The sequence below is a fragment of the Triticum aestivum genome, chromosome 7D, assembly GCF_018294505.1.
Source record: "Triticum aestivum cultivar Chinese Spring chromosome 7D, IWGSC CS RefSeq v2.1, whole genome shotgun sequence".
Classification (NCBI taxonomy): domain Eukaryota; kingdom Viridiplantae; phylum Streptophyta; class Magnoliopsida; order Poales; family Poaceae; genus Triticum; species Triticum aestivum.
The window spans coordinates 191293866-191365954 of NC_057814.1; the positions used below are offsets into that span (position 1 = coordinate 191293866).

Genomic DNA, 72089 nt, shown 5'->3' on the forward strand with positions numbered 1-72089 from the left:
GTTGCATTCATTTGTGACGGTGGAGCGGGCCGGGGAGGGTGCGGGGGGTCGTCGGCGGCGGTGGAGCGGGGGAGGGTGCGGGGGGTCGGCGACGGCGGCCGGTGGAGCGGGGTAGAGGGTGCGGGGGGTGCTCGGCGGCGAGGGGGACCGCATCTGGCGAGGTGGGATAGCGATCGAGATGGAGGGGGATCGAGATCGAATATCTATGAAATTTAAAAATATTCATGAGTTCAAAAAGTGCCCATGAAATACAATCGAGAAATGAAGGCTACAATTTAAATACAATCGATCTTAGCTAGCTATCTGTTCACAATCTTCTTGCCCTTATTTTTCGTAAATGGAGTTCTTCTCTTGAACGGACGTCCTTTAGGTAGGGTGGTCCTGCTTCTTCTTGTGGTGTATGCTGATACTTCATCGTCGTCGTCATGTTCCATCTTCGGGTCGCCGTACTTGTCGAAGTCTTGCTCATTGGCAACTCCATCCATTCCGATGATCTTCCTTTTGCCTCTCCTCACGACAACACGACTGGGCTTTGACGGGTCGGTAATGAAGAAGCATTGGTCCACTTGGGAAGCCAGTACCCATGGCTCATTTTTCGCGGTGACGTTCGCGCCTGCGGTCTTGGATTTGGCTTCGGGTATAACCATGGTGGTGAAATACCGGTCTTCTTTTATGACGCTCTTGGCCCATCTGACACGGAACATCGGGACCTTCTCTCCAGCGTAGCTCAGCTCCCAGATCTCCTCGATCCTTCCGTAGTATCTGTCCTTGTCGTTACCGGTGTAGGATTCCATCGTTACCCCGGAGTTCTGATAACCATCGCTCTTCATGTCCTTGTCCTCGGTGTAGAATGTGTAGCCGTTGATATCGTACGCCTCATACGTCATCAGGTTGTGCTCGGCGCCCTGTGACAAGGCGAATATGAGTTGTTCTTCCGCGGAAGAATCCTCATGTAAAGGGTACGACAGAAGCTTCTGCTTGAACCAACGCGTGAAACATGAGTTGTGCTCTTTGATTATATCTCCGTCCGTCCTCTGTTGGCCTGGGTCATTGTACGTCTTCTCAATAAAGGTTTTGTGCTCTACCACCCAAGGACCGACCACGTCTATGTGTTGTAGCGCAACTAGGTTTGCTCTTTCAAAGTCGGCGAGTCGACCATCGAAGTCGACATGCATTTCGCGGCGACCCTCACGGTGACCCCATCCAGCGAGCCTGCCGAGGTGCCTGTTGACGGGCAGACCAATGGGGTTCTCGATGCCTAGATAATTCGTGCAGTAGGAGATGCACTCTTCGGTCAAAAAGCCCCTGGGTATGCTTCCCTCTGGACGTGACATGTTGCGAACGTATCCTTTGATGACACCATTCATCCTTTCGAACGGCATCATGTTGTGCAGGAACGTCGGCCCAAGTTGGATGATATCCTCCACGATATGGACCAGCAGATGCACCATAACGTCGAAGAATGCGGGCGGGAAGTACATCTCAAGCTCGCATAGTATCACCACGGATTGCAACTGGAAGTATCTGCGTCATCAGCACGTGACAGTCGTGAGACTTCATCCCGTTGAACTTCTGCTTCGCTGAGTCTAGGTATCTGCTTATCTTCCCCGCGTAACCGTAAGGAAGTTTTACTCCTACGAGGCAGGTGAAAAACTGATCGATCTCCTCCTGACTTAGAGTGAAGCACGCGGGAGGGAAGTCATTTCCGGTCTTCTTGGCCTTTTTGCCTTTGCGACGACTTTCCGTGTCCTGCTTCGCCTCATCATCATCATCATCATTAGCGTGAAGCTCCTCCCTGATGCCCATTGATTTCAAGTCTGCCCTTGCTTTCGGCCCATCTTTGGTCCTCTCTGGCATGTTGAGCAGGGTACCAAGCAGACTCTCGCACACGTTCTTCGTGATATGCATGACATCAAGGCTGTGAGGCACACGGTGGATCTTCCAGTACGGCAAGTCCCAGAAAACAGACCTCGTTTTCCATACCTTCAGCAGTGGCTCTGGCGCCTTTCGCTTCTTTCCCGGCTCTGGCGCCTTTTGCTTCTTTCCCGGCAGTGGGCAATCTTTCCAATTTTTCAACAGCTCGTCTATTTCCTCGCCGCTCCTCGTACGCGGGCGTCTTCGGGGTTCGGTTTCACCATCGAACAGATCCTTGCGTTTCCTCCACGGGTCATCGTCGCGAAGCCACCTTCGATGTCCCATGAACACGGTTTTCGAAGACCCGGGATCTCTATCTAGCTGGCGATACGTTGTGTCATCCATGCACCTGACGCATCCAGAAAATCCGTGGACCACCTGCCCCGCGAGATATCCGTAACCGAGATAGTCGTGCACCGTCGTGAGCAGTGCGGCTCTCATAGGGAAATATTCTTTCTCTGCGGCGTCCCACGTATTGGCTGGCGTTTTCCACAGCGTGTCTAGCTCCTCTTTCAGCAGCCCCAGATACAGATTGATGTCGTTCCCTGGTTGTTTCGGCCCTTCAATTAGCATACTCATGTGAATGTACTTCCTCTTCATGCACAACCAGGGGGGAAGGTTGTACATCCACACAAACACAGGCCAGGTGCTATGTGTGCTTCTCTGGCTGCCAAACGGATTGACTCCATCGGTGCTCGCGCCCAGCACGATGTTCCTTGGATCCTTCCCAAATTCTCGGTGTTCGAAGTTCAACGCTTGCCACTGGCTCCCATCCTTAGGGTGACTCAGCATCTTGTCTTTTTTATTTATCTCCGGATCATTTGCGTCATCTTCTCGCTTCTTCTCCTCCCTATCCGCGTGCCAACGCAGGAGCTTTGCTACCTTAGGGTCCGCGAAATACCGCTGCAGACGAGGAGTGATCGGAAAGTACCACACCACTTTTCGAGGAGCTTTCTTCCTCTTCTTGTATCGAGTGACGCCGCACACCGGACATATGGTAGACTCCGCGTGCTCGTCCCGATAAATGATGCAATTGTTCATGCACACATGGTATTTCACGTGCGGTAAATCCAGAGGACACACGATTTTCTTCGCCTCCTCGAAACTGGTCGGGCACTTGTTCCCCTTGGGAAGACGTTCGTGCCAGAATGACATGTTCTCGTCGAAGCATGCGTCGGTCATTTTGTGTTTTACCTTCATCTCCAGAGCCATGAGCGTTACTTTCAGGCGGGTATCCTCGGGCCTGCATCCTTCATACAATGGAGTAACCGCGTCTATCTCCAGTTGATCCAGCTTGGCTTTCTCTCGGGCGGCAGCTCTTGCGTTATCCGTCTGCTTGAGAAGCAGCTCTTGAATATGAGGGTCCTGCACCCAGCCCATCGATAGTCCATCGTCGTCTGCTCCGCCGGCATCTTCATCTTCATGATCATGCCCTTCGTCTGCTCCCGCATCTTCCTCATCATCATGTCCGGCATCTTCTACATGATGACTGTGTACAGCATCACCGTCGTGATCATGTCCTGGAGATTCTTCGTCTTCTCGCCCGCCCGAGCCGCGGTGGTTGTCTTGCTGCCCATCCTCATTTCTTGCCCGACCCCCATGGACGACTTCATAGTCATCTTCATCACCTTGCCACCGATAGCCATCGATGAAACCACGCAAGAGCAGGTGGTCCCGCACCTGCCCGGAATCCGGGTCCGCAATAAGGCTCTTCAGCTTGCATCTTCGACACGGACATCTTATCTCCGTCTCGTTCTTTTCAAGCATCTCGGCCTTCGCGGAGCTCAAAAGCCTATTCATGATGCCTTCGGTCATCGTGCGGACCATGGTCGCCTGCGGGGTAGAGCAAAACGATATTTTAGAACCAAGAAAAAATTTGGCATGACTTTCCCTAAAAATAGGACCAAAAAGAATGCATAGTGCCAAAATTCTCGCCGAAACGGAAATGAATCAACATTCCGGCAAAATATTGGCAACTATCGCATTTCAAATACCGGTACCTGCAAACACAGACATATATGCAACACCACAAACATATGCAACACCACAAACATACATAGATCTAGCTAGGCCATAAAAAGTACATGTGCACGTTGTTTGAGAGGGGGAACAACATAAAGATAGCTTCCCCCTTACTTACCTATCAAAAAAAGGTAATTTAACCACTTAATTTGGATGAATTTATGGTGCAAATGAGGTGAGGAGGAGGAGGCAGCCGAGACAAGCTTGGAGGAGGAGGTGGAGAGAATGAAGTGGGGAAAGTGAGTGGGTAGGTGTGGTTGTCCAAAATATCTAGCTCGTCCCAGGTTACTAATGGCGCACCACCACCTAATGCGCCATTAGTAACCCTGGTTACTAATGGCGCACCTGCTGGTGGTGCGCCATTAGTAGTTTTTGCAAAAAAAACACTAATGGCGCACCAGGGAACAGTGCGCCATTACTAGTTTAAACTAGTAATGGCGCACTGTACCCTGGTGCGCCATTAGTAGTTTTGCAAAAAAATAAAAAATAAAAATATATAGTAGTGGCGCACTATGTGGCTGGTGCGCCATTACTAGTTAGAACTAGTAATGGCGCACTGTGCCCTGGTGCGCCATTAGTATGTTTGGAAAAAAATTGTTACTAATGGCGCACCGTCTGTCTGGTGCGCCATTAGTGTCTTTCACACTAATGGCGCACCAGCACATGGTGCGCCACTGCTATATAGTAGTGGCGCACCACATGTCTGGTGCGCCATTAGTGGCCATTCCATCTATAGCCCTTTTCCTAGTAGTGAATATGCCGCACCATATACTCCCCAACAAAATGGTGTTGCGGAGAGGAAGAATCGGATTCTTATTGAGATGGCTAGGACCATGCTTGATGAGTACAAGTCTCCTACAAGCTTTGGGCCGAAGCCATCAACACCGCATGCCTTGCTTCAAACCGGATTTACCTTCGCAAGCTCAAGAACAAGACCCCTTATGAGCTCCTAATCGGGAGAAAGCCTAATGTCAAATACTTTCGGGTATTCAGTTGTAAGTGTTTCATTTTAAACAAGAAATCCCGGTTAGCTAAATTTGAGTCTAGAACTTATGAGGGCATATTTGTTGGATATGCATCAAACTCTCATGCTTACCGAGTTCTCAATAAATCCACCGGGTGCATTGAGGAAACGGTAAATGTGGAGTTTGATGACAGCTCCCGTGTGGAGCAAATTGTTCCTAGTGTTGTAGGTGATGAGGCTCCTTCAGAAGCTATAAGGACAATGGGGATAGGCCTCATTCTTCCACAAGAAACTCCCCAAGTCCAAGTAGAAGAAGAAGGAGTAAGAGCCCCTCTTGTGGAGTCTCCACAAGGGAAGTCATCACCAACACCCCTTGTACAAGATGCTACGGGAGATCATGAACCTATCCAAGAACAAGATCAAGTCCCTCATATTCCCGAGAAAGATCAAGAGCAAGCTCTTCCAAATGATGAATAACCAATTATTGAGGCTCAAGATCAAGATCAAGATCAACCCCAATCACAAGTGTCTTCATCTTCGTCACTTCCTAATGAGCAAGAACTTGTTGTTGTGAAGAGAAGGGTGTCTCCGAGGCTAAAACAATCTCAAGGGCAAGCTTCTTCATCAAGTCCAAAACCAAGTGAAGAAGAGCTTGACATCAAAGAGCAAAAAGTGGCTGCCAAGTTAAAGCATCTTCAACATCTCACCGAGAACATCTATGGAAGCATCAAAAAGGGGGTAACTACTCGTAGACGGTTGGCAAACTTTTGTGAGCATCACTCGTTTGTCTCTTGTGTTGAGCCCCTCAAGGTGGAAGATGCACTTGACGATCCAGATTGGATAGATGCCATGAATGAAGAACTCAACAACTTCACTCACAATAAAGTGTGGACTCTTCTGGAAAGACCCAAGGAATTTCATAATGTCATTGGAACAAAGTGGATTTTTTTCAAGAACAAGCAAGATGAACATGGACAAGTAATAAGGAACAAGGCAAGGTTAGTGGCACAAGGTTTCACCCAAGTTGAAGGTTTGGACTTTGGTGAAACATTTCCCCCGTTGCCCGTCTCGAATCCATTCACATCTTGCTTGCTTATGCCTCTCATCATGATTTCAAATTATATCAAATGGATGTGAAGAGTGCATTTCTTAATGGTCCTCTTAAGGAGTTGGTGTATGTCAAGCAAACTCCCGGTTTTGAAGACCCCGATCACCCCTCTCACATTTATGAACTCCATAAGTCACTCTATGGACTCAACCAATCACCTCGTGCTTGGTATGATCACCTTACGGCGTTCCTAAGCGAGCAAGGGTTCCAGATTGGGGTAATAGATTCCACTCTCTTCACGAAGAGGGTAAAAGGAGACTTGTTTGTCTGCCAAATATATGTTGATGATATTATCTTTGGGTCCACTAACCATGCTATTAACGTTGAGTTTGAGAATCTTATGACTAAGGAATTTGCTATGAGCATGATGGGAGAGTTGAAGTTCTTCCTCAGTTTTCAAGTAAAGCAATTGAGAGGAGGAACTTTCATCAATCAATCTCGTTATATTCAAGACATGTTCAAGAGGTTCAAAATGCAAGATGTCAAGCCAATGAAGACACCCATGCCCACAAATGGTCAACTTCATCTTGATCCCGATGGTAAAGAAGTGGATCAGAAGGTATATCGCTCTATGATCGGTTCCTTGCTTTACCTTTGTGCATCTAGGCCAGATATTATGTTGAGTGTGTGTATGTGTGCAAGATTTCAATCCGCTCCTAAGGAGAGCCACTATTCGACAGTGAAAAGGATCTTTTGATATTTGGTTCATACCCCAAACTTGGGCCTTTGGTATCCCAAAGGATCATCATTTGAGTTAATGGGATGCTCGGATTCGGATTGGGTCGGAGACAAGGTTGACCGCAAGTCCACTTCCGGTTCATGTCAATTCCTAGGGAGATCGTTGGTAAGTTGGTCTTCAAAGAAGCAAAATTGTATATCTCTCTCAACGGCCGAAGCCGAGTACATTGCCGCCGGAAGTTGTTGTGCTCAATTATTATGGATGAGCCAAACTTTGATGGATTATGGTGTCAAATGTGACAAAGTGCCTCTTTGGTGTGACAATGAAAGTGCAATCAAGATCGCCGAGAATCCGGTTCAATATAGCAAGACCAAGCATATTGAGATTCTCCATCATTTCATTAGAGATCATGTGGCCAAGGGAAACATTGAGTTACTCCATGTCAACACCGGGAATCAACTAGCCGACATCTTCACCAAGCCACTTGAGAAAGCAAGATTCCGCGAGTTAAGGCATGAGCTAAATATTGTGGATATAAGTAACTTGGGATGAAATCCTTGCTCATACACACATACTCTTGTATTATCTTGCTTAGATGTAGGCACATGTCTAGGGGGAGTTAGCTCAACTCATGAGCTACCTTATCCTAGAAGTGCATAAATCAAACAAAATCTTTCACATTAGCTACTTTAGGTGGTACTTGTGCTTCAAAGATGAGTATTGGTCTTGGGCCCAAGGTTCATATCTTCACTGTGCCATACCAAATAAACTCAAACATGGTGGCTTCGGCCACCGCCCTCTCTTGAGGGGTGTGTCCGTGTTTGCTTCGTGTGTGTGGTGTGTTGGCTTTCTTGTCTTTTCTCTCTAGTTTTCTTTGGTTGGCGTTTCTCTTTTCTCTTCTGGTACAAGTGCTCCACATATAGCTTTCTCGTAGTGATAGGACTTATCTTGCGGCGTATTCAAAAATATAGACCGAGTGCCTTGTAAAGAAGGGGTAAGAGTCTACACTCAGCCTTACCTTCAAAAAGACACATGTCAAAAATTCCTGAATACCCCGTGCCCATGGGCTCTGTACCGTGCGCATGGGGCCCCGTGCGCATGGGGCTCACTTAGCCCGTGCGCACGGGGTCTGCGGTTTCTGGCCCTGAAGAGGCGGGGCGTGGGGGGCTTGGGTTCATTCCCACCCATTCGCCCCCTCCACTCCCCAGGAAGCCTCCAGCGCCGCCGTCGTCGCCTCCGCTCGCCGGAGCTCCTCCGGGCCTCGTCGGGCTTCTTGCTTCGTGGGTCTTCATCAAGATGGGGTCCTCCTCCGGTTGGTCCTATCCCCTTGCTCTCCCTCCATGGGTGCCCTTCATTTTGTCTAGCTCTAGGGTTTCCTTGTTCCTTAGATTAGGTTGGCCTCACCTCATCTCTAGGTAGTTATCAGATGCTTGGATCCTCTGGTCTCCCTGCCGCACCCACTCCCAGATCTCGATCTGGAAGTGGCTGCCGCTGGGTGACCCCCGTGCGCACGGGGCCCCGTGTCCATGGTCATGTACCGTGCGCACGGGGTCTAAACCCTCGTGCACACGGGATATCCAGGAGCCTTTTACCTGATTATCTACCTATTCCTATGCCATCTATCATGCACTTGTACTCATTTGTGTTTCGTGCTTTGTGTTGTTGGGTGTTCGTGTGTGTTTCATATTCCGCTGACAAGAGGGCCGAGCTTTGTCGCAAGCACCCAAAAGGAGGATCCAAGGAATTCACAGTTGCCCGTCGCCAGCCGTCTGAAGGCATGAGTCAGGGGTCTGGGTCTGGGCAGGGCCGTGTTCACCATGCTGCCTCCAAGCGGCCTATTGTTGAGGCCTCCGATGATTCAGAGGAAGAGTATGACTCGCAAGATGATTCTCACTATGTCACCCCTAATGATGATGAAGATATAGAAGAAGAGGATGATCGTGTTGATGAGGATGAAGAGGAGGAAGAGGAGTCCAGTCCCGAGCAAGCCATTCCGGGCGGGCGTGACCTCCGGAATATGCCTCTTGCCAAGTGGACCAAGCCAGAGCTGTGGGCTGAGAGACAGAGCCATCCCTATGCGGCTGCCACTGGTTTGGGAGTGGATCCCCGCTTCAAGAACGATTTTCAGCAAAGGTTCTATCATGAGCTCCTCATGACCAAGTCAAAGAAGTTTGCTCCTCACAAGCAAGTTAACATAGAGTCTCTGCGCGACAATGATCATCTGTATCCCGGTGTGTACTCAACTCTTGGAAGATTGGGTCTCATTCCGTTTGTCACTTTCAACCACCCCTACAATGAAGATCTCATGATGCGGTTCTTTGCAACTTTGTATTTTTCGAATGACTCTGCTCGCACCCTCACTTGGATGTCTGGAACGCATCGGTGCTCCGCTCCTATGGCTAAGTTCTCTGAGATATTCGTTATCCATTCATTGATAAAGAGGCTGTATCTAATGAGTTTGGCAGAGTTCGGGAAAGTGGACAGCGCACTGAGGATGAGATTTCTTTTGCATACAAGCAAGAGAAGTCGTTTGTTACTGGGTCCATCAAAGATCTTTTGCCCCTCTATGACACTATGCGCCATATCCTTAGGTATACTCTCACTCCAAAGGCCGGTGATTCCCATAACATTCGGAGTTCCATGCTAGATGTCTTTATGTACCTCAATCAGAAGAAGAGGGTGGATGTCCTGGACTTCATGTTCTATGAGCTCCGTCAGTGTGTGCAAGAGAACAAGTCCTTGATCTATGCTCCATTCATTCAGGCTTTGATTGAGTCTGTCTGCCCAGCCAAGTACATTGCCTCGTTCAAGACTTCTGTTCCCAAGCGCAACTCTAACTGGACCCCAGCTGCTCTTGCTCCATATGTGCCTATCAAGAAGGGGCACAACCCTAGGCCTGAGGATCGTGCTACTTTCACTCCAGACATGTCCTCCACTGCACGGATCCCTCGTGGTAAGGCCAAGTCTGTTGGTTCTGAGGCCGTCTTTGCCAGGGGAGAGAAGAAGTCTCTATTCAAGACCTTGAGCAACATGTTCAAGATGTGCCAGTCTATCCAGCGGCGTCAGATTAAGGAAATCAACAAGGAGAAGCTTATGGGCATGAGCAAAAGGTAGCTAGGGCTGCAGCCGGTGAGGAGGTCGGTCCAGGGTCCGAGGACAACGACAGTAAGGCCACTGCTCGGTCTTTTCCAATGGCCGAATGGCGCTTTGGTGATGATGATGATGCCTTGAGTGCTCCTCCTCTTGTCTAGTGGGTATGTGTGTCGCCATTTGTCTCCTTTTTGTTGTCTTGATGACAAAGGGGGAGAAGTGGTGTTGGTTCGTGGGTGTGTTTTGTGTGTGTGTTGAGATCTCAAGCCTCGTGTTTCTTGTTGTTGGTTGGTTTCAGCTGGCTTGAGATACTCTTATTTACTTTCCGCTTGTGGTTGTGTGAGCTACACGGCTATGCTTGTGAGACTCTAGCTTTATTATCATATCTTGCTTATTATGTGTCTCACAATATTTGCTCACCACACTATTTCATGAGATCTAGGCACCGTGATAGGTTTATTATGTTGATCTCATGTCTTGACAATAATGATCTTGGAGGAGCCTCCTATGTGTGTACTTGATGCATTCTCAAGCATTCATTTTATCCAGGCACACATATAGGGGGAGCTACCATGATCATTATTTGTCCCATGGCTATTCAATATTTTTATCCTCTATGCCATGCTCTAACCATGTTGTCATCAATGCACCAAAAAGGGGGAGATTGAAAGTGCAAGTGGCACTTATACTATATTTTGGTGTGATGACAATGTGGTAAGTTGAACTAATATCGGTTACTAAAGTTTATCTCAGGATATTGGTTCCAAGTGCTCCGTGATGGAGATGTGCGACCCCCCCCCAATTTGAAAAGGAGAAAGGCGTGGTCTTCTGACGCTCCGAAGGTTTAGTTTTTGTTTTGCTTCGCGTCGTAGGAAAGACCGCACCATTAAGAGGGGTTTGTGTGGATGAAAGTTGTGTGGGAATGCCATTGCCGAACCTTATACACTTAGCCTACCCAATCTTACCACCTAAAATCCTGGTGTGTGTGCTTGTGGTACTCAGAAAGTTTGTGACTCAAAGTTGCACGAGGTCTTTGGACCCCCGTGCACACGGGGTACTGCGTAACTCTCTGAGTACCCCATGCGCACGGGGTCTTTTGACCCCTGTGCGCATGGGGTACTGTGTAAACTCTCTGAGTACCCCGTGCGCATGGGGTCTTTTCACCCCCGTGCACACGGGGTGGTATGAAACTCTCTGAGTACCCTGTGCGCACGGGGCTAACTTAGCCCGTGCGCACGGGGTCCAACGGGCAGATTCCCCACCCGGCCAAGAACACTATAAAAAGGCTCTTCTTCCACCTCCAACCCCTAACCCTAATGTCTTGTTGAGCTCCACCATTGCTACACCCCATTTGGCTCAATACTCTCAATCCCTCCACCCAAACTTGTTCAAACTTTGGGCATTGGGAGAGCAAGAACCGATCTACAACTTGACCAAACCAAATCGTGTTCCCCGCAACATTTCTTCCCCATTGACTTGTTACTCTTGGAGCTTGGGCTCCTAGGCGGATAGAGGTTCCTCCGGAAGCTTCCTTGCTTATGGTGTGCTCCGGAGAAGTTTGTAAAGGTGTGGTGGTCGCCTTCAAGACCAACCCCGAGTGATTCGAGGCTCATCCGTTGGGGGTGACTCAAAGGAGATTACAGTGAGCCTTCGGTGGCGTTCCGCAAGCTTTGGCTCCGGCACCTCTCCAAACGGAGAGTAGCTCTTCCCCAAAGAGTGAACTTCGGGATAAAATTCGCGTCCTCGTCTCACTTGTGGTTAATCCTTTCCCGCACCTTACTTTGTTTTGTATGCTTGTTGGCTTGCTACTTAGTTTGTTGCCTAGCATATTTATCTTGGAGCTTGCTTGTCATATAAGTTGCATTCACCTAGTTGCATATCTAGTGAACCCTATTTATCCGCTAAGCCTTAAAATTGACAAGAAAGATTAAAATTTGTAGTCTCCTATTCACCCCCCTCTAGTCGACCGTATCGATCCTTTCAGGAGGGAAGGGAGAAGGAAAGGGGAGAATTAGGCCTCCCCCATTCTCCCCCTCCCTCCTCTCTTTCCTTCCCCCTCCGACACTAATGGAAGGGGGGAGGCCGACTTGTAGGAGGCGCCCAAGTAGGATTACTCCTACTTGGGGCGCCCCTTGCTCCCCCTCCCCCTCTCCCACATATATATATATATATATATATATATATATATATATATGTGGGGGGGGGGCACCGCTAGAATACACAACATTGATTCCTAGCCGTGTGCGGCGCCCCCCTCCACAGTTTACGCCTCCGGTCATATTGTCGTAGTGCTTAGGCGAAGCCCTGCGCGGATCACTTCACCATCACCGTCACCACGTCATCGTGCTGATGAAACTCTCCCTCGACACTTTGCTGGATCAAGAGTTCGAGGGACGTCATCGAGCTGAACGTGTGCAGAACTCAGAGGTGTCGTACGTTCGGTGCTTGATCGGTCGGAACGAGAAGAAGTTCGACTACATCAACCGCGTTGTCAAACGCTTCCGCTTTCGGTCTACGAGGTTACGTGGACACACTCCCCCCTCTCGTTGCTATGCATCTCCTAGATAGATCTTGCATGAGTGTAGATTTTTTTTTTGAAATTGCATGTTTAAATATTTTTTGAAGAAATGTTAAGCCTTTAAAAATAGACGTTGACCATTTTTCGAATTGTATGAATTTGTTTTGTAATACATGAATATTTTACTACATTTTATTAACACTTTTGGAAAATCTCAGGAACATATCTTTGAAATTTTCGGATTTTTAAATGTCAAGAACATTTTTTTAATGGTTCAAAACATTTTTAGGAAAATTATGTAAATATTTTTTTACATTGTATAAATATTTTCCAAAAATGTCACGAATATATTTTTGAAACATGTGAACATTTTTTTTTAAGATGACACGACCATTTTTTGAATCTAGGTTGAACATTTTGTTAATACATGTGAAACATTTTATATATACACCTTGAACATTTTTTAAAATACAGGATGACCATTTTTTCACATAGACGTGAACATTTTTTGAATACGCGTTGTACATTTGTTTTGAATACACGTTGAATTTTTTTTTGTGTGAAAGACGTTGAATACTTTTTTATACACGTTGAACATTTTTCAGTACATGATGTGCATTGTTTTCAAAATACATGTTTGAACATTATTTGAATATAGATTAAACTCTTTTGAATACATGTTGAACATTTTACGAATACACTTGAAACATTTTCTTAATACATGTGAAACAATTTATGTATGATATGAACATTTGTTAATAATTACGTGAACAAATTTTTATACTACCCTATCATCTTTTAAATGCACGGTGAACGTTTGAATTTTTTTCATTAATTAATTCTTGAAATATACTATATATTTAGAATAATTTCCAAAATATATAGAAAAGTATATTTTTTTAGTCTAGAGAAGTAAATAAAACAAAAGAAAAACAAGAAAAACAAACTAATGAAGCCAGCCCAATAGTAGCGAGATTAGGCTTCCCCTACTGTGTTGGACGTCAAGGGCAAGGTGAACCGAGTAGTGACCCATGTGGTGCCTAGGTGGATTCCCCCATGACCAACTATTACAAGATGAATGTTGATGGGGCAGTGGCGAAGACACAAAGCAAAGGAGCTATAGGAGCGGTCTGCTGCGACGAACTTGGAAGGTTCTAGGGGGCCTTGAAAGTTGTTTTCGAGGGGATCACTGATGCTGAAACACTGGAGGCTCTTGCATGCCGTGAAGCATTAGCCCTGAGCGAAGACCTGGGCCCGGAAGGAGTACATGTTGCTACCGACTGTCTGAGAGCCGTCTAGTAACTCGAAGCACCGGAGAACCTAGGAGGACATTGCATGGTGCTACATGAAATAAAAGAGCGTAGTAGGTTACTTAGGGCTTGTAAATTTATCCATGAGCAGTGTGCATGTAATGGGGAGGCACATAGGTTAGCATGTGTGGCTCGATGCCCCACCCGATCACTTAATCTTATGCAATAAAGTGACGCTGTGATTCTAAAAAATATCTTATTTTACTTTCACATGTAAATAAGTGATTTTGCTCAAAAAGATGTAAAAAAGTGATTTTTTTTCCTTTTCCCTTCCCCTTTTAGTTATTTTACTTTCATATGTAAATAAGTGATTTTTTTCTTATATAGGAATTTTCCAGTTTTGTTCTTTAAATTTTTAGAGGGCAAATATCTCAGCATTTTTTAAATATGTTAACATTACATCTGATATGCATGAATACTATTTTTATCTATTGTGTAAAAATAGGTTATGGTAAACTTTTTTATAAAGACACGCAGAATAAGTACCGACTATATAGGGCAAATGGTCTATATTAACAACAATTCTCGACACTGAATTTCCTAACTATATAGGGCAAATGGTCTATATTAACAACAATTCTTGACATTGAATTTCCTAACTATATAGGGTAAATGGTCTATATTAACAATCTGAATGTATTAACCATCTATTGCCACCTAGGGGGAAACAATTATATGATTTGGTAGATCACATATAATAGCGACCTCTTTGATTGAAAAGATTTTCATAACATTTTAGAGGATTAAAACTATTAGGAATTTTTGCTATATCACTTTTTGTTTCGTAGGATTGTACAATTTATGATTTTTGCCCCGCATTTCATAGAAAATTTATCATCTACTCAGTCACTTTAGAAAAAAAAACTTTTGTTTGTCTTGTGACGCATCAAGTAAACCTATATCCTATGGGATTCAAATGGACACGGGCTTTCCCGTTTCCGCGTTTCATGCAATTCTACACAAATCCAAGGCACACTTGATCTACGTCGATTTGAGCATATTTTGAAAATTCCAAGACGACAAGCCACGAGTGGTGGTGCATCGTCCTCCTCCGCAACATGGCTACAACGATCTCCCGCGGATGAACGATGATGGTGGTGGTGATCTAGCCCTGGTCCGTCGAATGGTGGTGGTTGTAGACTGTACTACAACGACCTCCTACTGCTCCATGACAGCGGTGGTCACCAAAAGGTCTTCGAAGAGGGTTGATCTCTTTATGTCTGGTGGTTGACATCGATGATGAGATGTAAACTATGGCCGAAGTCTTGACACAGAGGGATTGTTGTGGAGCGGCGGCAGTCGCACATTTGCATGTAGCTCCTGTGATCGTGGAAAAGTGGTGGCGACGACGCAGGTGTGACTTCGAGGTGGTGCTACGTGCACCCGATCTTGAGCTCCAAGGCGAAAACCTATGTCGAATGTGAGTTGATTATAACGGGACATTTTTTTTGCTTCATTACATTATTAAAGGCATTGCTCGGATATGCTTGGAATGGTTTTTCTGGATGAAAACCTAGATTCTTGCCTTGATGGTTGGATCTGGTGACGACAGCGCATCAGCGTCGCTTCTTTTGTGAAGGCGTTGTTGTTTAAGAACATCGTTGCCCTTGTGGCGTTGTGGAGGGTGTATGCATTTAGTGTCTGTATCCTCTTGCTTTATGCTCCATTTTAAATAGTACTCCCTCCGTTTCAAAATATATAAAGTTGGGTCATCTATTTTGAAACGGAGGGAGTACGTCGTAACCTTCACACTTATTTTGGGACAAGAGGGGTAGTAAATAAAATTCATACCTTGTCGAAAGAAAACTCCTTACTGTTTGGTTTTGTCCGTAGAACCCCACAAGGCCACCCACCGGCTACAGTGCCAGTCCCACACCCACAAAGCCCCAAAGTCCAAAGGGAAGGGAGAGAGGAATCAATCCCACACCCAAATAGCCACACAGCCTCGCTCAGCCTCACCACCCTCTCACTCTTCCCCGATTGTTCCGCCGATTTCTCCACTCCCCCCATCCCCCACTTCACTCTCCCCATCATCTCGCACAGCCTATCGATCTGCCTGCCCCCTTCCCAGCTTGGCTGCTTCAGCATTTCCTTCCATAGATCAAGCTATTCCCCAAGAAACGAGGAAAAAGCTGTGGCAACTCTCCTGCTCCACTGACCGCTCCGCACGCTTCACTCGAAAAGCAGAGCAGATCGAGCCAGAGCGCGTCGGGCACACAGCCGCTCCACCGATGAAGCCCGCCGCCGTGAGGAAAGAGGCTGGCGGCGGCATTGGCAGTGGCGCGTTCGGCATCTCCTGCCTCGACATCAAATCCTTCGGCGCCTCCCTGGTGCTCTTCGCCCTCATCATGGCGCTCTGGCAGTTCCACCCGTACCAGCCAATCCTCGCCATCACCCGCTCCTCCTGTCCCCTCATCCCTCCCCCATCTACCGCCGCCGCCGCCGCCACCACCACCACCACCACCGCAGTATCCTTCTCCAACTCCACAGCGGACAGAGCCGCACCGACCGCCGCCGCCAGCGCGAGAAAGGCGCCAACCTTGCCATCCCGGCCACGGGACCCCAACAAGCGGGAGCTCCGGCCGTACGGCAGCGCGGCGGCGCTGTTCGTCCAGATGGGCGCGTACCGGGGCGGGCCGCGCACATTCGCCATCGTGGGGCTGGCTTCCAAGCCGGCGCACGTCTTCAGCACCCCTTACTTCAAGTGCGAGTGGCTCCCCAACCTGGACCCGGCCGGCGGCCCGCCGCCGAGGCCCGTCCGGACCAAGGCGTACAAGATGCTGCCCGACTGGGGCTACGGCCGCGTCTACACCACCGTCGTCGTCAATTGCACGTTCCCGTCCAACCCCAACGCCGGCAACCGCGGCGGGAAGCTCCTCGTCCACGCCTATTACTCCACCTCCTCCCGCCGGTACGAGCGCTTCGTCGCGCTCGAGGAGGCGCCGGGGTCGTACGACGGGTCCCGCTTCCAGCCGCCGTTCCCCTACGAGTACCTCTACTGCGGCTCCTCGCTCTACGGCAACATCAGCGCCCCGCGGATGCGGGAGTGGCTGGCCTACCACGCGCATTTCTTCGGCCCAAGGTCGCATTTTGTTCTCCATGACGCCGGCGGCGTCAGCCCGGCGGTCAGGGCGGTTCTGGATCCGTGGGTGAGGGCCGGCCGGGTCACTCTCCAGGACATCAGGGCGCAAGCAGAGTACGACGGGTACTACTACAACCAGTTCATGGTGGTGAACGACTGCCTCCACCGGCACCGCCACGCCGCGAACTGGACCTTCTTCTTCGACGTCGACGAGTACATCTACCTCCCCGACGGGCGGTCGTTGGAGGAGGTGCTCGGCCAGCTGGAGCGGTACACACAGTTCACCATTGAGCAGAACCTCATGTCCAGCAAGCTCTGCGTGGAGGATCCGACCAAGGGCTACTCGAGGTCTGCTTTCTTCCCTGCTTTAGCCTTCTCTATCTATGTTAACTGTTGCTGCAATTGTTTATGCCTGTTGATATTCCCGTTGAAATCCAACAAAGATTCGTGCAATACAATACTGCAATCAGGGCAAGATATCCTTGTTTACCGCATAGCGTTCCTGGAATCCAGTGAGTGTCCGCAGAACTTGCAATGTACTCCAGTCACTGTCCATTTGTTTTTCATCAGCACACATGCTTCAAGAACCTAGGTTGTGAGTCACACTAGTCTAAGCGTTAGGTTGATTTTGGGCAGTGCGACTGTTTTGTTCCTTTCCTTACTAAGTTGAAGGCAGCTTGACCTTGGTCCATTGCGGCATTTTCTGAATTTAGCTCAGCCCTACATCAAATACTGCTGGCCAGCTTGGGGCTACTTTCCTGAGTTACTCTTTTGTTTTCTGACAGTGAACCTAAAATAGTGCATCTTTTGTTTTGGGGTAGAGTCACTACATAAAAAGTGTTTTTTTTTAAGAAACAAGTGTAAATCTTTAAGCAAATAGTTGATGAGTAGTTGCATTCTCATGGCGATGAGAGTCAATCAGCGCGAGTATTACATTGGTGCAACCAGCATCGTGCACAAATGAAAGGACATGAGGAGCAACCAGCTTCGGCTAGTCCTGACTCCTGAATGAGGACTCTCCTTTGGATGTGATCTTGGCTGTCTAATTTCACACTTAGAAAACCTTGGATGAAATTGACTGTAGCTGTTCAGAGTCTATAACAAAACAACGATCAGGTTGACATTGCATAATTCTCCATGAGAAGGCAACTATTCATCAATTAGTTCGTCCTGCATATGCCCATGGCATGTTCAGAGCAGAAAGTGATATTTTTCTTCAGTGATGATCGTTTGTTTTATCATGAACTAAGCTGCAGCTTGTCCACTTCTGAGTACAGTAGTTGGCAACAAGACATTATTTTTAGTAGTTAACCCAAGAAAAAGTGTTTGCCACCATTTGTGTCGTGGCCCAATCCGCAAGTATCTTTGCATAATAGGTTTGCTTCTAGATTTCTTTCAGATTGCTGATACTCTATTCTATGCTAGTAAAAAAGCTTGTGTTGAAATCAGACGTTAATAAACCCAATCATGCTTTGGCCATCAGTTTGGTTCTTCACTAGGAGGGCCCTATAATTTTGTACCAATGCTACTCTGTGTGCAACCTGAGTGTTGTTGCTGTAATAATTGTTAAGAACCTAGATATTTACATGATCTACTCAGCTTATGGGAATATTTTATCTTACGATAAAGTAAATGAATGAAACACAACTGGCACTGGATGTTTTTAGTGTTTGAGTTAGGATTATGGTCTCCATTTGATAAGCTAAAAGTAGGTGCATCACTTCTTTTAATTTATTTCAGCGTATTTACTTTGTGCACGTGAACGTGCGATCTGTCTAGCAGACTTTCACATACTAACACATTTATGGTCTTCAGGCAGTGGGGGTTTGAAAAACTTGTTTTCCGTAATTCGATCACCGGAGTCAGGCGGGATCGCAAATACGCCATTCGAGCAAGGAATGCATACTCCACTGGTGTACACATGTCTCAAAATGTCTACGGGCGGACGACCCATAAAACCGAAAGCTTGATCAGGTACTACCATTATCACAACTCGATCAATGTCATGGAGGAGCCTTGCCGGGAGTTTGTGCCAAAACCCACCAATGGCAGCAAGGTAATGTTCGAGGAGGTACCGTACTTCTACGACGATAACATGAAGCGTTTGGCGGGTGATATCAAGCGCTTCGAGGAGGAGACAGTTGGCGTGGTCTATTCGTAGCCTCTGGAGGAAGACCTAGTCTGGTACATACATAATGCTGTTCTTTGGGGTACCTTGGTCTCCATCTGTGCCACTGAACCCAGTGTGCAACCTGTGTAAAGTTTTGGTTCTCAGCATTCTTGGCTCCGGCGTCAATTCTGTTAAAATAAATCCGAGGCACGCGGGTTGATCCATCGAGGAACAAGCAATCACAGACAATGATGACACCGAGATTTGTTAACGAGGTTCGGCGAACTCGCCTACTCCCCGGGGCAATGACTACGGGCACTCCTCCCGAGATACCGCAACACCGGCCACCCGGGCGCCGGCACAAGCCGCTAGCACCCCCTTGTGAGCCTGTCGCTATCTAGTCGTCATGGGTTACAACGTGGGGTGCCTCATATATAAGAGGCCAAGGGTACAACGTGTCCGACTCCGACACTACAAGTATCCTACCCACACTACAAGTAACCCAACTAGTACAAAATATTCGACACAAACACAACAAACTCCACCTTGGCGAATATTCTCCACCACCTTGAATTTGTCCATGCGTCAAACTTCCATGTACTCCGGACTTGTGTTGTCTTCTTCGTAGCTTACTGTGAGCTACTCGACGAGTCTGCCCCAGACCCGCCGCCGCCGTGAGACCCTGCTGCTACTCCTGCAACTCCAGTTTCCGTGACTCCACCTGCAATAGTGCTCCCTTGCAACTTGTAAAGATGCGAAGCCGTCCTCTCTCCAATCATCACGGTCATCTTATTTTCCATGATTCTCATGGTCTTCCTATCCCGATCACAACGGAATACCATACCACCATCATGAAGAACACCAAGCGAAATTAGATTTCTCCTTAGCCCTGGCACATGCCTGACTCCCCGAAGCATCCGCTCAACTCCGTCAAACATCTTGATTTTGATGTCACTCACTCCAGCAACACGATAACCTGTGTCATCGCCCACATAGGCTAAACCAAACTCACCAGGCTTGTACGAAGAGAACCACTCCCTGTTGGGTGTCGCATGAAAAGAGCAAGCTGAATCCAACATCCACGCTTCACCTTTGGTTGACCGCCTGTCTGATAGTATGAGAACATCACTACTGCTGTCTGAGTCATCACCATGAGTTGCCTTATTAGCACTTGCCCCACTATTGAGTTCTGGACAGTCCTTTCTCATATGTCCCCACTGCTTACACTTGTGACACTGTATATTCTTTTTCTTTTTCTTGTTCTTCCCAGCCTCATATCCCTTCCGCCACTCCTCACCTTTGACTAGCAAACCTTCACCATGAGAGACTTCCACCGCGTTCTTCTTTCTCATATCATAAGATAGCAATGCCGCGGTAATATCCTCATTCTTGACGGTCTCCTTGCCGTGCGTCAAAGTAGTGATCAAATGGTCATAGGATGATGGCAACGAACAAAGAAGCAGAATTGCCCTATCCTTGTCGTCAACCATTGCACCCAAGCGTGCTAGATCCATCACGACTTGATTAAAGGCGTTCATATACTCCACAAGATCTGACCCCTCCTGCATCCTCATCCCATACAACTTTTGCTTCAGATACACCTTGGTCGTTGCAGTCTTGGACATAAACTGACTTTCCAGCTTCTCCCAGATCTTCTTCGGCGAATTCTCATCCATCACATGATAAATAACCTGGTCCGACAGACACAACCGTATAGTCCCGGCTGCTTTCAACTGTAACTCCTCCCAGTCATCCGCCTCCATCTTAGCTGGCTTGGCTTCCTGCAACAACGCCTTCAAGCATCCCTGTTGTGCCAACAAATCTTTCACCCTTGTCTGCCATAACCCAAAGCTTCCAGTTCCGTTGAACTTCTCCACCTCAAACCTGGTACCCGATGGCGCCATGGTCCTTTGTATGGCTGACCCTGCGAAAAATTATATGAGCTATCCCTGCCACGCCCAAGTACACTAGCAAAACCCACGTGGTCTCATCTCCTTGCACTAATAGCAATCCGCCAAAAACAATTGGTCTTCACGTGTTCTGCTCACTTGGCTCAACCCCACAATGCTAGCTTTTTGCCTTCTCTGCCAAATACTCCTGCTACTCGATGGGTGCGTAGCCCCTGATGGATTTTCTCTTGCGCCGATTTCGATCTGTTGCCTCGCTGTACGGTGACCCAGCCCAGGCTGCTCCTTTTATTAGCGCCTCATAAGTCTCCGCCTAGATGACGAGTTCCACCAGGACTCGGTCCTGCTTCTTTTTTGTCCAAAACAAACTCGGTCGATACCTGGTTGTACACGACTCGTGTCTGGTCTTGCGCACCTCCGTACGCATGCGTACGCGCTAACCGGCTGCCGCTTGGCCCGTGATTTTGCGTGCCTGTAGTCGTACGGCTTCTCCCTCTTGCTCCGCAGCTCATACACGCGTCTCCACGCGCGCGACACGCTGCCGGATCTCACCGAGTCGCCGATCCCACGACCTGCTGCTGCAACTCACTTCCGCCTAGGCATCCAACCACGCGACTGCTTCTCCATCCTCTGGATCAACATACAACGGCCTCTCAAACCTTGCTCATGATATCACTTGTTAAAATAAATCCGAGGCACGCGGGTCGATCCACCGAGGAACAAGCAATCACAGACAATGATGACACCGAGATTTGTTAACGAGGTTCGGCGAACTCGCCTACTCCCCGGGGCAATGACTACGGGCGCTCCTCCCCGAGATACCGCAACACCGGCCACCCGGGCGCCGGCACAAGCCGCCAGCACCCCCTTGCGAGCCTGTCGCTATCTAGTCGTCATGGGTTACAACGTGGGATGCCTCCTCATATATAAGAGGCCAAGGGTACAACGTGTCCGACTCCGACACTACAAGTATCCTACCCACACTACAACACCAAGTCCAAGCATAACCCAACTAGTACAAAATATTCGACACAAACACAACAAATTCGACGCATTTCATTTCTTTCTTTTTTGCTGTTCTTTAAGCTCATCTTTGATGTCCTCTTATAGATTTATGTAGACGAACTGTTGGACAATTATCAGATTCTTCTCATCTCAATAGCCAGCAGTGTTGAGTGCCTGATTTTTGTACTAGTTTAATTTAGAATCTCTCGCGGCAACATTCCTGCATGTGGAGAGGTAGACACATTTGGAGTTGTCAAGGATTCTTCTGTATGATTCCTGAGTGTGTACCATAAGGTAATGTCAAGGTGCCATGGATCTTGCGCCCTGTAGGCTAGAGACGAGAGTGTTTCTAACTGTACCTAGTGCTGATTGCTGAAGTCCTGGAGGGAGCAGTAGCAAAGCATAGGAATCGAGATCTGGTCTGGTGTACTCTGTACTGTGTCATGTGAGCTGAATCAAGTTCATACACGGAACTGTGGGGCACTCTATGTGTCGCCCGTACCAAGCGCTCCGGGCAAAGGCGATCCCTATTTGACACTTTAGCGCCCGTTATAGGCCATTTTACAGTGCAGTGACCACCTGACCACACAACCCATTACAGGCCATTTTACAGTGCAGTGACCACCCGGCCACACAACCTCATATGTTTTATGTACATCTTTCTTGTTCTTTTCTTCCTTATACTTATACTTTTTTCCTTTTTCCTTTCCCCCTTTTTCATTTTTCTTCTTCCTGGCTCGATGAAGCTTTTCCGCAAAATATATGGAATTTTTCTGAAACTCGATATTTTATTTCAATTCTATGTACTTTTTTCAAATCAATGAACTTTTCCCAAATTCGATGAACTTTTTTTCAAATCAATGAACCTTTTGTTTCAGATTCAATTAACTATTTTTCAGATTGATGAACTTTTTTCAAATCAATGAACCTTTCTTCAGATTGATGAACCTTTTTCTAAATTCGATGAACTTTTTTTAAACTGCTAAAAAAATCAAAATAGATGATTTCTTTTTGGATTTGATGAACTTTTTTTAAATTTGATGAACTTTTTTCAAATTTGATAAACTTTTTTTCAAATTCATGAACCTTTTTCAAAATCCGTGAACACTTTTAAAATCATGATTATTTTTTGTGATTTTTCGAAATCATTTTTTGAATTTGTGATTCATTTTTTTAGTGCACAAAATTTTCAAATTAAACTAGTTAGCGAACAGGAGAAAGAGGACTATGATCCTTATTTTTTTAGCGACCGACAACGATCCCTTGCGAGTGTAGTGAGGCGAGCGAGCGACAGACTGTTTTGGGCCGGCCCAGACGCGCGTGAGCGCTAATTTCCTTAGCCGGCACCAAAGGCGCTGACTAGTAGCTCCCTCGGGCGAATCCCCCACAGGGAGCAGGAACTGGGTGGCCCCAATAATACGAGACTAATGGGCATGTTTCGGGAGAGTTCACGGGCTAAAGAACATGCCCTAATCTAATTGGCCACCCCTGAATTTAACTGGTGAGTCCCGTCCTACTTAAGTAAAATTATAGCCTTTAACCTTTAATTAGCCCACAAAGCTCCTGTGTGTAGCATTACTCGGGTGGACCAATAGCGCTTGCTACAGAGGGTTCTGTTGGTTTTCTCAATGAGGTTCACAGTGGTTTTTTCTGTTTTGGGAAGCCGGTTTTTCTGGTTTTCTACTAACCGTTTCTTTTTTTCATTCTTCCTTCTTCTACTTCTTTCTCTTTAAAAAAATTGTTTTCCTTTTTTATGATTTATTTTTTTAATTCATGAAGTTTTTCAAAACTCATGAACATTTTTCTAATTCATGAACTTTTTTTAATTCGTGAACTATTTTCAAATTTGCGATTTTTTTGGTTTTGTGATTTTTTTAATCCATGACAATTTTATCAAATAAAGTTTTTTAAAATTCTTGTTTATTCGAATTCACAAGCATTTTTAAGTCTTAATAACTTTTTTCAAATTTGAGAACTTGATATGACTAGTTTGGATTATAGTCGGACCAACAACAACGATGACGTACAAGCTGCCCACCAGAATAGCTACTGTACTCCATTAGTCACTGTAGGCGACGTATATATACCGTCATATTTACAACCAAACTTTGATAATGAACTATAGTTTTCATTACAAAATTGCTTCTGAGTATGCTAAGATATATATATTTTTTCTTCTTTTGAAAAGAAGGATACCCCGGCCTCTGCATCGAGCGATGCACACATCCATTTTTATTTTATTATTTAATAAGGCCTCATAAAATAATTCAAATGATAAGTGCCGTACGTATTGGCTCTGATACCACTATTGGAAAATGCAGTAGAAAACAAAAAAATCGTCCTACAATCAACCAGGAACACTATGAAGATGCAATAACGGTTTAGATCAGATCGTTACCAACTCCGAGTTGCGGCGGAAGAAGAAAAGTTAGCGTAGATCGTATTTGAAATCCCTCAAACTGAAGGAAATATGCCCTAGAGGCAATAATAAAGTTGTTATTTTATATTTCCTTATTCATAATAAATGTTTATTATTCATGTTAGAATTGTATTGATCGGAAACCTCAATACGTGTGTGAATACATAAACAAACACCGTGTCCCTAGTGAGCCTCTACTAGACTAGCTCGTTGATCAAAGATGGTTAAGGTTTTCTAACCATTGACATGAGTTGTCATTTGATAATGGGATCACACCATTAGGAGAATGATGTGATGGACAAGACCCATCTGTTAGCTTAGCATAATGATCCTTCAGTTTTATTGCTATTGCTTTCTTCATGTCAAATACATATACCTTCGACTATGGGATTATGCAACTCCCGGATACCGGAGGAATGCCTTGTGTGCTATCAAACGGCACAACGTAACTGGGTGATTATAAAGATACTCTACAGGTATCTCCGAAGGCGTTTGTTGAGTTGGCATAGATCGAGATTAGGATTTGTCACTCCGAGTACCGAAGAGGTCTCTCTGGGCCCTCTCGGTAATACACATCATAAGCTTGCAAGCAAAGGACTAAGGAGTTAGTCATGAGGTGATGTATTATGGAACGAGTAAAGAGACTTGCCAGTAACGAGCTTGAACTAGGTATGAAGATACCGACGATCGAATCTCAGGCAAGTAACATACCGATGGACAAAGGGAATTACGTATGTTGTCATAACGGTTCGACCGATAAAGATCTTCGTAGAATATGTAGGAGCCAATATGGGCATCTAGGTTCCACTATTGGTTATTGAACGGAGAGGTGTCTCGGTCATGTCTACATAGTTCTCGAACCCATAGGGTCCGCACACTTAACATTCGATGATGATATAATATTAGATGAGTTGTGTGATTTGGTGACCGAATGTTGTTCGGAGTCCCGGATAAGATCATGAACATGATGAGGAGTCTCGAAATGGTCGAGAGGTAAAGATTGATATATATGACGATGATATTCAGACACCGGAAGTGTTTCGGGGGGTACCGGGTACTTATCGGGTCACCGAAAGGGGTTCCGGGCACCCCCGGCAAAAGATATGGGCCTTATGGGCCAAGAGGGGAAACACACCAGCCACAAGGGGCTGGTGCGCCCCCATATGGGCCGGCCTAGGAGGAGAAGGAAAGAGGGGAAAGGAAAAGGAAAGAGAGGAATAGGATTCCCCCTTCCTTCCTTCTCCCCCCTCTTTCCTCCCCCCTCCGACAAATATTGCAGGGGGCGCGCGGCTTAGGAGGAGCCCAAGTAGGATTTGGTCCTACTTGGGGTGCCCCTTGGCCTCTCCCCTCCCTCTCCCACCTATATATATGTGGGAGGGGGCGCCTAGCACACCCAAGACAATGGTTAGCCGTGTGCGACGCCCCCTCCACCGTTTACACCCCCAGTCATATTTTTGTAGTGCTTAGGCGAAGCCCTGCGGAGATCACTTCACCATCACCGTCACCATGCCGTCGTGCTGACGGAACTCATCTAATACCTCGACGTCTTGGTGGATCAAGAAGGCGAGGGACGTCACCGAGCTGAACGTGTGCAGAACGTGGAGGTGCCGTGCGTTCGGTACTTGATCGGTTGAAGCGTGAAGAAGTTTGACTACATCAACCGCGTTGTGAAACGCTTCCGCTTACGGTCTACGAGGGTACATAGACACACTCCCCCCCTCGTTGCTATGCATCTGCATGGATAGATGCGTGTGCGTAGAATTTTTTTGTTTTCCATGCAACGATTCTCAACAGTGGCATCGGAGCCAGTTCTATGCGTAGATGATATGCACGAGTAGAAGACAAAGAGTTGTGGGCGGTGATAGTCATACTACTTACCACCAACGTCTTATTTTGATTTGGCGATATTATGGGATGAAGCGGCCCGGACCAACCTTACATGTCCACGCACATGAGACCGGTTCCACCGACTAACATGCAACTAGTTTTCCATAAAGGTGGCTGGTGGGTGTCTGTTTCTCCTACTTTAGTTGAATCGAACTTGACTGCGGCCGGTCCTTGAAGAAGGTTAAAACAGCAAATTTGACGAAACACCGTTTTGGTTTTATGCGTAGGTAAGAACGGTTCTTACTAGAAGCCCGTAGCAGCCACGTAAAACTTGCAACAACAAAGTAGAGGACGTCTAACTTGTTTTTGTAGGGCATGTTGTGATGTGATATGGTCAAGACATGATGTGATAAACGTTATTGTATGAGATGATCATGTTTTATAAGATATCTGACAACCGGCAGGAGCCTTATGGTTGTCTCTTTATTGTATGAAATGCATACGCCATGTAATTGCTTTACTTTATCGCCTTGAGTTAGCAATAGTTGTCGAAGCAATAGTTAGCGAGACGACCACGACGCTACGACGGAGATCAAGGTGTCAAGTCGGTGACTATGGAGATCATGACGATGCTTTGGAGATGGAGATCAAAAGCACAAGACGATGATGGCCATATCATGTCATATATTTTGATTGCATGTGATGTTTATCTTTTATGCATCTTATTTTGCTTAGTACGCCGGTAGCATTATAAGATGATCCTTCATTAAATTTCAAGGTAAAAGTGTGACGCCCCGAGACCGACGCTTCAGAAGACTTCCATATTTTTGCCCCAGCACCGGCCGCCTTGCACCCGCGAGCACCACCACCTCCAGCGCGCCTCGAGCCTCCTCCTGTGCGCCTCCACCCTGGATCCAGCCTCGATGACCCATCCCCGACCTCCCCCTCGCGTGCCGTCTCCGCCTTCAGATCCATTCGCGTCGCCCAACCGGACCATCTCCGCCTTCGCCTCCTGCTACCGGCGCGCCGCCGTACCTCCGCCGCCCGGCGACCCTCTGCATCCACCTCCAGCAGCTCTCCCTGCGACCTCCTCTTCATCACCGCCTCGTGCCGTCCCTACCGACTCCGACCAAGGAGCCCCGCCGCTCGCCTGAACGTGGCATCCGCCTCCTGTTCGTGCTGCATTGTCTCGTTCGCGGGCACTTCTTTCCCACAAGTGCTCCTGACTGAGACCCTCAAGTCATCTACCCGGAGCCCAAGTCCGAAGACTACCGTGGACGTGTGCCTGGTGTCACTTGGATTCGTCAAGACCGCCAAGACCCATACCTGGATCGTCAAGTACCGTCTCCGGGATTCACCAAGTACCACGACGTCGGTGTCCCTCCAAGTTTGATGTTGGAACATACACAGCTACCGTCGCCGAAGACCCGGGTAGCAGAAACGCCAAGTTCCTCTCCGTCGTGAACCACTACTTCCACAACGCGGCATGAACCACTACCGTCGTAAGAACCGAGACCGGCGAGCCCAAAAGGCCAAAAGTACCACGACACTGGCGACATGAACATCTACGAAATGTGTATGACTACATGATGTAATGCCAAGTCCAAGTACCACGACGACCGTGTACCACTACCGTCGCCCCGTAGATGTTGGGTTCATCAAGTCCCTCTCCGAAACGTGTACCACTACTTCCACTACAACCGTTCCAAGAATGTCTACTTCCTCTACATCGCACCGAGTCGTTCCGTTCCGAATATGCATGCTTTGAAGGTATACCTCCGAGAACGACCGCCCGTGGACGAATGCATATGTTGCATGAAATGCTCGCGTTTGCAACGTGCCAGACGTGTTTCTTGCATGTTCCCGTTGCCATGCCATCGACCCATGGGAACCCGGTTGCCGGGATCACCCCACCATCTTGCATGACAGGCTCACGCCACGCTTCCTTTTGCACCGGTATCTCCATGAGCTACCGGAACCGATATGTTGCCGTGGCATCATTTTCGGATTCGTTGCCGTGGCACCCCTTTCTTCCACCACGGTGACAAATGCTTCATAACATGCTCATGTTAACATTTCCATAAAATTGCTTAGAACTTGCATATGTCATCCGCATCATGATAATAACATTTAAAACGCTTAAAATTGTTGTATGCTTTAAATTGCTAAATGACATATGGGTATTTTCTGGAATTGTTATTTGTTATTTCCGGCCTCATTTAAACTTGCCTAAATAGATAGTTTTATTATGCTTCACCTCTTGCCATGCTTAACAACAGTTAATTTTGTTGGGTACATAAACGGGAGAGAACTAAATAATTGATGTGGTGTTTTGTCAATATGCAACTCGTTGCATATTGAGCTCCACTTAATTTGTAGTATTGTTTGTTGCATTTTGCCATGCCATGCCTCATTTAAACCGGACATGCATCATACTTGATTGTGCATCATGCCATGTTTATGATTGTGTGTTTACTATGTTGTTTGTTTCTTTCCGGGTTGCTTCTCTCGTTAGCTTCGGTTTCATTCCGGAGTTGTGAGAACTCGTTCGACTACATCCGTTTGTCTTCTTCATGGACTCGTTCTTCTTCCTTGCAAGATCTCAGGCAAGATGACCATACCCTCGAAATCACTTCTATCTTTGCTTGCTAGTTGTTCGCTCTATTGCTATGCTGCGCTACCTACCACTTGCTATATCATGCCTTCCATATTGCCATGTCAAGCCTCTAACCATCCTTTCCTAGCAAACCATTGTTTGGCTAAGTTACCGCTTTTGCTCAGCCCTTCTTATAGCGTTGCTAGTTGTAGGTGAAGATGAAGTTTGTTCCATGTTGGAACATGGATATGTTGGGATATCACAATACCTCTTATTTTAATCAATGCATCTATATACTTGGTAAAGGGTGGAAGGCTCGGCCTTATGCCTGGTGTTTTGTTCCACTCTTGCCGCCCTAGTTTCTGTCATACCGGTGTTATGTTCCTTGATTTTGCGTTTCTTACGTGGTTGGGTGTTATGGGAACCCCTTGACAGTTTGCTTTGAATAAAACTCCTCCAGCAAGGCCCAACCTTGGTTTTAACATTTGCCACCTAAGCCTTTTTCCCTTGGGAGTCGCGCTCCCGAGGGTCATCTTTATTTTAACCCCCCCGGGCCAGTGCTCCTCTGAGTGTTGGTCCAAACTAGAGCACCGTGCGGGACCGTCCCTTGGCAACTTGGGTTACGTTGGTACCTGTACGCTTCGCTCATCCGGTGTGCCCTGAGAACGAGATATGTGTAGCTCCTATCGGGATTTGTCGGCACAGTCGGGTGGTCTTGCTGGTCTTGTTTTACCATTGTCGAAACGTCTTGTAACCGGGATTCCGAGCCTGATCGGGTCTTCCCGGGAGAAGGAATATCCTTCATTGACCGTGAGAGCTTGTGATGGGCTAAGTTGGGACACCCTTGCAGGATATTGTCTTTCGAAAGCCGTGCCTGCGGTTATGCGGCAGATGGGAATTTGTTAATGTCCGGTTGTAGAGAACTTGACACTTGACTTAATTAAAATACATCAACCACGTGTGTAGCCGTGATGGTCTCTTTTCGGCGGAGTCCGGGAAGTGAACACGGTTTGGGTTATGTATGAACATAAGAGCTTCAGAATCACTTCTTGATCACTTCAAGCTTCTCGACCGTTGCGTTGCTTCTCTTCTCGCTCTTATTTGCATATGTTAGCCACCATATTTGCTTAGTGCTTGCTGCAGCTCCACCTCATTACCCCTTTCCTGCCCATAATCTTAAATAGTCTTGATCTCGCGGGAGTGAGATTGCTGAGTCCTCGCGACTCACAGATACTTCCAAACAGTTGCAGGTGCCGACGATACCAGTGCAGGTGACGCAACCGAACTCAAGTGGGAGTTCGATGAGGACCTTGGTCGTTACTATGTTTCGTTTCCTGATGATCAGTAGTGGAGCCCAGTTGGGACGATCGGGGATCTAGCATTTGGGGTTATCTTCTTTTCATTTGGATTTGACCGTAGTCGGTCTATGTGTGTATCTCTGGTTGATGTATGTTTAACTTGTTATTTGTGTGAAGTGGCGATTGTAAGCCAACTCTCTTTATCCCATTCTTGTTCATTACATGGGATTGTGTGAAGATGACCCTTCTTGCAACAAAACCTACAATGCGGTTATGCCTCTAAGTCGTGCCTCGACACGTGAGAGATATAGCCGCATCGTGGGCGTTACAAGTTGGTATCAGGGCCATCCCCGACTTAGGAGCCCCTTGCTTGATCGAATCGCTGACGTTGTTGAGTCTAGAAAAAATGTTTTGAGTCTTAGGATTATATATATCGGAGAGTAGGATTCTTTTTACTCCTCAGTCCCTTCGTCGCTCTGGTGAGGCCTCCTGACGTAGATGTTTTGTCTTTCCTCTCCTCAAATTTCACTAAAATGTTTTTTAGGATCACGCGGGTATCTTGGAAAATCGTTTCGATGGTTTTGTGACGAGAACATTGTTCTTGGTGCCTCCTGACATTTAGGGGTTGTGGCAGTGTCCCGGGGAGTTGAGCTCCGAGGTGTTGTCGTCACAATTTTATCGTTGCAGTTTTGGAATACCTGAGTTTCGCCGACATCGAAAGTCTCTTTTATGCAGTTGTTGGTGAGATCACCTCGACGCCACCCAGTACTGGGGCGGGAGTTCGGGAGTATTGCCATAACTCGTATAACAGGTGCTTTTCGAAGGTTGAGGTACACGATTTCCGGAGTTTTCTTGGTTATGTGTTGACGGATGGATACAGCTGGATCTAGGGATTGTTAGTTTGGGTGAGATATATTGCGTCCCCTGTATCCCCAACACCTGATTGCATAACCAGAAAGTTTTGGGAGTTTATAAGTGGGAATTCAAGTAGCTCCTAGATTATCTTTCCAACAGACACATGATACGATATGGGATCTATCATATGTTTGTTTCCGGCTTATTCTGCAAGCCAAATCCTTTGTTTTTTTTTGTTTTGTGGTATTTTAGTTGCTTCAATGCCAAGTGTTGATTCCATACCTTATTCTAAGCGGTGTTCTCATATTTCTATGTAGATGCTAATCCTTCCTGATCATCAAGGTTGTCTTGTCAATTCTATTTTCCAACCGGCATGCTTCTCTTCAAGTGGATCCGATCATTTCAACATTCGCAAGATCAATTCTAAGCTTTTTCTCAATGGTGTTCGTTTCATCCGTCCCAAGTTGCCTTTGTTTTTCCCACCCCCACCCCTTTTTCTTCAAGGACTCAGATGTCTAATCGGGTATCCATCTTATTGATGTGAAGTCTCTTCATTCTTTTCTTTCAATGTTCTTATCCGGTGATTCTTAGGAAGATACTAAGGAAGCTTCAAGTTTATTATTCTTCGTTCTCTTTTCTTCTCCGGTGGATTAAATTCAAGCTTTTGGTGTTGATCATATCCTTTTCCTTGTTTCAAATGCTTTCTCGTGTTGGAAGTTCTTATCCAAGCATCTCTCGATCATTAACATTGTGATACTTGTATCCAGAGTGCTGAAGATATCCCAGGAGATTCAAGTTTCTATTCGTAATCCTTTCAAGCTATTTCGAGGTCTTACTTTATTCAAGCCATTTAATTCAACCGGCGCAATCTATCTTTTAAATCATTCAACGGTGTATCTTTGAGTGGGCCCTAACCCACAGGTCTTTTCCCAGGATCTTACCTGACTCTTCTAATTTTCCCGGAGCTTCTAAAATTCTTTTCAAAGTTTGACGTAAGAATGGGTTATCATCAGTCATATGTCTTTCTCCAAGATCTTTCAAATTCTTTTCATCGTTGGTTCAACCTTTCCAATTTTCATTCCGGAGTGCCTCAACAATTCATGGTGGTGTTTCTCATCGTCATTCTCAACATTTGAAGACCGAAGAAGAGTTTCTCTTTAATCTTGCTCCATTCTCTTCAAGATTCATGGTTCTAGCTTGATGCCATCCTCTCATAATTGTTTTCGATTGTGAGAATTCTGTTCACCCATCTGGAGCATTTCAGGAGTCTTTCCAGTTTGATTCTCCGGAGCCCACCATCTCAGAATTATTCACTGAAGCTTTCAGCTCTCGTTCTCCAAATCATACCGGTGCATCATTCAAGTATTATCTAATCAGCTCGGGATCTCTGCGTTCACTTGTATCTAAATTCTCTCAAGTATCTTCGTTCATTTTCTAATTATTCCCGGTGTTTCTTTATCTTTTCTTCGTTCATTTTCAATTCTTACGGTGGTTCGTTCAAGAGTTCTCTTCCTTCGTTATCATATAGATTCATTCGTTCTTTCCAATCCTACCGGTGGTTCGTTGAAGACCTTCCCAAGTTTGCGCCATATCTATCTTAATCCTTTCTACGAGAATAAGTAGTATGCCAAATCCATTGCTTGTCATCAATTTAATGGGTGAAGGATGAGCATAATGTAATTCTTATTCTTGTTTCATCGAGTAAATTCAATTCCTTATTCCGGAGGTTCATCAAAATTCTTGATTCCATTTGTTCATCTTTCTTTCCGGAGTTCCAAGTTTTCTCGGTTATATCATTTCAAAGCTTCATCTTATCACTGCAAGGCTTCACCTTGTGTTTTCAACTTCTCTTTCTTTCTATCATCCTTTTATTACCGGAGTTCTTCATGGAGTTTCTTCATGGTGGTTCATCAAGGATTTAATTAATTCTCGAAGTGTTCTCAAGATTCTTGTTGGAAGAGTCAAATATTCTTCTTCCTGCATTCCAAAGTGCAATTCGTTCTACCTTATCATTTGAGGTGGTGTTATGTCATCCTTGACAAGTTGAGTTCGCGTTTCATGATTCACATGTTGTCAAGAATGAGATATTTTAAATCCACCAATCTCTTTGTTGAATTTATCTTGTGTCATGTTTCACCTAAAGCCTTCCCTAAGGAATGTTGCTATTATGGTGCTTATCAATGATCCAAGTTTTGTCCTATCCTCTTGGTGAAAGAAGTTTTTCATCGCCTTGGTGCTCTCACTCAAATCAAGGGCTTCCTTTAGTGGCCGTTTGTCACCTCATAATGTTGAGATGTTTCCATAAGTCCACGACAAGCTTATTCTTTTCGTTGTTGGTTTTCCAACAACTCCGTTCAATCCTTCTTTTTAAGGAGGCTCTTTCAAACTCAATTGTGATAGAAGTTGTTGTTCTCTTCTCTGTTCTCTTTATTCCACTCTTTCATTTGTCCCGAAGGCATTGTGATGTTTTCTTCGACCCATCATCTCATTTTGGAGATCATGTTCTTTTCCTTGCTTATCCATTTAACCGGAGTGTCGTGTTTTCATTCGAGCTCTCCCATCTTATCAAGTTTTGCCTCCTTCCTCAACCAGAGTGCAGTCTGAAATCTTTCTTACCCCTTGTGCCATTTTTCAATAGTTCCGGAGGCAGTGTGTTGTTGATTTCATCAAGTATCATCCCATCTTCTCAAGTTCATGTTAATTCCTTCCATTTTCAGTCGGAGTGCTGTCCAAATTATATCATTCTTAATCCTACTCTATCTTGTTTTAACCGGAGTGGCTTCAAAATCTATATTGTCCCCTAAGCTCTTGGTTCTCATCATGTTCTTTGTTCTTCGTTGCTAACGCAGTGTTTGCAATCTCGTTCACCTCCATTGTATTCTTTCTTTCGATTTGTTTAACCTCTCAAGGTTTGTGGGTTTCACTAGTTTGTCAAAGAAGCAACTTTGTTTTACCTCTTCCTCTCCTGTTTCTCTCCAGCGCCATCCTTAGATCTTGGGATGAGATCTTTTGTAAGTGGAGGAGTGTTGTGACGCCCCGAGACCAACGCTTCAGAAGACTTCCATATTTTCGTGATCACCGTGTGTTTCTTTTGTGCTTGCTCTTTTATTTTTGCTTTGCATCATGCCATCATGTCATTCATCTTTGCATCTCAACTCAACTAATAAATTGCATAGATGGTTGATCTATTTAAATCGAGGGAAGGGTGACTTCTCTTTATAACATATCCTCCCAATATTAGGGAGCTATATTAAATATTTCTTTAATTTGGAAATCACCATAACACACTTGCAAATTATCCCAATGCCTTTGTTATCTTAATTCTTGGTCTCCAACCTTGCCATATATTCTTTCATCATATTCCGGTGCTCCACCAAAAATCCGAACATTTTCGACCTTCCCAACCCTCACTTCCTATTCAAATCATTTGAATTTAAATCAAATGAGTTTGAATTTAAATCTTTCAATCATGGCCTTTTCTATTTTCTCGGAACAGGCACATTTTTGTGAGTCCGGGGAAATTATCCGCGTGTCCAACTTCTTCCCCTAACCTCCCTTTCTTTTCTTTCTTATCTCTGTTTTTTTATTTTCTTTAGAGTGAGAGAGAGAAGAGAGCCTGCAGCCCAGCCGGCCTCTAAGCCCAAAGCCCAGCCAGCTCCCTGTTTTAACCTAGCGTGCACCTATCGATCCCCTCTCCCTCTCGATTCCTCCAGCGCCGCCACTCCACACACGCCCCACGCCTTGCCTCCCATGGCGCCCGAAGCCATGCCCTGTCGCCCCTCCGGCTGGCGAGTCCAGGCCGCCCAGCTCGCCCCGCCTCGTTCCTGGATGGAACCGGTGTTCCCGCGCCTCCTCCTCGCCAAGTCCCCGTCGCCCGAGCGCTCGAGGAGAGGAGCTCCTCGAGCACCTGCGCCCACATCCGTCGTCCTCCGCGCCCAGCAGGAGCCCCGCGCCGCTCGTCCACTCCGTTTTGGTCGGAGTTCGCCGGAGCCCCAACACCGGCCGCCTTGCACCCGCGAGCACCACCACCTCCAGCGCGCCTCGAGCCTCCTCCTGTGCGGCTCCACCCTGGATCCAGCCTCGACGACCCATCCCCGACCTCCTCCTCGCGTGCCGTCTCCGCCTTCAGATCCATCCGCGTCGCCCAACCGGACCATCTCCGCCTTCGCCTACTGCTACCGGCGCGGGCGGCGGAGGCGACCCTCTACATCCACCTCCAGCAGCTCTCCCTGTGACCTCCTCTTCATCACCGCCTCATGCCGTGCCTACCGACTCCGACCAGGGAGCCCCGCCGCTCGCCTGAACGTGGCATCCGCCTCCTGTTCGTGTTGCATCATCTCGTTCGCGGGCACTTCTTTGGCACAAGTGCTCCTGACTGAGACCCTCAAGTCATCTACCCGGAGCCCAAGTCTGAAGACTACCGTGGACGTGTGCCTGGTGTCACATGGATTCGTCAAGACCGCCAAGACCCATACCTGGATCGTCAAGTACCGTCTCCGGGATTCACCAAGTACCACGACGTCGGTGTCCCTCCAAGTTTGATGTTGGAACATGCACAACTACCGTCGCCGAAGACCCAGGTAGCAGAAACGCCAAGTTCCTCTCCGCCGTGAACCACTACTTCCACAACGCGACATGAACCACTACCGTCGCAAGAACCGAGACCGGCAAGCCCAAAAGGCCCCAAGTACCATGACACTGGCGACATGAACATGTACGAAATGTGTACGACTACACGATGTGATGCCAAGTCCAAGTACCACGACGACCGTGTACCACTACCGTCGCCCCGTAGATGTTGGGTTCATCAAGTCCCTCTCCGAAATGTGTACCACTACTTCCATTGCGACCGTTCCGAGAACGTCTACTTCCTCTACATCGCACCGAGTTGTTCCATTCCGAATATGCATGCTTTGAAGGTATACCGCCGAGAACGACCGCCCGTGGACGAATGCATATGTTGCATGAAATGCTCGCGTTTGCAACATGCCTGACGTGTTTCTTGCATGTTCCCGTTGCCATGCCATCGACCCATGGGAACCCGGTTGCCGGGATCACCCCACCATCTTGCATCACACGCTCACGCCACGCTTCCTTTTGCACCGGTATCTCCATGAGCTACCGGAACCGATATGTTGCCGTGGCATCATTTTCGCATTCGTTGCCGTGGCACCCCTTTCTTCCACCACGGTGACAAATGCTTCATAACATGCTCATGTTAAAATTTCTGTAAAATTGCTTAGAACTTGCATATGTCATCCGCATCATGATAATAACATTTAAAACGTTTAAAATTGTTGTTTGCTTTAAATTGCTAAATGACATATGGGGATTTTCCGGAATTGTTATTTGTTATTTCCGGCCTCATTTAAACTTGCCTAAATAGATAGTTTTATTATGCTTCACCTCTTGCCATGCTTAACCATAGTTAATTTTGTTGGGTACATAAACAGGAGAGAAATAAATAATTGATGTGGTGTTTTGTCAATATGCAACTCGTTGCATATTGAGCTCCACTTAATTTGTAGTATTGTTTGTTGCATTTTGCCATGCCATGCCTCATTTAAACCGGACATGCATCATACTTGATTGTGCATCATGCCATGTTTATGATTGTGTGTTTACTATGTTGTTTGTTTCTTTCCGGGTTGCTTCTCTCGTTAGCTTCGGTTTCATTCCGGAGTTGTGAGGATTCGTTCGACTACATCCATTTGTCTTCTTCATGGACTCATTCTTCTTCCTTGCGGGATCTCAGGCAAGATGACCATACCCTCGAAATCACTTCTATCTTTGCTTGCTAGTTGTTCGCTCTATTGTTATGCCGCGCTACCTACCACTTGCTATATCATGCCTCCCATATTGCCATGTCAAGCCTCTAACCATCCTTTCCTAGAAAACCATTGTTTGGCTAAGTTACCGCTTTTGCTCAGCCCTTCTTATAGCGTTGCTAGTTGTAGGTGAAGATGAAGTTTGTTCCATGTTGGAACATGGATATGTTGGGATATCATAATACCTCTTATTTTAATCAATGCATCTATATACTTGGTAAAGGGTGGAAGGCTCGGCCTTATGCCTGGTGTCTTGTTCCACTCTTGCCGCCCTAGTTTCTGTCATACCGGTGTTATGTTCCTTGATTTTGCGTTCCTTACGCGGTTGGGTCTTATGGGAACCCCTTGACAGTTCGCTTTGAATAAAACTTCTCCAGCAAGGCCCAACCTTGGTTTTAACATTTGCCACCTAAGCCTTTTTCCCTTGGGAGTCGCGCTCCCGAGGGTCATCTTTATTTTAACCCCCCCGGGCCAGTGCTCCTCTGAGTGTTGGTCCAAACTAGAGCACCGTGCGGGACCGTCCCTTGGCAACTTGGGTTACGTTGGTACCTGTACGCTTCGCTCATCCGGTGTGCCCTGAGAACAAGATATGTGCAGCTCCTATCGGGATTTGTCGGCACAGTCGGGTGGTCTTGCTGGTCTTGTTTTACCATTGTCGAAACGTCTTGTAACCGGGATTCCGAGCCTGGTCGGGTCTTCCCGGGAGAAGGAATATCCTTCGTTGACCGTGAGAGCTTGTGATGGGCTAAGTTGGGACACCCCTGCAGGGTATTATCTTTTGAAAGCCGTGCCCGCAGTTATGCGGCAGATGGGAATTTGTTAATGTCCGGTTGTAGAGAACTTGACACTTGACTTAATTAAAATACATCAACCGCGTGTGTAGCCGTGATGGTCTCTTTTCGGCGGAGTTCGGGAAGTGAACACGATTTGGGTTATGTATGAACGTAAGTAGCTTCAGGATCACTTCTTGATCACTTCTAGCTTCTCGACCGTTGCGTTGCTTCTCTTCTCGCTCTTATTTGGGTATGTTAGCCACCATATTTGCTTAGTGCTTGCTGCAGCTCCACCTCATTACCCCTTTCCTGCCCATAAGCTTAAATAGTCTTGATCTCGCGGGAGTGAGATTGCTGAGTCCTCGCGACTCATAGATACTTCCAAACAGTTGCAGGTGCCGACGATACTAGTACAGGTGACGCAACCGAACACAAGTGGGAGTTCGATGAGGACCTTGGTCGTTACTATGTTTCGTTTCCTGATGATCAGTAGTGGAGCCCAGTTGGGACGACCGGGGATCTAGCATTTGGGGTTATCTTCTTTTCATTTGGGGCTATATCTCTGGTTGATGTATGTTTAACTTGTTATTTGTGTGAAGTGGCGATTGTAAGCTAACTCTCTTTATCCCATTCTTGTTCATTACATGGGATTGTGTGAAGATGACCCTTCTTGCGACAAAACCTACAATGCGGTTATGCCTCTAAGTCGTGCCTCGACACGTGAGAGATATAGCCGCATCATGGGCGTTACAAAAAGTGTTCTTCTTGAGTATGCACCATTGCTACAGTTCGTCGTGTTGAGACACCACGTGATGATCAGGTGTGATATACTCTACGTTCACATACAACGGGTGCAAGACAGTTTTGCACACACGGAATACTTGAGTTAAACTTGACGAGCCTAACATGTGTAGACATGGCTTCGGAACACTGAAGACCGAAAGGTCGAACATGAATCATATAGTAGATATGATCAACATAGAGATGTTCACCATTCATGACTACCCCATCTCACGTGATGATCGGACATGGGTTAGTTGATTTGGATCACGTATCACTTAGATGACTTGAGGGATGCCTATTTAAGTGGGAGTTCTTTAGTAATATGATTAACTGAACTTAATTTATCATGAACTTAGTCTTATAGTTTTGCATATCTATGTTACAGATCAATGGCCCGAGCTACCGTTCCCCTGAGTTTTAATGCGTTCCTAGAGAAAGCTAAGTTGAAAGATGATGGTAGCAACTATACAGACTGGGTCCGTAACTTGAGGATTATCCTCATTGCTGCACAGAAGAATTATGTCCTTGATGCGCCACTAGGTGGAAGGCCTGCTGCAGGAGCAAATGTTGATGTTTTGAACGTCTGGCAAGCTCGATCTGATGACTACTCGATAGTTCAGTGTGCCATGCTTTACGACTTAGAACCGGGACTTCAAAGACGTTTTGAACATCATGGAGCATACAAGATGTTCCAAGAGTTGAAGTTAATATTTCAATCAAATGCCCGGGTTGAGAGATATGAAGTCTCCAACAAGTTCTATAGCTGCAAGATAGAGGAGAACACAGTTTTGTCAGTGAACACATACTCAAAATGTCTGGGTATTATAATCACTTGACTCAGCTGAGAGTTGATCTTCCAGTTGATTGTGTCATTGATAGAGTTCTTCAATCACTGCCACCAAGCTAAAAAGGCTTCGTGATGAACTATAATATGCAAGGGACGAACAAGACAATTCCTGAGCTCTTCACAATGCTTAAGGCCGCGGAGGTAGAAATCAAGAAGGAGCATCAAGTGTTGATGGTTAGCAAGACCACTAGTTTCAAGAAAAAGGGCAAGGGAAATAAAGGGAACTTCAAGAAGAATGGCAAGCAAGTTGCCACTCCCGGGAAGAAGCCCAAAGCTGGACCCAAGCCTGAAGCTGAGTGCTTCTACTGCAAAGGGATTGGTCACTCGAAGCGGAACTGCCCCAAATATTTGGCGGATAAGAAGGATGGCAAAGTGAACAAAGGTATATTCGATATACATGTTATTGATGTGTACCTTACTAATGCTCGTAGTAGCACCTGGGTATTTGATACTGGTTCAGTTGCTCATATTTGTAACTCGAAACAGGAGCTACGGATTAAACGAAGATTGGCTAAGGACGAGGTGACGATGCGCGTCGGGAATGGTTCCAAGGTCGATGTGATCGTCGTCCGCATGCTACCTCTACATCTACCTTCGGGATTAGTTTTAGACATGAATAATTGTTATTTGGTGCCAGCGTTTAGCATGAACATTATATCTGGATCTTGTTTAGTGCGAGACGGTTATTCATTTAAATCAGAGAATAATGATTGTTCTATTTATATGAGTAATATCTTTTATGGTCATGCACCCTTGAAGAGTGGTCTATTCTTATTGAATCTCAATAGTAGTGATACACATATTCATAATATTGATGACAAAAGATGCAAAGTTGATAATGATAGTGCAACATATTTGTGGCACTGCCGTTTAGGTCATATTGGTGTAAAGTGAATGAAGAAGCTCCATATAGATGGACTTTTGGAATCACTTGATTATGAATCATTTGATACTTGCGAACCATGCCTCATGGGCAAGATGACAAAAACGTTGTTCTCCGGAACAACGGAGCGAGCCAATGACTTATTGGAAATAATACATACCGATGTATGCGGTCCGATGAGTGTTGAGGCACGCGGCGGGTATCATTATTTTCTGACCTTCACAGATGATTTGAGCTGATATGGGTATATCTACTTAATGAAACACAAGTCTGAAACATTTGAAAAGTTCAAAGAATTTCAGAGTGAAGTGGAGAATCATTGTAACAAGAAAATAAAGTTTCTACGATCTGATCGCGGAGGTGAATATTTGAGTTACAAGTTTGGCTTTCATTTAAAACAATGTGGAATAGTTCCACAACTCACGCCACCTGGAACACCACAGCGTAATGGTGTGTCCGAATGTCGTAACCGTACTTTATTAGATATGGTGCGATCTATGATGTCTCTTACCGATTTACCACTATCGTTTTGGGGTTATGCATTAAAGACAACTGCATTCACACTAAATAGGGCACCATCTAAATCTGTTGAGACGACACCGTATGAATAGTGGTTTGGCAAGAAACCTAAGCTGTCGTTTCTTAAGGTTTGGGCTTGCGACACTTATGTCAAAAGGCCTCACCAACCCAAATCGGAGAAGTGTGTCTTCATAGGATACCCTAAGGAAACAATTGGGTACACCTTCTACCACAGATCGAAGGCAAGATCTTTCTTTCCAAGAATGGAACATTTCTAGCGAAGGAGTTTCTCTCGAAAGAAGTGAGTGGGAGGAAAGTAGAACTTGATGAGGTAAGTGTATCTTCTCTGAATTTGGAAAGTAGCACATCAGAGAAATCTGTTCCCATGATGCCTACACCAACTAGAGAGGAAGCTAATGATGATGATCATGAAACTTCAGATCAAGTTACTACTGGACCTCATAGGTCGAACAGAGCACGTTCCGTACCAGAGTGGTACAGTAATCCTGTCCTGGAAGTCTTGTTACTAGACCATGGCGAACCTACGAACTATGAAGAAGCTATGATGAGCCTAGATTCTAATAAATGGCTTGAGGCCATGAAATCTGAGATAGGATCCATGTATGAGAACAAAGTGTGGACTTTGGTTGACTTGCCCGATGATCGGCAAGCCATTGAGAACAAATGGATCTTTAAGAAGAAGACTGACGGTGATGGTAATGTCACCGTCTACAAAGCTCGACTTGTCACGAAAGGTTTTCGACAAGTTCAAGGGGTTGACTACGATGAGACCTTCTCACCCGTAGCGATGCTTAAGTCAGTCCGAATCATGTTAGCAATTGCCGCATTTTATGATTATGAAATTTGGCAAATGGACGTAAAAACTGCATTCCTTAATGGATTTCTTAAAGAAGAGTTGTATATGATGCGACCAGAAGGTTTTGTCGATCCTAAAGGTGCTAACAAAGTGTGCAAGCTCCAACGATCCATCTATGGACTGGTGCAAGCATCTCAGAATTGGAATATACACTTTGATGAGGTGATCAAAGCATATGGTTTTATACAGACTTTCGGTGAAGCCTGTACTTACAAGAAAGTGAGTGGGAGCTCTGTAGCATTTCTGATATTATATGTAGATGACATATTATTGATTGGAAATGATACAGAATTTCTGGATAGCATAAAAGGATACTTGAATATAAGTTTTTCAATGAAAGACCTCGGTGAAGCTGCTTATATATTGGGCATCAAGATCTATAGAGATAGATCAAAAAGCTTAATAGGACTTTCACAAAGCACATACCTTGATAAAGTTTTGAAGAAGTTCAAAATGGATCAGTCAAATAAAGGGTTCTTGCCTGTGTTACAAGGTGTGAAGTTGAGTCAGACTCAAAGCCCGACCACTGAGAAGAAGATAGAGAGAAAATGAAAGTCATTACCTATGCCTTGGCCATAGGTTCTATCATGTATGCTATGCTGTATACCAGACCTGATGTGTGCCTTGCCATAAGTCTGGCAGGGAGGTACCAAAGTAATCCAGGAGTGGATCACTGGACAGCGGTCAAGAGCATCCTGAAGTACCTGAAAAGGACCAAGGATATGTTTCTCGTTTATGAGGTGACAAAGAGCTTGTCGTAAATGGTTACGTCGATGCTAGCTTTGACACTGATCCAGATGACTCTAAGTCACAAACCGGATACGTATTTATAATGAATGGTGGAGCTACCGGTTGGTGCAGTTCCAAGCAGAGCGTCGTGGCGGGATCTACGTGTGAAGTAGAATACATAGCTGCTTCGGAAGGAGCAAATGAAGGAATCCAGATTTCACAAAAGAACCAAACACATCAAGAGACGCTTCAACTCCATTCGTGATCAAGTCAAAGAGGGAGACATAGAAATTTGCAAGATACATACGGATTTGAATGTGGTAGATCTGTTGACTAAGCCTCTTCCACGAGCAAAACATGATCAGCACCAAGACTCCATGGGTGTTAGATTCATTACAATGTAATCTAGATTACTGACTCTAGTGCAAGTGGGAGACTAAAGGAAATATGCCTTAGAGGCAATAATAAAGTTGTTCTTTTAAATTTCCTTATCCATGATAAAGGTTTATTATTCATGCTAGAATTGTATTGATCGGAAACCTTAATACAAGTGTGAATACATAAACAAACACCGTGTCCCTAGTGAGCCTCTACTAGACTTGCTCGTTGATCAAAGATGGTTAAGGTTTCCTAACCATTGAAATGAGTTGTCATTTGATAACAGGATCACATCATTAGGAGAATGATGTGATGGACAAGACCCATCCGTTAGCTTAGCATAATGATCGTTCAGTTTTATTTCTATTTCTTTCTTCATGTCAAATACATATTCCTTCGACTATGAGATTATGCAACTCCCGGATACCAGAGGAATGCCTTGTGTGGTATCAAATGTCACAACGTAACTGGGTGATTATAAAGATGCTCTACAGGTATCTCCGAAGGTGTTTGTTGTGTTGGCATAGATCAAGATTAGGATTTGTCACTCCGAGTATCAGAGAGGTATCTCTGGGCCCTCTCAGTAATACACATCATAAGCTTGCAAGCAAATGACTAAGGAGTTAGTCACGAGGTGATGTATTATGGAACGAGTAAAGTGACTTGCCGGTAACGAGATTGAACTAGGTATGAAGATACTGACGATCGAATCTCGGGCAAGTAACATACCGATGGACAAAGGGAATTGCGTATGTTGTCATAATGGTTCGACCAATAAAGATCTTCGTAGAATATGTAGGAGCCAATATGGGCATCCAGGTTCCGCTATTGGTTATTGACCGGAGAGGTGTCTCGGTCATGTCTACATACACTCTTACGCGTCGGTGCTATACAAACGGTTTTTGACCCCTTTCCGCGATAGCATTTGGAACCGTCGCCTAGTGAGTGTGGGCGATAGTAGGTCCTTCCCACACGACCCAGAAACCGTCGGGGATATGCCCTCCTGGCACACATGCTGGGCAAAATGAGGTCGTGTGCGACCGGCGAGCACTCAAACATGGAAATACGTATAGTAGAGCTAAAAAAATACAATTATACATGCGAAACTGTTTCCAGTCGCAAGTACATCCCACACAGTCAGTCCCCGCTAAACGTTTCCATTCGTATGTACATCCCACATAGTCGCTCCAAGGAAAACATTTCCGTTCACAGGTACATCACACACAATTTTTCCCGTTAAATCATTTGCGTTATTGAATGCATCACACACGGTCCGTAGAAGAAACTATGTGGCAAAGGCTGTCCATCAGACACAGTTTTTATGTGGTAAACATTTGCGCAAGGTGGCCTAACGCAAACAATTTTCAAGAGAAAATCGTGTTGGATAGTTCATTGATCCAACACGGTTTATTCCTAGAAACTGTGTGCGTTGCCTGAGGTCATCGCCCACAGTGTTTTTTTCAATAACCGTTTGCAATAGAAAAACCTAATTAGTAGGCTAATTCACCATTAGCAGGCTAATTGCCCTATTATTAATAATCCATTTATTAATCTAATTGACATTCATGTTAAGCACATAATATATTTCATTTCCATATTAAGGAAGCATAATTTCATAATTGAAATACATAAGAGTACAACATGATATAGGTTCAGCACTCAGCTACCCCATTACACAACTACACCAGCACCAAGTTTCACATGCAACATGTAGAACCCTTCGAAATTAGCATCATAGATGGTATATAGACAAATGCATCTCATCTGGAAAGCTGCTGAAGCGGAAGGCGAATATTGATCCTTCATTCATGTTGAAGGTCTTTGCAACTTTAGGCCAGTGCCTGTGGATGATTGACCGTCCGCCCTTCGTCCTCTTCAGAAACACTTCAATATTGAACCGTGGGTGTTGTATGGAAACCTTCATTGCCTCCTGACCATAGAGGTGGTTTGAGAGGTAATCATCAGTGAACTGCTTTGGAAAGGCCTGAAAATAAGGATGTGCATACATATCTTCTCTATATTATAAATGGGGCAAAGGAATAACAAAAGGCAAGGTATAATAGTTAGTACCATCTTGTAGTGAACTGATGTCTTCTTCATTGTGTAGACAAAGATCTTGTTGTTTTTGTCGGTAATTTCTTTATCCTAACAATCTTTCTGAGTTTCTTGATTTGATTGATATTCATGGACAACTCATTTCCCCATATGCAAAAAGGGTCAAACAGTGGGTCAAAACCTCTGACATGTGCAAGACCAAATTGTTAAAAACCTAAATATTAGAATGGTTCCTGCAATTGCACAATAATGTGCTATTATACAACGTATCATGCACGTGCTAACCTCGATTGTAAACCTTAGTGCTTCCCATTGTTTCCCTGCAACACATATAAGGTAGTTAGTCATCAGGTTAAGTAAGGGTTCGCATGCTATCAGTAAAATACGTTGATGAAAAATAAGCACATTGCAGATTCATCAGATTAATTCAAGCCTCATGGAAAACCCATTTATCCAAACCAAGCATGATTAAGAACTAGGAAATATAGCACTTGTATATGTTTCTCATGTATTAAGTGCAGCCAAATTTGATTTATTTCTCACATGCACAACAATACAAAATTCTACCCACGACAATTGGACATCGCATTGCAGAATTGAACCAAGCAGTTAACTAAACACCACAACAAATGAACCAAACATTAACTGAGCACCACATTGCACAATATAACATACTCCTAATAGAAGATTAGACAATTAACCAAACCAAGCATGCTTAACATCTTGGAAATATAGCAATTGTATTTGTTTCTCATGTATTTACTACAGCCAAATTCAATTTATTCCTCACATGGTATACAATAACAGAATGCAACCACAACTATTGAACATTGCATTGCAGAATTGAACCAAACAGTTAACTAAACACCACAACACAAATGAACCAAATGTTAACTGAGCACCACATTGCATAATGTATAACCAAACCAAGCATGCTTGACAACTTGGGTGAAGATAAATTCGATTTATTTCTCACATGGAACACAATACATTTGCAGAATTGAACCAAATAGTTAACTGAAGATGACAACTAATTAACAAAAAAGTTAATAAGTGAGCACCACACTGCACGACATATAGAACATATACACCAGATCAACAAATTGCATGGTAAAATTAGATAGCACAATTCACTAGAATTTGTGAAGGAAAGGCAGGAGCATCAGCATGCTTAACTGGCGTAGCTAGCAAATGGCAAGGTGCTCCTCCAAGATCTGGGGGTCGGCACGAATGGCAGCCATCGTGAGCTCATCCGCGCGTGCGGCCGTGATTTGCTTCTCCGCTACCAAATGCTCCTTGAGATCCTGGCTAAACTGCATGCACCATGGCTTAGGGCGGCGCTTATTTGGTGGAGGGGTCGGTGATTTGGGTGGAAGGTGTCGTGCTCGTGCCGGCGGTCGGGGCGTGTGGGATGTGGAAGGAGGAGGAGGATGGGGGTCGGGTGTGGATTACCTTCCTGGATAGACGAGGTCGATCAGCGTGAAGGAGGGTCGCTGGCGAGGAGGCGGCGCTGCAAGCAAGGAGTAAAGGTTTCAACTTGGAAAGGAAGGCGGAAATAGGGGAAATGTTGCTTTGGTAAGGGGGAGGGGGCGGGAGGTAGATACTTCCGCGGAAGCCAAAAATTTGGAATCGCTTCAGCCAAAAAACTGGCGCGCAAAGTGTCATCAGACACGGTCCCTTATTCAGAACTGTGTATGATATGTGAACATCACAAACGATTCAGATAGCTTAACCCGTGTGTGATGAGTTTGAACGTCAAAAATTTTGGTTTGAATTTCCATGGTTATAGTGGTCATCCACATCATTGCATAATTTGGGTACACAAAGGAGACTACAGCACACCCACACTTCTTAATCGAGCAAGTTCAGCAATTAAACAAAGCTAGCTGACCTAAACATTACTCTAAAAAATTAAAGACCGGCACTCTTAATTAAACAAAATAAATAGTACTAGTACTACGGCTGGTGCTCGTCGATCTCCACCGCCGCCTCCATGTCCAGCTCGCACCCGACGGTCTCCTGGGGAAGGGGCTCCATGGCATCCATCGCACCATACTCGGCAAGCATCTCGCCATCTGCGTCCGCCATCTCTTTGGAAAAGGCCGCCATGAGCTGGGCGTGGGCGGCCTGATATGGGCTCGGACGGGCTCCGTCGTTGCAAGGTATGCGGCGGAGGAACGGACGGCTGCTCGAACGCTCTCGGCGATTGCCAACTCTTCGGCTGTGGGTTGCCGACCGTTGTCGGAGAAGCTTTGTTCGATTTGTATGGTGACCGCCACGAGCTAGGCGTGGGCGTCCTCGACATGGTCATGGGCGGCCTCCATCAGGGCTAAGGCCGCCGTTGCGGAACGGACAGCTGCTGTGCCGCTCTCGCCAGTTGCTATCCCTGAGGCAGATGTTGCTGCCGCCACCTGAGAAGCAACAACGGCCGTTTGGGCTACCTTGGTCGCCTGGTCGCAGATTGCGGCCGCGCTCATGCACCTTGTTAGCACGCGCATGGCGGCTGCGGCCGCGTTCTCGCCGGAGTGGGCCACCGAAGTTGCCCTCATGATGCCGGTCCACGTGCCCATCTTTCACCCACGACGATTGGACAGTGAAATGATATTTGGGGAGCGAGCTAGTGTGCTTGAGATGCCGGCTGTGGACTGTAGACGACGCACCTTCTCGCGTAAGCCATAGGCGTACTGTATATACACCGACGGTGCTCCAGGATATTTTGTGCTGCATCTCACACGGTTGGTGATAATAAACTGTGTGCGATCTACTTGATTTTTCATCTTGATTTGAATTACATAATGGGGTCACAGCGGATTTCTAGCCATTTCAGGGTTCATTTGAACATTTTATACATTAAATTGGTTTTCTAGCCATTTCAGGTGCACAATTCAAAATTAAACTACATGCACATGCTCCGGTGCACCAACATGGGTTGTAAAATCATATATGTGTCCATGGGTTTATGCTTATGTCCCATGCAGGAAATGGGGATGAAATTCGAACACCACGACACTGTGGCTCTCCGGCAAACGTCGACGTACTTTCTTTTGTAATTCTAGTAAATCCAATATTCGTCTGAAATTCATGAAACTTGGCATGCTATCATGGAGCGGCATCAACATGCCATGGTAAAATTTTTGTCCCATTTGGGGCAGGTTTGGGGATATGCTTCTCACAAACCAGAGCTTCTCACAACAAGCCTGGTGGTTTAAGTAGGGAACGTCCCACCTTTGGGGACGTGGGACGAAACGATATCCGTTGCCTCTTATTGCTTCCAAAATTTTTCTCATGTCAACATAGAACAACAGGAGTGTTGTGTCAATTTTTGAGATTTTTCGGGCTTCGTTTTGACATTTTTATACATTAACTGAGTTTTCAATGCATTTATGTGCATAATTCAAATTTGAACTACATGCACATGCTCCAGTGCATATAAATTGGTTGAAAAATCAAATTTGTGTCCTTGGGTGCATGCTTAGGTCCCATGCAAGAAATGGTAATGAATTTCAAACACCAGGGCACCGTTGATTGCCGGCAAAACGTTGAGATACCTGGTTTTTAAATTCTAGTAAATCCAAAACTCGTCTGAAATTCATGAAACTTGGCATGCTATCATGGAGCAGCATCAACATGCCGTAATAAATTTTTTGTCCCATTTGTGGCAGGTTTGGGTATATGCTTCTCACAAACCAGAGCTTCGTACAACAAGCATGATGGTTTCGGTAGGGAACGTCCCACCTTTGGGGACGAAATGATATCTATTGCCTCTTATTGCTTTCAAAAATTTTCTCGTGTCAACATAGAACAACAGGAGTGTTGTGTCAATTTTTGTGATTTTTCGGGGTTCGTTTGGACATTTTTATGCATTAACTGAGTTTTCAATGCATTTATGTGCATAATCCAAATTTGAACTACATGCACATGCTCCAGTGCATATAAATTGGTTGAAAAATCAAATTTGTGTCCTTGGGTGCATGCTTAGGTCCCATGCAAGAAATGGTAATGAATTTCAAACACCAGAGCATCGTTGATTGCCGGCAAAACGTTTAGATACCTGGATTTTAAATTCTAGTAAATCCAAAACTCGTCTGAAATTCATGAAACTTGGCATGCTATCATGGAGCGGCATCAACATGTCGTGGTAAATTTGTTGTCCCATTTGGGGCAGGTTTGGGTATATGCTTCTCACAAACCAGAGCTTCTCACAAGAAGCATGATGCCACGTGTCTTGGTTTTAATGGCTGTAGGAGGTGCCGTGCAGACAGCTGCTTGACCTTGATTGAACGGGATGCGTGCAAGCACAGTCCGGTGCGCAGGCTGAATGACAGGCGTGTAAACTGTCCTCCAATGCGCAGGCTCACCGGGAAGCGTGTGAGCTGTACGCTGCGCGGGCTCACTGGGAAGCGAGCCCTTTGACTTCCATGGCCGCCCGCCTTGCTCGCATCCTCTCCATTAATGGCGCCCAAGCCGCAATTTAATTCGGTTTTTAAATATAAACACTCATCGCAAACGTTTTAGTTAGAACACCCGTATGCAAACCGACAGCTTCCCCAGGAAGCCAAGAGAAAATGTGCCGAGCAGGATTTCTGCAACTCTTGATCGCAAACGTTTTAGATAGAACACCTGTATGCAAAGTGAGAGCAGCGTAGGATTTGTGCATCCCTTCAACGCAAACGGTTGTTTTGGATGACCCGTGTGCAACCACATACAAACAATTTGGTAAGGTTTGCATCTGTCATATTGGGTATGTTGCCATTTGTCAAATTGGAAAGATTGACATTTGTTGACCTAGTAACATTGCCATTTGTCAATCCTTGTAACACTGCGATTTGCAAAATATGAAGCTAAAAATCACTAGCAGTATCTAATTTTTGCAACTAAAATTAAGTAATTAAGCATAGATTTCATTCATAGATTATGCAGTCATTCTTAATTTATACAAACAGTTCAACTCGACAGCTGAACCGACCAAACTTTTCCCCAATTGTTGCTAACCATGTACTGAAATAGCTAGTTCAACTATATATACTAGCTAATTTTAAGTACATTGTACAGTTCCACCACATCTATAGTCAGATGAACTGAACAAAATAGCCCCTAAATACTACTACTACTACTACTACTACTACTACTACTACTACTACTGTGGAGGGGCTTTGTACTACTTCCGGCTGCCTCTCCTCTGCCAAGCGTGCTCAGTAAGAGGCGGAGGAGGAGGAGCCTACTGACGAGCTGGGCAACCGCAATACGGTGCTTGCCGCTGTTGCAGCTTCAGTGACGCTCACCTCGAATGCCCTCTGCCGCTCCAGACGACCCCTCTCGAAGCAGTGGTTCTCCTCGTAGATCTCCTGATTCCTCGCCTCTAAGGCGGCGTGTGCCGCGGCCATAGCGGCGGTAAGGCTCTTTGCATGCCCGACGAGGCACTCCTCCTCCTCCCGCAGGAACTCGGTGTAGCACGCAAGATCGCTGACGCACGTGCGGGCATCCACCTCCGCCTCCCTTCTTTGGGCGGCGGTGGCGGAGCGGGTGATGACCTCCGCCTCCTCCCTCCCTCCTCCTTCCCGCCTCCTCCCTCCCTTGTCTCTGTTCTTGTAGAATGTAGGTAATTTAAATGTAGATTTTAGAATGTAGACATTGTAGAATGTAGGTTTTTTAATAGAATAATTTTTTAGACTATTTTAGGTGTTTTGAATAGAATAGGAAATTTATAGTAAGTGGTTAATAGAATTAGTTTATTTATAGTAAGTGGTTAATATATTTTGTTTTTGAAGAAATCAAGTTTTCCCCTGCCTCATCCCCGCAGTCGTCCCCATCGTCGACCCCTTAAGACCTCTAGGTGAGAATAGCCAAATGATAATGTGTTGTAAATGTGGATGATGAAAATGCTAGTGCTATATAGTTGCCATGTCATTGATGTCGATGATAATGCATTCTGAATATAGAGTATGTCTTGGTGTTCTTGTTTGCAATGTGCCTCCGAGTGGCCTATGTTTTGCCAGAATGTTGATTTGTTTCCGTCCCGGAAATTTCAGGCGCTCGATATGTCCTATTTTAGCAAAGGCCATGCCGGATTTTTCTGTGAAGCATGACTTGTGCTAGAATACGTAGGAAATATCGAGTGCTTCAGATTTTCAATTAATGTTTCAACTATGAACATAGGAAATGTCTGACGACGAAAAGGATTTCGGTATTTGCGAATACTGTGAAGAAGAGTGCGGCCTGTGCGACAAAATCTTCCTAGTTGATGATAGGCGCTTCAGCTTCAAGCTGGACGAGAACTTCGAAGTGGATATAGTAAGTCACAACGACAAGTCTTTTTCGTAATTAAGCATGATTTCTGCTTCATTTGCTTCAACTTATATTTTTTTACTATTCTACTAGCGTATCCCCTGCCATGCAAGAGTTTTTGTCTTGGATAAGATAGGTTTCAGTCCTATGAAAACTATGGAGGTAAAGAGAGTTTACTTGAAGACCGAGCATGGTTATACTTTCGACGCAAAATTATACAATGCAGACACCTACACCTATTTTGAATGGAAAACTTGGCAAGCACTATGCAAGGCTTATGCATTTGATCCTGATATGGTTATCACCTTTGATATTCGTCCGGAAGATGATATTGAAGGTAATAGAGACATCCGGGTCGAAGTGCAGACGCCTCCAGTTCTACCATTATGTGAGTTTCTCAACCATATTTATGTCTTTGATATTGTTTATTCAAAAATAGTTGACAACTAATTTCTATTGACAACTTATTTCCATTCAAGCAAACATGTCCGGCACTTGGTAGACATGACCGTCCACTGTCCCGGGGCTGAAGTAAACTGCGAGGAGATAAGTCATTATGTTTCATGGCTTCAGCATCTTGATGTTGTCAAGAGAAATTATTTTCCTGGACTTAAAAATCTTAGTACTCAAAACGTGCGACCAATAGTGTTTATATTGAACTATGGTCACATAAGGAAAGATGGTAAGATTTTTACTATTTGTCCTCAGTGCATCTTTTGCATACATTATTTTTGTTAAGTATGTTACTATATGATGTTCTTCAACAGGGACTCCCGATGATAGTTCTGCCTCAGTGGATCGAGACTAAAGGTCGCATGTCAATGGTTAGCTTACGGCCAAGACATCCTACATTGCACATGAGTGCATTCAGGATTTCTAAAACCAAGGAATGCTTAATAGTGAAAGACTGGAGCAGAATTGTGAATGCTCGCAGAGAAGTACTAGGGGGCAGCAATCAGAAGCGCAGCCCACGATTAGGAGACAGGTTCACTGCATGCTCCAATATGATGAAGCAGGAGTGCTACACATGTTCTATGCTATTTTACCTGAGTAAGAGCAGCAGGAGTGATTAGCTAACTAGAATGAGTTTGAAGATGTGCTACACTATGACTATGATGATTAAATAGCTAGTGTTGGTGGTAATGACATGATGATTAAATAGCTAGTGTTGTCGACAACAAGTACCGAGTGGTCGGCTTCGACCTCGAGTACACCATCGGTCGTGCCGGGCACGATCAGAAGGTTGCTGTCGCCCAGTTGTGCGTGCGACATGACATCCTTGTCTACCACTACCACCTTGCCACAAGGCCTTGCGAGCGTTTCTCTAGGTTTATCAACAACTCCGACTATAGTTTCGCTACGGTGGACACCACCAATGATCTAAAAGCGCTCAAGGTTTTGGACTTGAAATGCCAGAATCTTGTCAACATCCAGCACCACTACAAGGTCTGGGGCAGCGACAAAAACAAACTGAACTCCCTGGTTGACCTCGCCTCGGCCATCATCGACCCCTACTACATGAAGATGAAGAATGAGAGCAATAAGGACAAGAACGCCTGGCAGTTATATATATATATACATGTTATTCTACTGTAGACAGAACAAATCACACGGCTTCTTAGTAGCAATCGTCTTTGTTATTATTGGTCTTCGCACACATTTCTATTTACGGACCTGTTTGCCGCGTATCACACACATCTTGTTCAGTTGAACCATTTCCATTGTGTTGCCTAATCACACACAGTTCATCCTAGTGAACCGTATGCTGTATATCGCACATGCCTTCTTCTGGCTGCCTGTTTCTTTTGTTCCTCCTCATCCCAAACAGTTAATTGAACTGAACCATATGCCCTACATCGCACACGCAACTAAAATCTGAACCGTGTTTGATGCATCCATCATCGCAAATGTTTTGCACCTTTTTTGATGGTTTTTTACACCACCGTTTGCGATTATGGCATCGCACATAGTTTCATAGAAGGGTCTATGATAGTAGTGTCGCGTTTGGACCATCCTGCAGTAGTGATAGTTCTCGAACCCGTAGGGTCCACACGCTTAACGTTCGATGTCGATATAATATTATATGAGTTATGTGATTTGGTGACCGAATGTTGTTCGGAGTACCGGATGAGATCACAGAGATGACGAGGAGTCTCTAAATGGTTGAGAGGTAAAGATTGATATATAGGACAATGGTATTCGGACACCGGAAGTGTTTCGGGGGTACCGGGTACTTATCGGGTCACCGGAAGGGGTTCCGGGCACCCCCGGCAAAAGATATGGGCCTTATGGGTCAAGAGGGGAAACGCACCAGCCACAAGGGGCTGGTGCAACCCCCATATGTGCCGGCCTAGGAGGAGAAGGAAAGATGGGAAAGGGAAAGGAAAGAGAGGAATAGGATTCGCCCTTCGTTCCCTCTCCCCCCTCTTTCCTACCCCCTCCGACAAATATGGCAGGGGGAGCGCGGCTTGGGAGGAGCCCAAGTAGGATTCGGTCCTACTTGGGGAGCCCCTTGGCCTCTCCCCTCCCCCTCCCACCTATATATATGTGGGAGGGGGGCGCCTAGCACACCCAAGACAATTGTTAGCCGTGTGCAGCGCCCCCCTCCACCGTTTACACCCCGGTCATATTTTCGTAGTGCTTAGTCGAAGCCCTACGGAGATCACTTCACCATCACAGTCACGATGCCGTCGTGCTGACGGAACTCATCTACTACCTCGATGTCTTGCTGGATCAAGAAGGCGAGGGACGTTACCGAGCTGAACGTGTGCAGAATGTGGAGGTGTCGTGCGTTTGGTACTTAATCGGTTAAAGCGCGAAGAAGTTTGACTACGTCAACCCCGTTGTGAAACGCTCCCGCTTACGGTCTATGAGGGTACGTAGACACACTCTCCCCCTCATTGCTATGCATCTCCATGGATAGATCATTGCGTGTGCGTAGATTTTTTTTGTTTTCCATGTAATGATTCCCAACACAAACTGTTCACGAACGATCCCTCGAATGAATGACCGAAAGCACGGCCTCTCCACAGTTTGCAAGCGTACGATCTCCACAGTCCGACAGTGCTTTGTCATCCAGAGCTAATCACTGCCGGAGAATTAGATGGAAAAGATTAGAACCACACTGGGCTTATAATTATGAGGACTAGAGAGGCTTAGATCTAGCTCTAATTGGATCAACTAGACTAAAACTAGAGTAGGCTCCAAAACTTGTGTCTCTAAAAGGCAAAAAATTCTTTAGTATATATAGGTTAAAGGGAGACGAAGGGGTTTCCAACTTGGGAAGGGGTTTCCCTCCCCTTGTACGGGCCTAGGGGCTGGTGGAGTCCAACTCCACCTCCTCAATTGGGCCTCCCCCTTGGGCGCCTCCACTAATGGGCCTTAGGGCCCATTAACTCTCCCTAATAGGCATTTTCTTATTTTCTTTAGCCCATTGACTATGAATAAATTCCATGGGCCTCCTAATCATATTATAGATCTTTATAATTTATATTGAAGTCCTCAGAAACAATTTCCACCTATATATCAATTTCCAGTATTACTTGGTAAACCCCCGAATGCTTTCGGTTCCTCTTGAAACTACTTCGGATATTAATGAAACTATTTCATAAACATTTTCATAACTCTTGCTCCACTAACAGTAAGCAGATCGTGCTTAAGCTTGTGACATTGTAGGTTCGGTAAAACATAGACTTAAACAAAACCCCTTTTGTTCAATGACCAATTACGAAAGCGTGGACATCCATATTGGTCCCTGTGAATACACGAATGACATTTGAGTGAACCTTTGTTTATCATGTGCTATTCCTTTTTCTTCGTGATACTTTACAAAATCCGAGGTTAGGTATGTCAGTATCCTCTTGAGTCATTCTCATGCTCACTATACCGATCTCCTCGTTATCGCTTTTGTTTTTCTTTCTCATTGACATGTTCCCGCATCCCCATGACCTAGTCACATGTGTCCGGCCAGACGATAATGGATGTCGTGGCATCAGGAGGGCTCTAAGGATATCACTCCATCGTCGGAGGAGCAAATCCCACTCTTGAGCTATCTAACCCCTTGTCAAACTTTTCGATGAACCTGGAAGTTGTCGTTATTGATCATCGTGTTACAGATGACATTTGACCAACGCCAAAGGCCATCGTGGTAAGAAGTGACCACGATACTCCCATGGTCTAAGGAATTAAATCACACGTTAACTCTCCTAACAATTAACTTGTGACAATTGTATCATAAAGTAGAACAAAAAAGTTTGGGTCGATTCAATATGATCGTTCTTCCAATGTCATATTCTCTAAGTTGTTTTAGAACTATTGTTGCACTTAACGAGATTCTAAGATATGAAAAACATGATCACTAACAACACCTTGAGCTTGTCTAAGAGGCGAGACTAGGAATTGATACGTTCATTTTGCATCATGTTTACCTACTGTTATTTACTATGTTTTATGCATAATAATGCTTTATGGAGTAATTCTAATGCCTTTTCTCTCATAATATGCAAGGTTTGCACAAAGAGGGAGAATGCCGGCAGTTGGAATTCTGGACCTGGAAAAGCCACGTCAGAGTTACCTATTCTGCACATCTCCAAATGGGCTAAAAAATTATGGAGAATTTGTCGGATGGTTCCGCAGACCCTTGAGAGGTTCGTACTCTAGGGTGCGTGTGAAGAACTCTCCCTCCCCAGTCTGCCTGCTCAACGATTCCAAGGCCTAGCTCGACGAACCCAAGGGACAAGAGACATGATGGTTTATCCTGGTTCAGGCCACCTTGCGGTGTAATACCCTACTCCAGATTTGTGGTGGATTGCCTCGAGGGGCTGAGGATGAACTAGTACAGTGGTGGAGCAGCCTCAGGAGGCGAGGTGTTCTTAAGCTCGATGAGCTGGGGAGATGGTCAGGGTGGAATCGATCCGCCCCCCTCTACGGTGGTGGCTAAGTCCTATTTATAGTGGCCTTGGTCCTCTTCCCAAATGTAGGCGGGAAGGGATCCCACAACGGCCAAATTTGAAGGGAGTACAAGCTATCCTGACAAAAGTAGTCTTCGCCTGCAAAAGGCTCTGGTGGTGACGCTGTAGTGGGATCCGCGATGACCTCCGTCCTGCCATCCTGGGGTCTTGGTCTTGTTGCATCGATATGGAAACCTTTGCTTGATTCCTCGGGACCCCGCGCCTGCGCTTGTCTCCTTAGCACCAAAGAGGAAGCTGGTACACTGCACCTGCTGGGGCCCGCCTGGCCTTGGTCGTCGTGGCTCACATCATATGAACCTCGCGAGGTGCACCTTGCATAGATATCTCCACTCCTCGGGAGCCAGCCTAGTGAGGCTGCCCCCCAGGGAGGTCTTGGTGTCGTCCGCCTCGCGAGGCTTGGCCCCTCGCGAGGGTCTTGGGTTGCTGTTGCTGAAGCTGGGCCATACCAGGCTGCTGACGGAGCCACGCTGTGGGCCGCAGGCAGGCAATCCCCCCGTTCCCAGGACACCGACAGTAGCCCTCGGGCCCAAGGCGCGCTCGAACTTGGCTTCGAGGCGAAGCCAAAGGGCAAGTGCGGAGTGCCGCAGGCCCCAACAACTTGAGGCCTCGGTCGACACGTGGCGATTGATGGAACGTGGGCGCCTCCGCTTCCCCACGTTGCCTCGGCAACCGTTTGACTTGAAGAGACTCTGCTGCATGCAGAGGAAAAACCATCATTACGTGTGATCGTGGAGGCTGACGGGTGGCCTCCTCTTGGCTATAAATGAGGAGGGGGGCAGAGCCCCCTTTGCTCATCTCCTTCTTCCCGTCGCTCGCTCCCTCTTCTTCCTCTTTGCCTTGCCGTCTCGTCATAGTTCCCATGGCGCCAACAAGGAGGTTCTCTACCGCCGAGAAGGGGAAGGCTCGCCAGGAGGGACTCGATTCGCCGCTGCCCAAGAGAGGGCGGGGCCGCCCCCGTAAGCACGCCGCGACCCCTGCGGTGGCTCCTCGGGGGTGCGGGCGCACTCCTTCGGGGGCCGGCGTCGCCCTGGGCGGCCGTGGCGGAGCTTCTTCTCACGGCAGGAGCCGCTCAGGGCGAGGCAGCCCCTGCGATGAAGGGAGGCGCGCCGTGGTTGCCCTTCCTCCTCGGTCGCGCTTCCACTTGCCGGAGATGCTCCCGGAGTTCGTCGTGTGGTCGGAGAGGCCGGCCGGCACCTGGCTCCAGCTTCCGCGCTTCTTTGCCGGCGAAATGCCGGCCATGGGGCCTGACGGCCTCTAGCTGCAGGCTGATGGCTGCTGTAGTAAGGCCTCGTGGGCCGCGGTCGAGGTCTCCATTGCGGGCAACATGGCCTTGACCCGTGGCTGGCAGACGTTTGCCCGCGCGTGTGGCCTGAGCAGGAGGTGCACCCTCCACTTCAAGTACGACGGCGTCACGACCCTCTACGTGAGGGTGTTTGGGGAAGATGGCCGCCGCGCAGGGTGCTTCCCCGAAGACAACGAGGACGGCGATGAGCTTGGCCTTGATGACAGCCGTGCTGACGCTGAGGGTGAGCTTGCCCTTGGCGACGGCCGCGGCTCGTCCAGCAGCGGTGGCTCTTCCTCCGGCGAGAGCACAAGCAGCGGCGGCTATGACCAGCCGCCGGGCTCGCTTCGAGGGAAGTGGCGGATCTTCTCATCGCCACGCCCCGGTGAAGCGGGAAGAGGGCTCAGGCTGAGCCCGGAGGGCCTCTGGAGCCGCTGCGATCGCGCGGGCCGGTTCTGTTTAACCTTTCCTTTCTCCTGCATTTTGAAAAAAGTAGAGGACTCTACTGGGGCGTGTAATGAACCATGGTGCTTATGCCACTATGCTATGTTTATCGTTCTTGTGTTATGCTATGATGTTCATGCTCCGCGTAGGTGCGGAGGGATAACTTAGCTTGATACGCTCGGGGTAGTTTCTCGCCTCATGAGGGCGCACCTTTTAGCATCTGGTGAGGCCTCCTTGCTGCCGACTCAGGAGCCGCTGACCTCGGGAGGCACCATAAAGTTTCAGGATTTGTTAGAAGATCTGTCGGGTGCCTTGTTCCTCCTTGCGCGAGCCCTCAGGCATGGGCTAATCGCGTCTCAGTGCACCGCGTCACAGTACCCGGGGGGCATGGACTTGAACAGGGTGCGTAAATCACGAGCTTATTTGAGGCGCCTCACGAAGATCAAGGAAGCCGAAGCTCTGGGGCGACAGGGCTTTAGCGAGGTGTGTTCGCAGTGTGGGCAAGCCCGACGCGCATGCGCACACCTGCCTAGCCCCCGCGCGAGGCGCTCGAGGAAGAGCGACGGGCAACTGCCGCTTTCCCTAAACCAAGACAAAGAGGCGAGCAAGCGACAGGAGAGAAAACCCAACTAGGCGGTTGATGGTAGCTGGAACTACGTCGGTATTTCCCTGGAGAGGGAGGGATGATGTAGCACAGCGACGGTAGGTATTTCCCTCAGTTATGAAACCAAGGTATCGAACCAGTAGGAGAACCAAGCAACACAACATAAGCAGCACCTGCACACAAATAACAACACCTCGCAACCCGACGTGTTAAAGGGGTTGTCAATCCCTTCCGGGGTACGGCGCCTCAAGATAGGCAAACGGACGTGAGGTAAATTGTAGTAGATAGATAGATCGAACGCCAAATAAAATAAATAAAGATAAAACGCAGCAAGGTATTTTTGTGTTTTTTGGTTTAATAGATCTGAATAAAAATGCAAAGGAAAAGTAGATCTCAAGGCAAATATATGAGGAAGAAGACCCGGGGGCCGTAGGTTTCACTAGTGGCTTCTCTCGAGAAAAATAGCAAACGGTGGGTAAGCAAATTACTGTTGGGCAATTGATAGAACTTCAAATAATCATGACGATATCTAGGCAATGATCATTACATAGGCATCACGTCCAACATTAGTAGACCGACTCCTGCCTGCATCTACTACTATTACTCCACACATCGACCGCTATCCAGCATGCATCTAGTGTATTATGTTCATGAAAAACGGAGTAAAGCAATAAGAACGATGACATGATGTAGACAAGATCCGTTTATCTATATGGCGGTAGATATAGATCTCGTCTTTTTATCCTTAGTAGCAACGATACATACGTGTCGGTTCCCTTTCTGTCACTGGGATCGAGCACCGTAAGATCGAACCCACTACCGGGCACCTCTTCCCATTGCAAGATAAATAGATCGAGTGGGCCAGACAAAACCCAAATATCAGAGAAGAAATACGAGGCTATAAGAGATTGTCGGGTGGTTGGTGCGACATATGCCAACGGGTGGCTTATCATTGTGGGTGCCAATAAGACGTCGCCGGTGCCTGGAAACGGGATGAGGCGTAGACATGCACGCCGGCGGATCTTACCCAGGTTCGGGGCTCTCCGAGGAGATAACACCCCTAGTCCTGCTCTGCGGGGTCTCCGCATGATCACTAGATCGGTAAAGGTAGCTACAATCGCTCCTAGAGCTGTTGGGTTCAAGGGAGAAGAAGAACAAGGCTAGCTCTCACTTCTCTCTATCTATGGTGTGTGTGCTATGCTTAGAAGCCAACCCTTTGCATGGGTGCTCCGGGGGATTTATATAGGCCTACCCCTCGGGGGTACAATGGTAATCCGGCTGGGCACTGGTCCCAGCCGTCAGTGTCTACGCTCGCCGGCTTCTCCGCCGGCTGTTGGGTCCCGCCGGCTGCCGGCTTCTTGATCGACAGGCCGGCCCCACCGCCTAGGGTCTTGTCGGTGTCTGCTTACTGTAGCCTCGCCCTTGATGATGAGGGCTTCATTGAGGTAAGCGTGGCTACAGTGGGCCGCCTCGGGGGCTCTCACTGTAGCCTCACCTCGTCTTGTCTCCTTAATGTGGCACATGCTTCGAGGGAGGGGGTAGCCGGCTTCTGGGGGCCGGCTACGCCCTTGGCCGACTGGGGGAGGCCGGGCCGCCTTCACGCCTCTCTCTGGCTTAAGGGGCCCGCCGCCCGTGGGCCGTACGGGAGTATGTCGTGGATGACGTTGAGGCTAGCATGGCTACAGTGCCGAGCCGAACAGGAGACGACCGTCCCGTACGGCCTCCTGTAGCCATGCCCGCCTCGGGCTTCGGGGGTAGTGGGCCGCACTGTGGCCACACCCCGTCTTGTCACCGTTATGTGGGTGTAGCTTTGGTGGTTGCGGTCTCGGCCGGCTTCTTGGAGTCGGCGCTCTTCTTAGCCGGCTTCCTGGAGTCAGCCACCCCATAGTCGTCCCAGGGGAGAGGTTGCTGAAGCTGGGTCGCCTTCCGGGAGTCGGCTTCAGAGGTAGCCGGCCAGGGAAGGCGCCCCAATGCTTGGAGTGCTCGGAGGCCCAAAGGCCTGATAATTTTTCAGAAGAACCAGGGGTAGTCGGTTAGGATACCCGTGGCCATTTACTCCGACAGAGATCATGCATATAAGAGATCAAATAAACTCAAATAACTTTCATGGATATAAAAAGAGATAACTGATCATAAACTCGAAGTTCATCTGATCCAAACAAACACACCGCAAAAAGAGTTACATCATATGGATCTCCAAGAGACCATTGTATTGAAAATTCAGCGAGAGAGAGAAAGCCATCTAGCTACTAACTACAGACCCGAAGGTCTACGAAGAACTACTCACGCATCATCGGAGAGGCACCAATGGAGGTGGTGAACCCCATCCGAGATGGTGTCTAGATTGGATCTGGTGGTTTTGGACTCTGCGGCGGCTGGATGAATATTTCGTCGACGCTTCTAGGGTTCTGGTATCTTTGGGGTATTTATAGAGAAAAGAGGTGGTCCGGGGGGCACCCAAGGTGGGCATAATGACCCACAAGTATAGGGGATCTATCGTAGTCCTTTCGATAAGTAAGAGTGTCGAACCCAACGAGGAGCAGAAGGAAATGATAAGCGGTTTTCAGCAAGGTATTCTCTACAAGCACTGAAATTATAGGTAACAGATAGTTTTGTGGTAAGATAATTTGTAATGAGCAACAAGTACCAAAAGTAAATAAAGTGCAGCAAGGTGGCCCAATCCTTTTTGTAGCAAAGTGTCACAGCCCTAGCATTGTTTGCAATTAGAGGCACAAGCATCCATGCATCATGTCTAAATTACTTCTTTAATTTGAAATGGGGATTGGTAAACCCTAGCACCAAATGAAATTCAAATAGGTTCAAATAAAATATTTTTCAATGACCCAGAATGCCTTTGGAAATGTTCATGATTTCTGATAAAGGTGAAAACCTCTGCCAAAAATGATGAACATATTTATAAGTCATTCCTGGATTTTTGAATTAAATCATAAACTATTTGACTTTGGGCATTTAAACACTATAAATAATTTAAATGCTCAAATAATGTTGGAACTATTTGTGGGCCACTGAAATAATTCAGAAAGTGCTCATGAATATTTTCAGGATTTATAAAATTGATTTGGTTTTTAAAACTGGATCAAAAACAAACTGCAAATTAGAAAACATAAACAAAAATAGAAAAGGGTTAGAACTCAACTGGCTTAGCTGCGCAGCCCACCAACCGGCCCAGCACTGTAGCTGGTCGGCCTAGCCCACCACCGCCTCTTTCCCTATTGTCTTCCTCCTCTGCCAGGAGGACGAGCGCGTGCCCGACGCGCGCGCGCACGCGGCCCCGGCCACCTCCTGCTTGCCGCCTCGCCCTGGCCGTCCCTTGTGCAGCCACGCACCCCCTGGACCTCTCTCACTCTCTCCCTGAGCTCCTCTCCCTCCTCTGGCTCTCCTCTCGCACGCGCCCGAGCGCCATCGTCGCCGCCGCTCGTTGTTGCTGCGACCACCGGCCTCCCCCGCTTCCTCGACTGGTCCACGAGCTCCGTGATGTCGTCCTCGACCCCCTCACCGAGCCACGCCCCGCCAGATGCCCTCGAACGCCGTCACCGCGGTCGTCTTCTACCTCGGGCAACCGAGATCGCCGGCGCCCGTACGTCGCCGTCCGGCCTTCCCCGAGCCCGCTTCGATGCCCGCTGCAACCGCTGTGAGACCCTGCGTCGAACCCCCCTCTTCTCTGCTTCGTTTGCTCGCTGTAGACGCCGCCCCCTTGCTCACCGTAGCACGCCGCCGCGCAAGCTCGTCGCCGGCGCCACTCCGGCCACTCCCCGGCCGCGCCACCACCACTGTTGGATGCGGACGAGCGTCCGCATCCCGTAGCTATGCTCCGCGTGCCAAACGGCGCTCTGTAGGCGAATCCCGCAGTGCACCGCCGCGTCTGGAAACGCCGGCGACCGCTGACCCGTTGACCGGCGTGGGTTGACCCCACTGCCCGGTTTGACTTCCCCCTCTCTCTCACTGACTTGCGGGCCCCGCCCGACTAATTACTCTAGTTAGCACTAATTAACTAGTTAGGTTAGTTACTTCAGTCACTGACTAGTGGGCCCTGCCCAGTTAGTTAGGGCTAACCAACTTAGTTAGTTGACTGGGTCACTGACCAGTGGGTCCCACTGGTCAGGTTTGACCTGGACTGTTCCCGTTGACCGCTGACGTCACAGTGACGCAGTCCTGATGCAGTTAATTATTTTCTGGATTTATTCTTATTCAGGAAATTCCAGAAAATAGCTAAACGTTCTAAAATTCATAGAAATTAATATGTAACTCAGAATGAAATAAGTTATATATGAAAAATGATCAGAAAAATCCAATCTATCCATCTGTACTGGTTTCATGCATGTTAGAGCAACTTAACCTTGCTGTTTAGGTCAAACATGTTAATGCACTTATATGAACCCATAACTTGAGTTTGTATTTGAATCTTTGGTTCAAATAAGCTCAAAACCTTCTGATTGTAGTTGCATTAGCCCAACACACTCATATTGCCATGTCATGATCATGCATCATATTATGCATTGCATTGATTGTGTTTTCTCTCTGTTGCCGGTAATTGTCCCCTCTCAGTAGACGTTGCTTCGATGATGTGATCGATGACACCGATGGAGAACTATACTATCTTCGAAAGTGTCAGGCAAGCAAATCCCCCTTGTTCATTCCGATACAATCCCACTCTCTCACTCCTGCTCTCTTTTACTGCATTAGGACAACAATGATTGAACTGTTACATGCTGCGGTAGTTGAACCCCTTTCCTCTGCATGACCTGTCATTGCCACAGTAAATAGATGAAACCCACTAGCATGAGTAGGAGTTGTTTGAGCCCTGATGTGCCTACTCATTCATGCTTGTTTGTCATGCCTGCTATTGCTTAGAGTTGAGTCAGGTTTGATTCATCGGGGATGAATTGGAGGTGTGTGAACATGTATTACCGTTGAGAGCTAAGTGTGTGAACACGATTTGGTAAAGGTATCGATGAGAGGCCATGTAGGAGTACATGGTGGCTTGTTTCATTGAAGCCGTCCTTAGGAACTGAGTTCTGTGTTTGTGATCCATGAGCAGCTACTACCACACATTGGGATCCTTAATTGACTCTCTCGGCTTCTTAACCACCCTTGTCCTCTATCCAGGAGTTGCAAGTAGTTTCTGGTGTTTGTAGTATGCTGGAGGCCGTGTGCAGCGCTGAACTGAGGGGCGGGCTGTGATGCGGTAGGCACGTGGCCGGGCATGCCGGGTGCCCGTTTGGTGTCGCGGAACCCTGTACACATCGTTCGGGGCCGTATGTGGAAACCTCGGCTGGACTCCCTTCGGATGGAACCTGAATAGGCGATAAACCTGGACTAGAGACTTGAGTGTTTAGGTAGGCCGTGGCCGACACCCTCATTGGGCTTCCGCTTGAAGGTTGCCGAGTACATGTCGTGTAAACGGCGGTAAGTGGTGAGAGCGTGTGTGAAGAAGTACACCCCTGCAGGGTTAACATCATCTATTCGAATAGCCGTGTCTGCGGTAAAGGACTTCTGGGTTGCCTGTACAGTTCATAGACAAGTGAAAGTGGATACTCTAAAACTCGCAAGAGCGTGAGTGCTATGGATGGCCTTCTCGTAGGGAGACGGGAGCGGATCCATAGTGGTGTATTGATATGGTGAATATGTGGACTTGTGTGCGCCACCTCAAAAGAGTTACTTGCAGTCGTAGTTCAGGTTAGCCACTGAGTCAAAGCTGGCTTGCTGCAGTTAAACTCCACTACCCCCTTTGTTGATACCGATGCATATGTAGTTAGTTGTGATGTAAGTCTTGCTGGGTACATTTGTACTCACGTTTGCCTATTTTATGTTTTGCAGAGAGACGTCAGTCTCGCTAGTAGTTCCGTGTGGACTTCGACGTTTAGCTTGATACCTTAGCTACGATCTTGTGCCCTCGGCAGGATCTGGTAGATAGTCAGGCTTCTCAGCCTTTTTCATTTGTAGATGTCTGTACTCAGACATGTTAAGCTTCCGCATGTGCTTTGACTTGTATGCTCTGAATGTTGGGTCATGAGACCCATGTTTGTAATATCTCGCTCCTCGGAGCCTAATGAATAAATACTTGAGCCGTAGAGTTATGTTGTGATGCCATGTTGTATTTACACATATAGAGCATATTGTGTGTATGATTGAAATGCTTGGTATGTGTGGGATCCGACAACCTAGTTGTTTATCCTTGGTAGCCTCTCTTATGGGGAAATGTAGTCTTGTGCTTCCATGAGCCATAGTAGTCCGCTACAGCCCGGTTCACCGGAGTCCTGCTAGCCCAGCACTACTGCTCCGGAACACTTGACTGGCCGGCGTGTGATTCACTTCGTTCCTGAGTCTGTCCCTTCGGGGAAATGTCACGCGGTGACATCCGGAGTCCTGCCTAGCCTGCTACAGCCTGGGTTCCCGGAGTCCTATTAGCCCAGTGCTACAGCCTGGATTCGCACGCTGCTGACCTACTCGATGTTGATTCATGTATGCCTGTCCCCGTAAGTTAGTGCCACTTTGGGTTCACGACTAGTCATGTCGGCCCGGGTTCTCTATCATATGGATGCTAGCGACACTATCATATACGTGAGCCAAAAGGCGCAAACGGTCCCGGGCCATGGTAAGGCGACACCCGTGGGAATGCCGTGCGTGAGGCCGCAAAGTGATATGAGGTGTTACCGGCTAGATCGATGTGACTTGGAATCGGGGTCCTGACACAAAGGACAAGCCTGGACAAACTCTTATATAGAGAAAGCGCTCCCGAGGACACATGGGAATTATCGTCAAGCTAGTTTTCATCACGTTCATATGATTCGCGTTCGGTACTTTGATAATTTGATAAGTGGGTGGACCGGTGCTTGGGTGCTGTCCTTACTTGGACAAGCATCCCACTTATGATTAACTCCTATTGCAAGCATCCGCAACTACAAAAGAAGTATTAAGGTAAACCTAACCATAGCATGAAACATATGGATCCAAATCAGCCCCTTACGAAGCAACGCATAAACTAGGGTTTAAGCTTCTGTCACTCTAGCAACCCATCATCTACTTATTACTTCCCAATGCCTTCCTCTAGGCCCAAATAATGGTGAAGTGTCATGTAGTCGACGTTCACATGACACCACTAGAGGAGAGACAACATACATCTCATCAAAATATCGAACGAATACCAAATTCACATGACTACTAATAGCAAGACTTCTCCCATGTCCTCAGGAACAAACGTAACTACTCACAAAGCATATTCATGTTCATAATCAGAGGAATATTAATATGCATATAGGATCTGAACATATGATCTTCCACCAAATAAACCAACTAGCATCAACTACAAGGAGTAATCAACACTACTAGCAACCTACAAGTACCAATCTCAGACTTAGAGACAAGAATTGGATACAAGAGATGAACTAGGGTTTGAGAGGAGATGGTGCTGGTGAATATGTTGATGGAGATTGGCCCCCTCTCGATGAGAGGAGCGTTGGTGATGACGATGGCGATGATTTCCCCCTCCCGGAGGGAAGTGTCCCCGGCAGAACAGCTCTGCCGGAGCCCTAGATTGGTTCCGCCTCGTGGTGGCGGAGTCTCGTCCCGAAAGCTTGCTTATGATTTTTCTTCGGACGAAAGACTTCATATAGCAAAAGATGGGCACCGGAGGGCCACGAGGGGGCCCACGAGGCAGGGGGCGCGCCCAGGGGGGTAGGGCGCGCCCCCCTGGGCGCGCCCCCACCCTCGTGCCCAGGGTGTGGGTCCCCTCTGGTATTTTCTTCGCTCAGTATTTTTTATTATTTCCAAAAATAACTTCTGTGGAGTTTCAGGACTTTTGGAGTTGTGCAGAATAGGTCTCTAATATTTGCTCCTTTTACAGCCCAGAATTCCAGCTGCCGGCATTCTCCCTCTTTATGTAAACCTTGTAAAATAAGAGAGAATAGGCATAAGTATTGTGACATAATGTGTAATAACAGCCCATAATGCAATAAATATTGATATAAAAGCATGATGAAAAATGGACGTATCAACTCCCCCAAGCTTAGACCTCGCTTGTCCTCAAGCGGAAGCCGATAACGATAAATATGTCCACATGTTTAGAGGTAGAGGTGTCGATAAAATAAAATACGGACAATAGGGCATCATGATCATTCTTATAACAGCAACATATATGGATATTGTCATATGATTTCTTATGCTCAAGTAGTAATCTATTCACAATGTCAAGTATGAATCAGAAACTTTATTGAGAACTAACAAACTATAGTCTCAGTCATTGAGGCAATTGCAATTTATCATAACATCGGAAAGAGTCTATGTAAGAGCTTTTCGACAAGTTCACATACTCAACTATCATTTAGTCTTTCACAATTGCTAACACTCACGCAATACTTGTGGTTATGGAGTTTTAATTGGACACAGAGAAAGATAGGGGCTTATAGTTTCGCCTCCCAACGTTTTACCTCAAGGGTAATGCCAACAATAATAGTTCATGCTAACTTACATGCAATTGGATATATATATATATATATATATCAGGATCTTTCCAACACAGTGTGCTTACCAAAGGATAAAATGTAAAAAGTAAAGGTGAAGATCACCATGACTCTTGCATAAGGTAGACGATAAAAGTAAAAGATAGGCCCTTCGCAGAGGGAAGCAGAGGTTGTCATGCGCTTTCAGGGTTGGATGCACAAAATCTTAATGCGAAAGAACGTCACTTTATATTGCCACTTGTGATATGGACCTTTATTATGCAACTTTTATTTCTTCCACATCACAAGATCGTATAAAGCTTATTTACTCCACACTAATCAATCATACATATTTAGAGAGCAATTTTTATTGCTTGCACCGATGACAACTTACTTGAAGGATCTTACTCAATCCATAGGTAGATATGGTGGACTCTTATGGCAAAACTGGGTTTAAGGGTATTTGCAAGCACAAGTAGTATCTCTACTTGGTGCAAAGAATTTGGCTAGCATGAGGGGAAAGGCAAGCTCAACATGTTGGATGATCCATGACAATATACTTTGTTTCAGATATAAGAAAACATAACCCATTACGTTGTCTTCCTTGTCCAACATCAACTCTTTAGCATGTCATATTTTAATGAGTGCTCACAATCATAAAATATGTCCTAGATAGTATATTTATATGTGAAACCTCTCTTTCTTTATTACTTCCTATTAATTGCAACGATGACCAAGGCTATGTTTGTCAACTCTCAACAACTTTTAATCATCATACTCTTTCAATGTGAAGTCCTTACTCTCCATAAGATCAATATGATCTCTTTTTATTTCTTTTTATTCTTTCTATTTCTTTTATTCCCTCAAGATCATAGCAAAATAATCAAGCCCTTGACTCAACACTAATCTTTATTATATAGCTCACGGACTCGATTACATAAAGGGATCATAAAGCAAAACTCAAAACTAGATCATACCAAAAACTTTATTCTACTAGATCAAGATACCACTAAAAGGATCGAACTAAGAAAAACGGTAAAGGTAAGATTGTGATGGTGATACGATACCGGGGCACCTCCCCCAAGCTTGGCAGTTGCCAAGGGGAGTGCCCATATCCATGTGATTATATCTCCTTTTTCGGAGGAGGTGATGATGGAGTTGTTGATGATGACAGTTGTGTCTTTATCTTCTTCATACTGTAATTGAGAAGGGCAATTTCCTCCACTACATCATCGACCTCCGATTCCAGCTTCAAGATATTGTCACATAAATCTCCTTTGCTTTTCTGCCGAAACGAGAAGGAATAGATCGGTTGTTAGATAGTTTAGCCCTCTTAGGGAGACTAGATTTCTTGAACTTCACGTGCATTTCCCCAGGTTGGGGTAGAGGGACATCCTCCTCCTCCGAACTTGAATCATTGATCCACATCAAATGAGCATCCTCCTCCTCATCCGTAGTTCGACCACAAGGAGATAGATCCCCATAGGTATTTGGGTCAGCAATGAGGTGTGAGACATAGCTCTCTCCATCGGAATCCTGAGATGACATCTTGCTCCAAATCTGCTACAGAAACAACTCGAAACAAAAACAGAGGATAATTGCGTGATATGGTGGTCAAAACCTTCGGGAGATTATATAATGAATTTTTACTGACCAAAATACGTATCGTGCAAGAAAACGGAGTCCAGAGAGCGCACAGGGTGCCCACGAGGCAGGGGGCGCGCCCAGGGGGGTAGGGCGCGCCCTGCACCCTTGTGGAGGCCTCGTGTCCTTCCCGGAATGCTTCTTATTTTCCTATTTTTCTAAATATTCCAAAACAGAGAAAAAATGCCATTAGAACTGTTTTGGAGTCGGTTTACTTACCGTACCACATACCTATTCCTTTTCGGAGTCTGAAACATTCTGGAAAGTGTCCATTATGTATTCCTCCGGGGTTATGGTTTCAATAGCATTAGTTTCAACATTTATAGGATTACCTGAGATATAATGTTTGATTCTTTGACCGTTCACCACCTTCGGATTTGTGCCTTCGAAGTTGTTGATTTTTATGGCACCGGAACGATATACCTCCTCGATAACGTAAGGACCTTCCCATTGAGAGAGAAGGTTTCCTGCAAAAATTCTTAAACAAGAGTTGTATAATAATACATAATCACCTACATTAAACTCACGCTTTTGTATTCTTTTGTCATGCCATCTTTTAACTTTTTCTTTAAACAACTTGGCATTCTCATAGGCTTGGGCTCTCCATTCATCAAGTGAGCTAATGTCAAATAACCTCTTCTCACCGGCATGTTTGAAATCATAGTTGAGCTCTTTAATGGCCCAATATGCCTTATGTTCTAGCTCGAGAGGTAAGTGACATGCTTTTCCATAAACCATTTTATATGGAGACATACCCATAGGATTTTTATATGTAGTTCTATAGGCCCATAATGCATCATCAAGTTTCTTGGACCAATTCTTTCTACATCTATTAACAGTCTTTTGCAAAATTAATTTAAGCTCTCTGTTACTCAATTCTACTTGACCACTAGACTGTGGGTGATAAGGGGATGCGATTCTATGATTAACATCATACTTGGCAAGCATTTTACGGAAAGCACCATGAATAAAATGTGAACCACCATCGGTCATTAAATATCTAGGGACTCCAAACCTCGAAAAAATAATTCCTTTAAGCATCTTAATAGAAGTGTTATGATCAGCACTACTAGTTGGAATAGCTTCTACCCACTTAGTAATGTAATCAACAGCAACTAAAATATGTGTATATCCATTAGAGGCAAGAAACGGTCCCATATAATCAAAGCCCCAAACATCAAATGGTTTAATAACAAGTGAATAATTCATAGGCATTTCCTGACGTCTACTAATATTACCAATTCTTTGACATTCATCACAAGATAAGACGAACTTACGGACATCCTTGAAGAGAGTAGGCCAATAAAAACCGGATTGCAATACCTTATGTGCAGTTCTATCTCCAGCATGGTGTCCTCCATAAGCCTCGGAGTGACACTTGCGTAGGATCTGTTCCTGTTGAGGATATAACCCTTAGAGTCACCCGCCAGGAGGGGCCGGGTTACTCATAGTGGTCATCACGCGAAGCCCGATGCTAAGCTTGAAGACGGCGGGCCAAAGATGGGCTTAAGACCCGGAGATGGCTTAAGGCCCGTAGTTACAAACCGCCATTATGGTAGAACTTGTAGTGTAAGGCAAGAATAGTTGAGAGTCCGAGCCGGACACTCCTATGAGCCGGGACTCTGAGAGCTGCTGGGCGTCAACCTCTCTATATAAAGGGACGACCCGGCGGCGGTTTAGGGACAAGTAAGATCTCGTCGAAAGCCAGGCATAGCAATCAAGCTCCCTGGTCATCAAAACCCTAATCAATACCACCTCAACTGGACGTAGGCTTTTACCTTCACCGTAAGGGGCCGAACCAGTATAACCCTCGTGTTCCTTGTCCCGTTTAACCCCTTTAAGCTTCCTAGCTGCGATGGCTCCACGACTAAGTCCTGGCTCGAGGACATCTGCCGTGACAATTCCACGATAGTTGGCGCCCACCATGGGGCCAGCGCACGGTGGATTTGAGTTCTTGAAGGGCAGCTTCGAAGGGCTCAAGGGATACGCTGTGGGCCGGATGACCAAGAGTCGTCGCGGCAAGCTCTACATCGACGATGCAAACTGGGGCCCTGACGCCGGCTCAATTGAGTACGGGTACCGGGTCCCCTTTGGCGGAATTCATGTCTTCATTGGCAAGATTGGAGAGCCGGGCCCTGAGCCGGATCTCTGCGCCGATCTCATCGAGACGGCTCAGCGCGCACGACCCGCCCGGGCCCTACCTGCCTTGAAGCACGCTTTTGTGGGATGTGTTCATGGAGGGCTCTCTGATGGATCTGGATCTGGTGATGAGACGGCCGCCAGCTCTGACGGCGAGTCGTCCACAGATGAGTCAAACTCGTTGTATCAACTTAAAGATGGCAGGCTCAGGGGTTGTTCCGATGGTGACAGTATTCCGGACCCTTTTGAGCCGCCGAGCCGGGTTGGAATCTTCATGGCCGGTGCACTGCCTGTTCAAAACCCTGCCGCTGGATCAGGAAACCCGGTGCCCTCACCGGCTCAGGTGCTGATGGATCTCACGGACAAGATGACGGCCCTGTTGACCGCCACGGTTGACCCGGCGAATCAAGCTCAGCATGACGCGGAGGTGGCGCAGTTAAAGTTAGATCTAGTGAAAGCCAAGGAGGATCTGGTGGCGGAAGGGATCAGGATGGCTGCGGAGAGGGTAGCTCTCGACGCCCAGACTCAGTTGATTCAGGCGCAGTCCTTCCGACTCACGATGGATCAGAACGCGTCCAATGAGGTCATGAGAAGGAGGCATCAAAAGGCCCAATATCGACTCCCTCCGGTCTACGATCCTCGAAACCTCTTCAACACGCCGGGTGCAGAGTCTAGTAACCCGTCGGAGATCATAGTGCCCGGGGCTGGGACACCTATTCAGCCACAAGTAATGGGGCCTCCCCGGGTGAACCCTGCCCCGCCTCAGTATGCTAACCCACTGGAAAACATGGTCGCCGCGGCGGCACGGCTGGCGGCTCTCCCAATTGACGGCGACTCTCCAACGGCTGTTGAAACCCGCCAGGTCAGAGAACTCCTTCAGACAGCGCTGGCGCAGCAAGAGGCGTACTCTTACAGCCGGGACAGGATCCATTCAACCCCTCGTCCAGGCCAGAGCCCGAGTTATAGCAGACACATGGTTTTAGCGATCGGCTCAAGTAATGTCCGACGCCATGACTTGTCCCCTGGCCATGGCCCGGCTCATAACGGAGCCTTTCATGCAACAGACCAAGACAGAGCGCGGCAAGAGGCGGAGCAGGTGCCTCAGTTGATGGCTTACCAGAAACCCCCGGCTTATCCGACGACTTCCGTCGACGTGGGTATCCCTACGAGGACTGGAGGTGTCCCTTGTTTAGTGCCGGATCTCCGCAATGAACGTCTACCCAAGGACTTCAAAGGGCCTAGGAAGGTGCCTAATTACACGGCTGATTTACAACCCGGAGCCTGGATCGAGAGTTACGAGATGGCCATGGAATTGCTGGAGGTCAGTGAAGCGGCGATGGCCAAGTACTTCACCATGATGTTAGATGGGACTGCCCGCACTTGGTTGAAAGGGCTGCCACCGAATTCCATTGGGTCTTGGGCTGAGCTGAAAGCCCGTTTCATCCAAAACTTCAAAGATACCTGTAGGCAGTCTATGTCAATTGTGGATTTGACTAACTGTAAACAGCAGGAGGGTGAGTCTACAACACATTGGGTTCGCCGGGTCAAGGAGATAATACATTCATCTGATAAGATGGATGCCGGCTCTGCAGTCTTAATGTTGGAACAGAATTGTCGTTTCTTGCCCCTGAAAATGAAACTCGGGCGGCTCAAGCGTGACTGTAATGATATGGGTACGCTGATGGCGGCTCTCGTCTAGTATGCCGACTCTGATAGTACCAAGGACCCCGCGTCGGATGATGAAAGGACAGGGAAGGGAAAGAAGAACGGCAATGGCAAGGGTCCTCAGCATAACCCAGCGAACCAAGGAGGTGGCAAGCGTAAGGCCGACGGCAGCCTAGAGTTCATGGCCAACGCCAGCTCACAGGGTAATAACCAGCGACGCA

At 46.6% G+C, this 72089-nt stretch overlaps 1 protein-coding gene across 1 annotated transcript; it reads left to right on the top strand.

Moving 5' to 3' along the window:
• The first annotated feature begins 15507 nt into the window (after positions 1-15507).
• Positions 15508-19068, top strand: LOC123165863 (galactan beta-1,4-galactosyltransferase GALS1). Its single transcript, XM_044583604.1, has 2 exons — positions 15508-17035; positions 18503-19068. Exons 1-2 carry the CDS (start codon positions 15837-15839, stop codon positions 18846-18848), a joined length of 1545 nt encoding a protein of 514 aa, XP_044439539.1. The 5' UTR covers positions 15508-15836; the 3' UTR covers positions 18849-19068.
• The last annotated feature ends 53021 nt before the right edge of the window (positions 19069-72089 follow it).

Excerpts from the sequence above, each read along its gene's own strand:
- LOC123165863 (XM_044583604.1), top strand. The coding sequence starts at position 15,837 with ATGAAGCCCGCCGCCGTGAGGAAAGAGGCTGGCGGCGGCATTGGCAGT. Across the intron at positions 17,036-18,502 it reads CCGACCAAGGGCTACTCGAG|GCAGTGGGGGTTTGAAAAAC; the intron begins GTCTGCTTTCTT and ends TATGGTCTTCAG.